This window comes from Oncorhynchus tshawytscha, linkage group LG13 (genome assembly GCF_018296145.1).
Source record: "Oncorhynchus tshawytscha isolate Ot180627B linkage group LG13, Otsh_v2.0, whole genome shotgun sequence".
NCBI lineage: Eukaryota > Metazoa > Chordata > Actinopteri > Salmoniformes > Salmonidae > Oncorhynchus > Oncorhynchus tshawytscha.
The window spans coordinates 65646226-65707675 of record NC_056441.1 but is presented as its reverse complement, the minus strand read 5'-3'; the positions used below and the strand labels follow the sequence as shown (position 1 = coordinate 65707675).

The following is a 61450-nucleotide window of genomic DNA, read 5'->3' as shown; positions in this document are numbered from 1 at the left end:
AACCAGCCGCATGACCAAATCAAATTTATTTATATAGCCCTTCGTACATCAGCTGATATCTCAAAGTGCTGTACAGAAACCCAGCCTAAAACTCCAAACAGCAAGCAATGCAGGTGTAGAAGCACGGTGGCTAGGAAAAACTCCCTAGAAAGGCCAAAACCTAGGAAGAAACCTAGAGAGGAACCAGGCTATGTGGGGTGGCCAGTCCTCTTCTGGCTGTGCCGGGTGGAGATTATAACAGAACATGGCCAAGATGTTCAAATGTTCATAAATGACCAGCATGGTCGAATAATAATAAGGCAGAACAGTTGAAACTGGAGCAGCAGCACGGTCAAGTGGACTGGGGACAGCAAGGAGTCATCATGTCAGGTAGTCCTGGGGCATGGTCCTAGGGCTCAGGTCCTCCTAGAGAGAGAAAGAAAGAGAGAATTAGAGAGAGCATATGTGGGGTGGCCAGTCCTCTTCTGGCTGTGCCGGGTACAGATTATAACAGAACATGGCCAAGATGTTCAAATGTTCATAAATGACCAGCATGGTTGAATAATAATAAGGCAGAACAGTTGAAACTGGAGCAGCAGCATGGCCAGGTGGACTGAAGACAGCAAGGAGTCATCATGTCAGGTAGTCCTGGGGCATGGTCCTAGGGCTCAGGTCCTCCGAGAGAGAGAAAGAAAGAGAGAAGGAGAGAATTAGAGAACGCACACTTAGATTCACACAGGACACCGAATAGGACAGGAGAAGTACTCCAGATATAACAAACTGACCCTAGCCCCCCGACACATAAACTACTGCAGCATAAATACTGGAGGCTGAGACAGGAGGGGTCAGGAGACACTGTGGCCCCATCTGAGGACAGGGCCAAACAGGAAGGATATAACCCCACCCACTTTGCCAAAGCACAGCCCCCACACCACTAGTTGTGACCACAGGTTGTGTGTGACAGAGGGCGCAACATAAGGACAGAATGTATCTCCTGCTCATTGTCTTACTAGTACTTCTGCTCCTGATACTGTCTGTCCTACTCTTCAGGTAAGAAGACATGCCTTACATGGGGGAAGGACACTTACGCAACATTCCTGTCCGATATGCTTCTTTCTGTTGCCAAAACAACTCTTGCCATTTCATCAAATACTGCAGCTGTGCCCTTTTCTGAAAGTATCTATGCATATCTTTCATTTGGAATACCTGATTCTTGCTACCTCTGAAAATCACTATTCATGTGACTTGAAAAATGTATAGGACCCACAGTTACAACTGAACTGCTGAAGCTTTGTTGTATGAGTTGGGTAAACAATGTCCTGTCTTTGTGCACTAACACAAGTGCCAGCTTGTCCTTTGATGGAACTCAATATGACAGGCAAACAAATGCACACAGCTCTGTTGATGGAGAAGTGAGAGACAAGATTAGTCGTGGCTGATAGGTGGCACGATAATGATGGGAGCATCCCAAAATTACACTCTATTCCCTATGTAGTGCAGTCCTTTTGACCAGAACCCATATCAAAAGAAGTGCACTACATAGGAAATAGGGTGCCATTTGGGATGCTGATGATAACTGACCCATGTATAATGTCTTTATGACTGGTGTCATGACGTTGGCCTGGGGGTAGGTTTATGACAGTCATAAATACCTCTTCCCCCCTTTTTCCTCTCTCTACCCTACTGATGTTACATTTGCAAACCCCTTGGTTAACATATAGATTCTGGGAACATCAGAAGGTGGGGGGAAATTAACTATATTCTGGTAATCCGACCAATTGAACATATGCGGTGGTACTTAATGAATATGATGTCAGTTCGGTTGTCATCTGAGACATTCTCATCAATGATAAGATGACAAACTCTACAGTGGAAAGTCTACACATCAGAGTTATCGGATTCACGTGGAATTGTTGTTCAATTTAAATGTTTGAATATGAAATTATTCGTGATGGGATTAAATGTGATTTTAGCTTCTAAAATGTGAGAATTGGGTTTTCATAAGGTTAGGGCTCTGCTCAATCAGTGGCCCGCCCCTGTGAATAGTCATGGGTTATAAAACTTTTCAGACACACCCTTCTCGCTCCACTATATAAAGCCTTGACGACAATATAACCTGTTCTGAGGATGTGAGGACTACGGTCCGATGTCAGAATGGTTCAGATAATAACTACAGAATGAAGCCAACATCAGCGTGAGCTTTGGTTGCGAATGGTATGAACTTTGAACTCTTGAGTTTGTTGAGTTTATTTTTATTTACAGGGACAGTGCACATTAACCAACGTTTCAGTAAAAGTGCCGGTTTTAGCCAGCCGGCTAATTTTCAACCGCAGTCCCTGGGAAGGTTATTAAAAACAATTACAATATAGACAATAGCAACATAGGACAAGCAAGACATATCATACAGACAGAGCAACATAGGACAAGCAAGATGTAGCATACAGACATAGCAACATAGAACAAAAAGCAGCAAGACAAAATTCGTAAAAGCAACTAAGTGTTTCCACACCTCACAAGCTACAGACAACAGACAACATGGAAAGCGGCAACACACAGCTAGGGACCATGTTCACAAATCTGATTGACCTTTAGCCATGTCTTCAAGCATTTTGTGAAAGTGTGATATGTGGTGCAGTTATGTGTGTCTGATGGCAGTGTATTCCAGACATGGGAAGCTCTCACAGAGAAAACGGATTTACTTAAGGTGCTTTTCCTTAAGGGAACTATACAGTCACCTCTCATGGCAGACCTTGTGGATCTGCTGCCATATGTTTGGGTTTTCTGTTTAACAAAAATACTGAGTGGAGGGGGAGCCAGGCCATTTAGGATCTTGAATACAAGACATGTGTCTGTGTATTGCACAAGATTTTCCCAACTCAGGAGCTCATGCTTTCTGAGGATGTAACAGTGATGATGGCTATTGGGCTTCCTATCGAGCACTTTGAGAGCCTGTTTATAGACAGACTGAATAGGTCTTACTGTTGTACAGCAAGCTTGGGCCCAACTAGTCAAGCAGTATGTTAAGTGGGGGAGTATCATACATTTGAAGTACAGTTTTGCTACCTCTGTAGTCAAACAATTTCGTATAAATTGGAAAATAACTAGGTTGAATTTGGTTATTTGAATTACCTTTTTCACATGCTTTTTAAAAGAGAGGTTGGAATCAAGTATGGTGCCAAGGTACTTAAAATCAGATACCACCTGGAGCTTCACCCCTGACACATAGACATATGGCTCAGTAGCATCTGTTGCCCTCTTTGTGAAGAACATGCAAACTGTTTTTTTCACATTGAGATGCAAACACGAGTCACTGAGCCACTTTGTAACCTGGACCATTACAGTAGTGAGTTCTTGTGCAGCTTGTTGTTTGCTCTTTCCATGCACATATATCACTGTATCATCTGCATACATTTGAACTTCAGACCCAGTACAGACAGAAGGCAGATCATTAATGTACAGGCTGAACAGGAGGAGCCCCAGTATTGACCCTTGGGGCACGCCCACATCATAGCTAAGAGTGGGCGACAGCTCATTGCTCACTCTGACACACTGAGTTCTGCCTTCATGGTATGATTTCATCCATCTCAAGGCATCAAGGGAAAAGTTGAACTTGGACAATTTTGTGATGACAATCTCATGGTTAACAGTATCAAAAGCCTTCCTTAGGTCCAGAAACACAGCCCCAACAATGCCCCCTTTGTCCATCTTGGACTTCACATTTTCCAGAAGAAAGCAGTTGGCCGTTTCTGTGGAGTGTTTCGCTCTGAAGCCAAACTGCATGGAGTGTAATGTGAAGGGGCTGTTGTTGAGGTGGGCAATCATTTGTTCTGCTACACACTTTTCAACAACCTTTGACACCACAGGTAGTATACTAATGGGCCTGTAGTTACTCACGTCAGCAGGGTCGCCTGATTTAAAGATGGCCGTTATTGTGGCTGACTTCCATACCCTTGGAAACACCCCGAGACCAATAGATGTGTTGGTGACCTTAGTAATGGGGCCAATGAGTGACTCTTTGTAGTTTTTAAGAAAGGTAGAGTCGGGCCCAAATACATCTTTGGCTTTAGAGTTCTTTAGTGAGCTAATCACCTTGTTCACCTTTGACTCAGAAACCTCCCTTATGATGAAGACAGGTTGAGCATCATTTACTAGCACTGAGCCCAAGAAACCAGTGGAGGGGTTCTGTGTCAGTACCCTGACAGGGTCAATAAAGTAGGAATTGAAGGCTATTGCTATTTCGACTGCATGCTGTGTTAGATTGTTATTCACCATGATTTCTAGTCTTTTTGCAGTGTTACTATGGTCTTTCCCTGTTAACTCTTTTAGATTCTCCCAGATCAGTTTAGAATTTCCCTTTGCTTCACCAATTATGTTAATAAAAAAAGTTTGCCTTGGCCTGTCTGATTTCTTTCATCACCTTATTTCTCAACATGGTAAACCTACGTCTGTCCTGCTCTAATTTGGATTTTAGAGCATAGTCTCGTTCTTTCATCAATTTCCAGATTTCTCCATTTAGCCAAGGAAGAGTGCTCTTTTGGCCAGGTTTGGATTTGATTTTCTTTAGGAAACCATTTATTGTAGTCTGGATTGTGGATAGAAAAACCTGACAATCAGCTTCCATGTCTGTATAGGACAAGTGATCATTCCAGTTAATTCCCTTAATTTGCTTTTTCAAAATAGCTTAATTCACTCTTAGGTATTCTTAGTTGATCCGGCTTTCTAACAGTAGAGAGGTTAAACCTGCTCTTAGACAGCTTTCTGGCTATAAGTGTCAGATTATGATCAGATAGCCCAGTAACCATATTGAATGATTTAGTCACTCTCTCAGGTTTATTACTGAACACCAAATCAATCTGTGTTTTAGAGCAACAAGTCACCCTGGTTGGCCCTTTAACTAGCTGTGTAAGGTCAAAGGTATTAGTGATCCGTTTGAGGGTTTTCCTACAAAACTTGTCTTCATAATTAATGTTAAAATCTCCCATTAAGATTACCTCTTTCCCAAAGTCACATTCCCTAAGCATGTTATTAAACTGATCAAAAAACACACTTTTTGTGGAAGGTGGCCTATACATTCCAATAAGGGTAAAAGACACTTGGGGAGACAGTGTAACGTTCAGGCCAAAACATTCTAGTTCATTATCACATGACCACTCAATTTGTTTACATCGGATATGTTCTTTAATGTAAATCATCAGACCCCCTCCTCTTCCTTCAGTCCTGTCTCTCCTGAGAACATTGTAGCCAATCACAATCAAAGCAGCACATGGAGAGTTTTTATGGAGCCGTGTCTCTGAGAGGCAGAGGAAGTCAAGGTTGGAGTCTGTGAGTAGATGTTGAATTTGGTAACTTTTTGGAATGACACTACGAATGTTCAAGTGCCCCCCTAGTAGACCCTTGGGCTTAGCTCATGGGTCCCAGATGACTTGAGAGTGATTGACACATTGAAAAAAGTTACATTTTCTGTGTTTTCTGATGGCTGGGTTTAGGCCCTTTTGTTTAGTTTTGATTAGGGGCAGTTCGGTAGCGCAATTAACAATCCCTCCCGCCTGCACTGGATGTAGGGAACTAATTAAAACAGCTTGGGTACCAGAAGTAGAGTCAGGGATTGCATATAACATCTTGGGTATGTTTGAAGAGTCAAAATCTATCCTGGAGCCGGGTGAGTCGAGAGAAACCATGGGACCATAGCACTCACCCACTTCCACAGCGGCGCCGATCAGTGGACGAGGCCATCAACCGCTTTTCACTCCAGTGAGTGTGGATCGTCCACTATTCACGACAGAAGTCATACCTCCTAGCCGTTGAGTTAGCAACAGCAGCTGCAAACGAGGGTTAGGGAGGAACAGGTGCATTTCTCCATGTTTATTTCAGGAAATAGACAGGATATGGATTTCAAGCAAACTTTTAAACCAGAACCTGCCGTGAGTTTATAAACATGTCTTCAAAACAATCTTATGACCTCATATCTCATAACATAATTGCATATCTCTCAGCCTTCTTGCCCTTTTAAGGGAAAGGGCCCGTGAATCATTCAACAGTACAAGGTTGTGAACTGTGTGTTTGTTTCTCAGGAGGTGCCTAGCATTGTGTGTGGGCAAGACCAGAGTGAGAGTGGACCTGCAACAGCCTCTGAGACCTTGGGAGCCCAAGAGCTGTGATGGAGGAGAGTCAGGGAAGGTTCCTCTTAGCCCCGCAACCCTGCGGTTTATCTCCCAGGTAGGGACCAACACAGAACTGTTTATATAAGAATGCTACTCACAAAATATTTCATGAAATAAGTGTTCTCAGTTCACTCAGCTGCTGTCTGTCTCTGCTCTCAGCTGCTGTCCTTCCATATTGACTCCATCAACGTGATGGTGTTAAACCTAGCCCTGTCAGAGTCTCTATGGTACATGACCACCTCAAGTACTGACCTACTGCTCAACCATCAGGGCAAAAGGTATTAAACCTCCACACACTCTAAAGTCATCTAAACAGATCGGTCTTATCTTAGCCTGACTGTTTAAATGTTCATGATTTTTCATATCAATTTCTCAAACTTTAATTACAGGTTGGCCTGGGACTTTTCTGTGGGGCAGCTAAGCAGTAAAGTGCTTAAAATCAGTCAATTGGTAAGTGGAGTTTTTTCCCATGTAAACATAGCAGTCTTTTGAGTGTCTCTCTTTAAAGAAGTGTTACTTAACAGAATGTATTTCACTGCATTGTCTCAACTCACTGCTCAGCAGGATACATGTTTGCCAGAGACGTCCCTGAGCCTGGTGCTGTCTGGGGATGTCAGCCTACCAGAGCTGGGTCCAGGCCGACCGGCCCTGTGTGTGAGAACACTGCTGGCTGAGCTGCACGAGGGCTTGTTCCTCAGCCAGCTACTGCTTCCACCTCCTCCTCTGGAGAGCACTCTCTCTGCAGATGGTGAGAAAGGGCAATGGGTTGTGTCCCAAAGGCACCTTATTCCCTATATAGTGCACTACTTTAGGGAGAAATGTGCCATTTGACATGCAGACATGGTGTTATTGTATGGTTGCTGTGAGGTAATTTTGAGAACCATTCGGAGATGCATTATTCACAACCACTTCTGTCTGTCATTTTCTTTTAGAATGTGGAAAGGACGAGTTTTTCCAGACTGAAGCAGTGGAGCAGTTTCATCAGCTGGTGCCCCAGAAGGTCAGCGTGGAGTTTGAGAATACTAGTATAACCCTGTCCATGCACAGCCAGAAAAGGTGAGTCATAAGACATGGAGTTAGTATGAATTATATTTTATGTGTTGGTTTGTGTTTCTGTTATTCCATTTTCTTCATCCTTTGACTATATCTGAATCATCGGACGTGAGGACGAGCAGCTGTCGCTCAGGAGCTTCACCCCTGAGATGAGCTTCCCTCAGAGCAGCCTGGAGCTACTTCTGGAGGGTGAGTGGAGAGCTTGGCACCAGAAAGATGTGTGTCACAAATGGCAATCTATTCCCTACATAGTGCACTATATAGGGAATAGGTTGCCATTTTGGATGTAGCCATAGAGGAGGGGATGAGAGGGTCTGGGAGGGTGGGGAAAATATCCATTCCATGTTTGTGTATCATCAGATGGGCTTCTCCTCTCCCAGAGCAGACAGAGAATCCTTTGCCTTAACACCCTCAGGACTGTCTTGCAAGTGAGTGGTGTGGATTAGATTGATATAGTTACTAGTTTTCATAGTTGCATTGCATCAACATAGCTTTTTGCAAATATGTTTGACATTTGATCTCTCGTAAGAAATACGTTTGTTCTGAAGTCTCCTGCTTATCTCCCACTCATATCCCCAGGTGACATCAGTGGACATTTCAGGGCCAGTCACAGTCAACACCTGCATCATCCACTACCGTCACCAGGAGTTCTCCCATTGGCTAGACCTGTTTCCATGGGAACAGCTTATTCATAGGAAAACAGCTCATAGAAAGAGGTAGGAGCATTTTCAACTGACAAACCAGACTGGAGAATGTCAAGAACACCAGTTGATTGCTTGAAACGGATGTAAAGACAATATCCAAAAACATACATTACTAACTTGGCCCTATAACATGGTTTCTTTTTGATATCGATTAACACTCTAATCCTCTCCTGTCTGCATCCTCATGTTTCTGTTGTGTCTGGTGGTGTATTGTGGTGTGTAGTCCAGTGGAGTATTTGCATACCCTCCCGTCCTACAGGAACTTCCCCCACCTGGACACCCCAGTGATGAACAGCTCCTCAGTGTCCAATGTCAATGTGTCTGGGAGACACTCCTCCCTTCGCCCTGGGCTTCATCTCAGTCAGCACAGGTACAGCACAACACACACTCACACAAGGCATGGTCAAAATATACTCCCGTTGCATTAAAGGTCAAGAATATGTTGTGGAAACACAAAGTTTAGTCTTGCCTGGAGAGGAATGACAGGAATGCTAATGAACAGCAGTGGGTGTTTTTCTTCAGTTCATTCTGCTTTCAACATTGCAGTGGTTTCAGGAAGTCATGGTGCTGGAGCTGTTGAATCAACCCTTTCCAAAAATACCCAGCCCTGAAAAATTATATAAGTCATCAGAAGTGTTTTTGTAAGGCACAGTCAGCTTTTTACCATTCTGTAACACATGAACTACAATTACTTTATTCCTCTATATATGGTAATCAAATGCAATATCCTTTTACATCACAGAATCATCACACACCTACTACACATAGTGAGTAGAGTTAGAGTTGCATACCAAAGTGTAGTAATGTGACTTGTGATCTTCAGTAGATCTGAATATGTCATGTATAATGTAGAGATGCAGCACTTCCTGGACATCAGCACAAACGCAGAGAGCCTCAATATCCAGAATGTTCACCACCACCCCTCTATGTCCCTGGCAAACACGTGTGGGGGGAAGCCCTCATCCTCGACTCCCTTACACTGCAGGCATACAAGGTAGGCAATAACTATTTAGGGTTACTCACTCCGTACGAGGTCCGGTGCCTGCAGGTTTTCTGCACCTGGTGTCCAAGTTCTAAATCACTCTCTGATTTAGAGGGGAACAATGGAAAAAATGCAGTGGCACTGGCTTCCAGTCCAGAGTTGAGTTTGAGGGATATAAGAAATAAGGTGCATTTTGGATGGACCTTTTAATATCCATCTCTGACTAGGCCTACATTGAGTATGGTAATTGGCTCCTGTGTTGTACTAGGAGCTGTGTCTTTGTGGGTGGACACAGTGAAGGCCCAAGACTCGGCAGAAAGCTCCACGGTGTCTGTCCAGGGTGTGTGCGTGTCTGTGGTGAAGGCTCTCACAGAGACCATTGAGCCCTGCTGTCCCTCAGCCCAAACCCCCAACCCTGTCCTCAGCCTCTCCATCCTGGCCGTCTGCTACCACGTCACCACCGGGAACGTGGAGGTAGCTTACAGTTACTCATCCTACCATCAGTCCATCAGGCTTATCAGTCCTATTCCTTCTTCTTGATTGACAGTGTTATTCAGATAAGTTTGCATGCATCGTTCTCTTCCCTTGTGCAGGTCCAGTGTCAAGAGGAGCTGGCACTGCAGTGGACGCCATCAGACCACATGTTTATGTATCACCACGTGACAGAGAGCCAGGGTTGCTGGGATACTCTGTGTGACTCTCTAGGCCTGACAGAGGAAAGGGACAGTTTAGCAGATCCACCAGAGACTGGATCTACTAAGACTTCTACAGCCCACAGCAGGGTCAAGGACCTGTCTGTGTGTAGAACTGGGCAGAACCCGCTTCACAGCCTAGGTAACGGAGCACAACTACCTTCTGCTGCACACAGACGCCCTGTACCCCTCCACTTACTCCGGCTCCATGAACGTCCGCTCGCCCCACATGTTTCTCAACTTCGACGGCAACAACATATTCTCCTTCAAGGGCTTGGAGGTCCAGACGCACCCTAATCAGGCCATGGACCAACGCCACCTCTTTCCCTTCCTCTCCACCTGACACAACCGTGTCTGGGTGTTCACCTGCCTCTGCCTGGCCGTGGAGTTCCCCTACCAGTACAATTCTCCAACTCCTTTGACAAATTCATCAGAATTCAGAAGTTGCTCAAGTCCGTGCACATCAGCCCCAGCCAGACCCCAGGCCTCCAGCGTCTGCCCCCAGATCTGGTCTTCAAGATCAGACAGTTCTCCTTCGTCTTCCTGGATGACGTGTTTGAGATCAAGCTGAGGGACAACTACGAGCTGATAAAGGACGAGAGCAAGCAAGGCTCCAAGGGGCTCCAGCTGCTGGACAAGAAAGTGGCTGACCTACCGAAGCAGCACAGAGAACTGCTGCCTGCGCATAGAGATCTACATCCAGCGCTCCCGTCGCCTCTACTCCAACACGCCCATGAGGAAGTCTCTTCTGACCTGGAGCTGGTGGCCCTGGCCGACCAGTCCCTCCACGGGCCGGAGCGCGTCCGCGAGCAGCTGAGGGCCATCGATGGAGTCAGCACCTTCCCCAGAGACGGGCTCCCCCTCGTGGTGCCGGGCAATCAAGTTCAACCTCACCGCCTTCTTGGGTGAGTGATGGGATTGTGTCCCAAATGGAACCCAATTACCTTTTTATAGTGCACTACATTTGACCATTGCTCCATACCTTAATTATTTATATTAATATTGATAATATTATCTTTATACTAAATTATTTTCCCCCTGTGCCAGTGAGAATCCGGGACTATCCTCGTTACCTGTTTGAGATCCGGGACTGGGAGCTGTCAGGCCGTCTGATTGGGACCGAGCAGGACGGGCTCGCCACAGGCAGATGCTGCCACTAGGCCAGCCATGGGGAGATGTAACCATCCACAGGAACATGCCACCACTCAATTTCTACTGCGATTTCAAATGTGAGTCAAGTGTTTCAATGAAACGCGATCCTCGTTTTTTGAGATCAACACTTGTATTTTCAACAGTTGGCAATAGACACACACCGGACGATCACATACAGTGCATTTGGAAAGTATTCAGACCCCTCACTTTGATTGGAGTCCACCTGATTGAACGTGGTTTGTAAAGCCACACTCCTGTCCTATATAAGGTCCCACAGTTGGCAGTGCATGTCAGAGCAAAAAACATACCATGAGGTCAAAGGAATTGTCCGTAGTGCTCCGTGACAGGATTGTGTTGAGGCACAGATTTGGGGAAGGGTAACAAAACATTTCTGCAGCACTGAAGTTCCCCAAGAACACAGTGGCCTTCGTCATTCTTAAATGGAAGAAGTTTGGAACCCCCGAGACTCTTCCTAGAGCTGGCCGCCCGGCCAAACTGAGCGAAGGGCCTTGGTCGGGCGGTGACCAAAAACCCAATGGTCACTCTGACAGAGCTCCAGAGTTCCTCTGTGGAGATGAGAGAACCTTCCAGATGGACAACCATCTCTGCAACACTCCACCAATCAGGCCTGAGTGGTAGAGTGGGCAGATGGAAGCCACTCCTCAGTAAAAGGCACATGACTGCCCACCAAAAGGCACCTAAAGGACTCTGACCAAGAGAAACAAGATTATCTGGTTTAATGAAACCAAGATTGAACTCTTTGGCCTGAATGCCAAGCGTCACGTCTGGAGGAAACCTGGCACCATCCCTACGATGAAGCATTGTGGTGGCAGCATCATGCTGTGGGGATGTTTTTTCAGCAACGGACTGAGACTAGTTAGGATTGAGGGAAAGTTAAAGGGTCCAAAGTACAGAGAGATCCTTGAAGACCTGCTCCAGAGCACTCAGGACAATGACCCTAAGACAATGACCCCAATGACCTCCCCAGGTGCATTACTGGGCCTTCTTCGCTCAGTAGAGGGGCATCCAGGTAGAGTGCAGCAAAGGCCACGTCTTCACCAGAGGGGCTCAGAGACTCATCCCACAGGGTAAAAAGAGCTGGCACAACACAGGCATAGTAATTCCACACTCTATTTATACACTCACGCAATGTTTTTAGGCCCAATGTTTTATTACATCTTCCCATATACATTAGTGCCCTACTAAAGTAGTGCACTATATTTGGAATTGGGTATTATTTGAGACTGAGTTGTTGAACAGCCTACCTGTTGGTCTAACTCGTGAGTGTGCCCTGTCTGTGCACGTCGTCTGTCTGTCCTCTCAGCGGGCACGGTGATGAGGCTGATCTCAGAGTGGAACATGACCCAGATGGTTTCAGAGCTGTCCCTGATTACGGTGCACCTCATGGCCCCCACCTGGGATGAGACGGCCAACCACCAGATCAACGCCCAGGTGAAGAAGACCCACTTGCTCGGCCTGTCCTCCTTTAGTTACCAGCGCCAGAGCAACCGCATGGAGGAGGTAAGACAACCGGGAGGGGATGGTAGACACCCCAAAGTTGATGGCACAGACTGCGTCTCCATTTGCACCCTATTCCCTATGTCGTTCACTACTTTTGACCAGGGACATTGGGGTGCCAGTTGGGACACAAACACAGTAGCTTTAAATGAATTATATTTGTTCTGTGTCTCAACCCTTCATTTGTAGTTCTCCAATCAAAAGGCATAGCTAGATCTCTTGTAAAACTGTGAAGTGTATAAATGGTGTTTCTCATTGTGGCAGGAGGTGAACCCAAAAGATGAGGTGAATGCCCCGTACACCCACAACCTGTGCCTGGTTGACCTGCGAGCCTCCTGGACCACCACTAACAGGAACATAGCGGTCGGTCTGTACGACGGCTACAAGAAGGCAGCTGTTCTCAAGAGGAACCTCTCCACAGAGGCTCTGAAGGGCCTGAGGATAGACGCTACACTGCAAGCTGCCAAGAAGCTCAAGCTCTCTTTGTCCAACTACTCTGGCGGCCACAGCACAGCCCCCTCCACCCCAACCATGCCCAGCACCAGCCGCCCTGAGAAGAGCCCGTACGAAGGTAGGATGTTTCCCCTGGAGTAACAGAAGTGCAGCCTAATTCCTTGTGAATGAATGGTATTTCATGTGATTTTCTTTTAAGGGATTTTCAGATTTTATTGAACAGATGGTGAGAGCATGACAGTGGACAAATAAAGAGAGAGGTTCGAAACCGGCCTTTGGTACATACAGTGCCTTGCGAAAGTATTCGGCCCCCTTGAACTTTGCGACCTTTTGCCACATTTCAGGCTTCAAACATAAAGATATAAAACTGTATTTTTTTGTGAAGAATCAACAACAAGTGGGACACAATCATGAAGTGGAACGACATTTATTGGATATTTCAAACTTTTTTAACAAGTCAAAAACTGAAAAATTGGGCGTGCAAAATTATTCAGCCCCTTAAGTTAATACTTTGTAGCGCCACCTTTTGCTGCGATTACAGCTGTAAGTCGCTTGGGGTATGTCTCTATCAGTTTTGCACATCGAGAGACTGAAATCTTTTCCCATTCCTCCTTGCAAAACAGCTCGAGCTCAGTGAGGTTGGATGGAGAGCATTTGTGAACAGCAGTTTTCAGTTCTTTCCACAGATTCTCGATTGGATTCAGGTCTGGACTTTGACTTGGCCATTCTAACACCTGGATATGTTTATTTTTGAACCATTCCATTGTAGATTTTGCTTTATGTTTTGGATCATTGTCTTGTTGGAAGACAAATCTCCGTCCCAGTCTCAGGTCTTTTGCAGACTCCATCAGGTTTTCTTCCAGAATGGTCCTGTATTTGGCTCCATCCATCTTCCCATCAATTTTAACCATCTTCCCTGTCCCTGCTGAAGAAAAGCAGGCCCAAACCATGATGCTGCCACCACCATGTTTGACAGTGGGGATGGTGTGTTCAGGGTGATGCGCTGTGTTGCTTTTACGCCAAACATAACGTTTTGCATTGTTGCCAAAAAGTTCAATTTTGGTTTCATCTGACCAGAGCACCTTCTTCCACATGTTTGGTGTGTCTCCCAGGTGGCTTGTGGCAAACTTTAAACAACACTTTTTATGGATATCGCTAAGAAATGGCTTTCTTCTTGCCACTCTTCCATAAAGGCCAGATTTGTGCAATATACGACTGATTGTTGTCCTATGGACAGAGTCTCCCACCTCAGCTGTAGATCTCTGCAGTTCATCCAGAGTGATCATGGGCCTCTTGGCTGCATCTCTGATCAGTCTTCTCCTTGTATGAGCTGAAAGTTTAGAGGGACGGCCAAGTCTTGGTAGATTTGCAGTGGTCTGATACTCCTTCCATTTCAATATTATCGCTTGCACAGTGCTCCTTGGGATGTTTAAAGCTTGGGAAATCTTTTTGTATCCAAATCCGGCTTTAAACTTCTTCACAACAGTATCTCGGACCTGCCTGGTGTGTTCCTTGTTCTTCATGATGCTCTCTGCGCTTTTAACAGACCTCTGAGACTATCACAGTGCAGGTGCATTTATACAGAGACTTGATTACACACAGGTGGATTGTATTTATCATCATTAGTCATTTAGGTCAACATTGGATCATTCAGAGATCCTCACTGAACTTCTGGAGAGAGTTTGCTGCACTGAAAGTAAAGGGGCTGAATAATTTTGCACGCCCAATTTTTCAGTTTTTGATTTGTTAAAAAAGTTTGAAATATCCAATAAATGTCGTTCCACTTCATGATTGTGTCCCACTTGTTGTTGATTCTTCACAAAAAAATACAGTTTTATATCTTTATGTTTGAAGCCTGAAATGTGGCAAAAGGTCGCAAAGTTCAAGGGGGCCGAATACTTTCGCAAGGCACTGTATGTCAACACTAGATATGTATGCCAGATGCTGCAGCATTACTTTTAGACCAGCCAGGCCATATGAATGGTCTTTCAATGTGATAAGTTACTACCTCTGTTTCTTCAACTCTTCCTTCCTCCTCTCTCTGCAGGGACATCCATGCTGCAGAAGCTAATTGCAGAGACTGACAAGTTTGTGGTGTTCTCAGAGGAGGACTCTGGTGTGAGTGATCAGCTGTGTGCCATCGCTGCCTGCCAGACAGACGACGTCTACATCCGCAACTGGTTCATTTGAGCTGGTCAACTGTCAGGTACAACTAGTCTGGGACTTTAGGTTCATGGCAAATCAGATTAAGATTGTAAAGAGCAGTGGGCCAATCACACTTTTAATGCCCCAGAAGTTAACAATTCTGTTTGCTAACAGGACCTTATTGGACAAAGACAAATATGGAAAGAATGTTCTGCGTCTCAGTCATTTCGGATCCCTAGCGATACTGAAAACAGAACTTGTTCTATTTTTTAGCAACATTCTATAAAATTCTATACATTCTATAAAATGTTCTGCCAATCTAGCATTTTATTTAACATGTGACACTCCAGTCTCCAGGGTTATAATCCTGCTCTGCTGTCTGTCTGTAGATGATGTTGCGTGGCACAGAGACAGCTGGCTGACTGCTGGTGTCTGCTGCCAAGGCCCAGGTGCTGCAGTGTGAACACCACCCGGCCTGGTACAGCGACACCCTCAAGCAGAAGACCACCTGGACCTGTCTGCTGGACAGCATGCAGTACTTTGCCACCATGGAACCCAACCCCTCAGAGCAGGAGGACTGGCAGCTGTGGCTTGAGGTGGGCCGGTGAAACCATTATTAACAGGCTCTGAAAGATGCACTATGCAGAAATCGCTCCGCCATTTCCTGGTTTCGAAAATTCTAATAGTTTGCCTAGTTTCAGTTTGCGACAAAACAAGTATAGTGTGTTGAGAATCATTGTAACATCTAAACCACTGTGAAATATATTTTCCATAACCAAAAATTTTGAATTTTCAGCTGCAAAAACAGAACTTAAAAAAGGGGAAGCAAAGGGGAAGCATAGCGCACGTAGAACAGATCTAACGGTTCAATGAGTGACAGATCTGACTCACATTTCTATATAAATTTGGTCAGGTTGCCCAAAAAGTTATATTGCCACTTTAACAGGAACTACCATAAATTATCATCTGTAGCATTGAATGTAGCATTGAGCATATGTGTTGCATATGGCTCATGATGGCTTACATTCAGGCTCAAGTCCAAGTTACATGACAGAGTATTTCTGTATTAGGTCCAATACAGAGAGCGTATTTGTGCAGTTAGTCTTTCAGATTCAGGGTGCTGTCATAGCTTTGACCATGTGTATTTTCCTTGGTTGTGTGTGGTGCGTCTGAAAAACATTGAGGAGCACAGGAAGCGTCACCTGGACTCCGTGCTGGAGCTGATGGAGAGTGGTCAGGCTGTTGGAGGCATGGTCAGCACCACCACAGATACTTCTGCTCCTCACACATCCACTCTACTTCATAGAATGCACTCTGTTTAAAACATGGCCCTGCAAAGCTGAACATCTCAACTTGATCTGAATCTTTCCTTAAAGGGGGAATTCCCCAAAAATGTACATTTATATTCACCATCTCCATCACCATAAGTATCGACATATTTGTAAACTGCACATTTTATGTTATGTAGTTTAAAGGTTCCACATGATGATGATGATAAGGTTAAAAAGTGGTGGAATTACCCTTTTAACTTGTGTCAAGGTAAATGTAACACTTCCTCTCTGTTCTGTGTATCCAGACTGGAACCAGCCAGCCCAGGTGAATGACACCCAGCAGGTCCAGAGTATCATCTCTCGTTGCAGCTCTCGCATGTACTACATAGGCTACAGCCACGACATCGACCCTGAGCTGGCCACGCAGATCAAACCCCCAGAACTACGGCGCAACGAGAAGGAAGACTTGCTGTGTTCTATTTCATTCTGAGGCAACCTACATCCTCAAATACAGTGTTGGAACATGCTGACTGTTTTTTGCTGTGTTATTGAGTGTAAAGGCTTGAGCCCTTTGACTTAGTAGAGTGGGAGGAAAGATACCATCAGGGGCTGTGGACACCTTCACCCTCATTCACCATGACCTGGAGATCTCCACCAACCCTGTGCAGTATGCTATGATCCTGGACATCGTCAACAACCTACTGCTGCACGTTGAGCCCAAACGCAAGGTAACGAGATGTCAACATCTGACTAGGCAGTGTTTTGTCCTATAGCATTTGCAACTGTGTAAGGGGCGAATCCTAACTCCCACTTAAGTCAAATTTTCACTCATGCATTGAGGTCAATGAGAGACTAAGTGACATTTTTACTTGAGTGGAACTTTGGATTCACCTCTTACTGTATGATAGCTGAATCTCTTAACTTTACAAGTCCCTTTGCGTCCCAAATGGCATGATATTCTCTATGTAGTGCATTACTTTTGACCAGGGCTTTAAATAAGGTGCCATTTGGGATGCCTCCTGTCCTATCCTCTAACCATGTTGTGTGTGGGCTCTGTCCTCAGGAGCACAGTGAGAAGAAGCAGCAAGTGCGTTTCCAGCTGGAGATCTCCAGTAACCCAGAGGAGCAGCGCAGCAGCATTCTATACCTGCAGGAGGCTATCAGGCAGCACGTGGCCCAGATCAGACTCCTGGAGAAACAGATCTACTCCAATGTCAGGGTGAGCCATTGGACAGACTGACATACACACTCTTCTCATAGGCCCTGTGTGTGGAGGCAATGGCTGATTTCAGCACTGTTACTTGTGAGGTGAAAGTTGAAGGTAATTCCGATGGGAGGGACGATACAGTTGTATTTGATCTAGTTTACTTTATTCAATTATAATCTAGAGTGGGAATAAACACATTCCTGAGTTATGAATCCCTAAACTCTGAAATATCTACTTGGTGAGTGTGTATTTGACCTGTGTGGTGTGTGTGTGTGTATGATCTCCTTCAGGCCCAGCCTGAGGAGCTGAGAGGAGATGAGCTGTCAGAGATCAACGTGAGGCTGCAGAACCAGCTCAACCAGGAGAAGACTGACATGCAGATGAAGAGGGAGGAGCTCAACATCCTCATCAGGTCAGCCCAACACCGCCACACACACACACACCATCATTTCAAGGACTAGGAAACTACTCAGCCAACCATGGGAAGTTCTGCCAACCACACTCACGTCTCCTGTGTTCTTCTCTGTATGTCTCGCTCTGCTCCCAGATGTTTTAAAGACTTCCAGCTGCAGAGGGCCAATAAGCTGGAGCTGCGTAAGCCCCCGGAGGACGTGAGTGTGGTTCGCAGGACAGAGATCTGCTTTGCCCAGGCCCGCTGGTGTCTCACTGAGGAGGATGGACAGCTGGGCATTGCTGAGCTGGAGCTGCAGAGGTTCATGTACAGCAAGGTGTGTGGGCATGGGGCAGGGAGGACACTGCTCTGTCCTTACAAGGAGATGACCCTAACTCTTTTCATGCTGTGCTTCGGCAAGAGAGCTGGGCCCATATTCACCAAAAGTCTCAGATTAGTAGTGCTGAAATTAGGATTGGTTTTGCCTTCTAGATAGTAATGAATGAGATGATATAGATAGGGGGTACCTGATCCTAGATTAGTACTCCTACTCTGAGACGCTTTATGAATGCGGGTCCTGATGTTGACGCTAAACATCTATTAAACGGTCTCCTCCCACAACTGAACAAGTCAGACGACACAGTAGAACATCTCCTGGAACTGAGCTGGTTCACCATGAACAACCTGCTCCCCAATGCTGCATACAAAGTCAGGAAGGTGCTAATCTGACCTTTTCTTTGGTAAGGGCAGTCTGCAGCTCAATCCGTGTATCGTTTTGGATACATTTTTACAACATGAGCTATGAACCTGTGAAGCTTACAAATATGTCCTCTAAAAGGGATCTCTGATAGGGCAAGCCCTTTTGTTTAGTTTTTTCAATATTTTGTCAGAAGTTTTAATCTCCTGCTGTTACTGATCCAATGATTCCAGGCCATGCTGCACCCAACATGTAGTGCTCACAAATAACTCTAATGCAGTGTTTGCTTGTGTTGTTAACTCTACTTGTTAACTTTCCCCTGTGCAGCACGTGAGGTTATGTATGGTGCTGGTACAGTAACTGTTCATCATCCAGTCAGCATCAAGGAAATCCCACTCAGAATATTATGGTTGTCTCCCAAATGGCACCCTATTCCCTATCTAGTGCACTACTTTTGACCTGGGTCCCGGCCAATAGTAGTGCTCTATTAATGGAATATGGTGCCATTTGGGACTCAGGCTTTGTTATTCAGCATTGCATGTCCATCATGGGACTGGGTCACCAGAATGCCCAGATCCACAGTTCTTCATCTTATTGTGTGCCCCTTGTTGTATTTGCACCGTCATCTGAGTGCTGTATGGTACCATGCCTTGCATCGTTGTATGAGTCATGTTTGTTTTGCAGATTTTTTCCCGCTCATACGGGATATTTAGGAGGACACATATTCAGATTCATTGTATTATCTTTACAAAATAATCTGAATTTGATTTGGTTTCCTACATTACAGGAAACATATTTTGGGGTTGCTTCATGAATCAGAGGTTAGGAGCATGGCATTATTCAAGTGATTATTTTGTTTACGTCCGAATGACACCATATTCCCTATATAGTGCACTACTTTCGGTGCCATTTGGGATGCAACTTCTGTGACTTAACTTCATGAAACCTGTCTCCTAGGTGGTGTTGCGTCCTCAGATCCTGTGTCATTCTGTCCGTCAGTTTGCCCTGCGTATCTTCAGTAAGGTCCGCCCCCCAGTGGGAGGTATCTCAGTCAAGGAGCACTTTGAGGTGAGGAGGAAGCATGTGATCATAACATTAGAGATGTCATAAGGTATGTATGTGGTCATAACATTGAAGATGTCGTAATATGATCATAACGTTTAATTATGAAAGCATTGGGAGCATACAGTTAAACGTGTTTCTCTGTTGTAATGTGTTTGTGTCACCAGGTGAATGTGGTTCCTCTCACCATCCAGCTCATGTACCCGTTCTTCAAAAGGATGATGGGATTCTTTTTCCCAGGAAGGAACGTGGAGGAGGAGGAAGTTGCTGATGAGGAAGACAAGTCCTGAATGGTCACTACTGGTATGTATTGCCTCTACCTGCTAGCATCCTGTCCAGGGGGTGTACTTGTACATCAAGCTACAGAAGCTGGGTGCCTGCCCTATGGGCCATTCTGACTCGGACAAGGCTTACTTACCAGTTATTGATGTGCAACAGTTATGCTTTACTATATAATACGTTCACTTGCCCTCAAGTCTCCATCCATCCGCTACATGTTGACCAGCCTGAAATCCACACCTGTCTCCACCCAACCAATATTACTTTCCATTGTCTGCCAATTCTTGTGTGGTATTCTATAGGTAGTTGCTGCGTCACCCCTGGTGTCTATTAAAAGCCTGGGTCTAGTGTGACCTTAAGGGCTGTGTGAGAGTGTGCATCCCACATGGCACCCTATTCCTTAAATTGTGCACTATGGGTCCTGGTCAAAAGTAGTGCACAATAAAGGGCATAGGGTGCCATTTTGGAAAGTACAGGAGTGTAGGGTGTGGACTCTAGAGTGGTAGTCGTTCAGAGACCGTGGTGGTGCTGCTGCTGTCTTTTTCTTGAACTCACATTCACACTTGGTGCGTTGCTCTGCCACTTCTCACAATGGTGCTTGTTTAGTAAAGTTAGATCAAAGATTAATCAATGTCTTGAAAGATCACATAATGAATCACTAGTATACTACATAACCAAATCAAATATAATCGCATAGTATGTTACTATTATACCAACAACACTACGTCATTTCTTGACATTTTAGGATGGTTAGCTAAATGGTAGAAAAAAATGATCGTGCGACCAACTCAACAACGCGCCTCTAGGCAGAAGGTACTCACGAAACAGTAATTCAAGAAGATCTAAATGCATATGCTGCCATTTTTTGTATTAATGTAGGCTACACTGTCCCACAAAATTATCCTGTTGTCTCGCATTTGGGTATTTTAAATGTGGTCACACTATGCATGTTAGTACACTTTCGCTACGCTGTAAACCGAACACACGAAAGCAGCGCAATTGACTTTGAATTCACGGATGCAAGCGTGTCGTGCTGTAATTTCATAAAGTAGATTCACTCAACTGTTGAGTAATTTTATACTCCCTTGTGTGCCCTATTGTTCTTAGTAGTAATGTGTACCCGCTTGTAAATCCTTTATATTTTAACTTTTTGACAACAAAGATGTCAGTTTCCGTAGTCTAAAGCAATGACCCTTCGGAACCGAAACTTGACATGGCCATTTAGTCTACAACACATTTAAACTTTCGGTCTGGTAGAAGATTCGGTCAGTGCCATTAGTGACGATATGATACAGTGCATTGCCTGTTTTATGCCTCGTGTGTGGATCTGGGAAGAGTGGTGTATGTGGCAATGCACTGCAGTTGGAGGTGAGGCACGTTGGCGCATTGCGGGCTGTATGGAAGCGGGCCAAAATGAATTGACAACCCAAATCATTGCGTGGGCTGGTTAGAAATGTGTCATGGTCCGTGTTTGACACGTCTGTTCTAAGTTATTTTATTTTATTGTAAATTGTATCTCAGGCATGCCTGTCACCAAGCCTAGGCAGCTCTCAGAGGACACCATGGGGGTCACCCAAGGCTTGAACCACACCTCAGGGATCAGGAGGTCCTTCCGAAAGGCTGTTGAGGTATCTTTTATTTTAAATGAGATATGAGCAATTCATCTTTGTTTATGATTCCCCAAATGTTCATACTTCCGTACTACATTGCAGGGGCGCAACTTTTGTTTTAGAAGTGGGGGGGACATAATTCATGCATGCATACATTCAAAAGTTTGGGGTCACTTAGAAATGTCCTTGATTTTGAAAGAAAAGTACTTAAAAAAAACAGAATAGAAAGAGTGAGGCCCCAGTGCACAACTGAGCAAGAGGACAAGTACATTAGAGTGTCTGGTTTGCCAAACAGATGCCTCCCAAGTCCTCAACTGGCAGCTTCATTAAACGGTAGCCGCAAAACAACGTCAACAGTGACGAGGCGACTCCGGGATTCTGGCCTTCTATGCAGAGTTCCTCTGTCCAGTGTCTGTTCTTTTTTATTTATTTTTTTAAATTTCTTGGCCAGTCTGAGAGATGTTTTTTTCTTTGCAACTCTGCTTAGAAGGCCAGCATCCCCTAGTCGCCTCTTCACTGTTGACGTTGAGACTGGTGTTTTGCGGCTACCGTTTAATGAAGCTGCCAGTTGAGGACTTGAGGCGTCTGTTTCACAATCTAGACACTCTAATGTACTTGTTCTCTTGCTCAGTTGTGCACCGGGGCCTCCCACTCTTTATCTTCTGGTTAGAGCCTGTTTGTGCTGTTCTGTGAAGGGAGTAGTACACAGCATTGTATGAGCTCTTCAGTTTCATGGCAATTTCTCGCATGGAATAGCCTTCATTTCTCAGATCAAGAATTAAATGACGAGTTTCAGAAGAAAGTCAACTAGTCAACTAACTCAACTAGTCTAAAGAAGACCAGTTTTATTGCTTCTTTAATCAGAACAACAGTTTTCAGCTGTGCTAACATGATTGCAAAAGGGTTTTGTAATAATCAATTAGCCTGTTAAAATGATCAACTTGGATTAGCTAACACAATGTGCCATTGAAACACAGGAGTGATGTTTGCTGATAATGGTCCTCTATGCGTATGTAGATGTTCCATTAAAAGTCTGCCGTTTCCAGCGACAATAGTCATTTACAACATTGACAATGTCTACACTGTATTTCTGATCAGTTTTATTTTAATGGACAATTTTTGTTAAACATTTTTTTGTGTGTGTAAGTAATTATCCAGTCTGATAAACAATCTACCCGACCACTCGGGGGTGTCCGCTTGTTAATGCAATTTCAGAATGTGGGAGGGACATAACCCCAGTGTAAGTTGTGTCCCTGCTACTTTGCCAACTAGCTACATCTGCTGGTGGAATTGGCTTGTTGTTTCACAAGTACTTCCCAACTTTCTCGCTAAAGTTATGCTGCTTCAGATATGGCATCCTATACCTTATATTGTGCCCTACTTTTCACCAGAGCTCTATGGACCCTGGTCAAAAGAAGTGCACTATGATTAGGATTAGGGTGCCATTTCAGACACGGCCTTAGGTTTTTCATAACGTATTGAAACTGAAGTATGTCTTATTTCCCTGTCTAGCATCCTGTTGATGACATCGACAAGATGGAGAGAGCAGCCATGAATAACTCCTTCATCTACATCAAGATCCCCCAGGTCCTCCTCTGTGTCAGCTACAAGGTAGGTATCACCATGTGCTAAAGTCAAGAGTAGCAAAATTCCAGTAATTTCCAGAAATCCCAGTTGGATGATTTCCTGCGCATTCCCTCCTGATTCCAGGGATCGTCCAACCAGGATATCAGGAAATTCCCAGATTTTCCAGGATTTTGGAACTAGCTAAAGTACAACTGTACTCAATACTTGGATTCCAGCCAGTTATTGATTCTATATACAGTGGGGCAAAAAAGTATTTAGTCAGCCACCAATTGTGCAAGTTCTCCCACTTAAAAAGATGAGAGAGGCCTGTCATTTTCATCATATGTACACTTCAACTATGACAGACAAAAATGAGGGAAAAAAATCCAGAAAATCACATTTTCACAAATTATGGTTTTTATAAGACAAGTTTAATGCTAGCTAGCAACTTATCTTGGCTTCTTACTGCATTTGCGTAACAGGCAGGCTCCTCGTTGAGTGCAATGAGAGGCAGGTGGTTAGAGCGCTAATTAATCAGCCTTTCCAATTAATCGGTCGACCTCTACAAAAAATTGTACAATTATTATTGTGCACAGACAACAGCACAAAGGTCAAGAAGGTAGAGACAACAATATATCACGCGAAGCAGCCACAACTGTCAGTATGAGTGTCCATGATTGAGTCTTTGAATGAAGAGCGAGAACTGTCCAGTTTGAGTGTTTTTTGCGGCTTGTTCCAGTCACTTGCTGCAGTGAACTGAAAAGAGGAGCGATCCAGGGATGTGGGTGCTTTGGGGACCTTTAACAGAATGTGACTGGCAGAACGGGTGTTGTATGTGGAGGATGAGGGCTGCAGTAAATATCTCAGATAGGGGGGAGTGAGGCCTAAGAGAGTTTTATAAATAAGCATCAACCAGTGGGGCTTGCGACAGGTATACAGAGATGACCAGTTTACAGAGTATAGAGGGCAGTAATGTGTCCTACAAGGACCATTGGTGGCAAATCTGATGGCCAAATGGTAAAGAACATCTAGCCGTTCGAGAGCACCCTTACCTGCCAATCTATAAATTATGTCTCCGTAATTTAGCATGGGTAGGATGGTCATCTGAATCAGGGTTAGTTTGGCAGCTGGGGTGAAAGAGGAGCGATTACGATAGAGGAAACCAAGTCTTGATTTAACCTTAGCTTACAGCTTTGATACGTGCTGAGAGAAGGACAGTGTACCGTCTAGCCATACTCCCAAGTACTTGTATGAAGTGACTACCTCAAGCTCTAAACCCTCAGAGGTTTTAATCACACCGGTGGGTTGAGGGGCATTTTTCTTCGCAAACCACATTACCTTTTGTTTTGGAGGTATTCAGAACAAGGTTAAGGGCAGAGAAAGCTTGTTGGACACTAAGAAAGTTTAACACAAAATCTGGGGAATGGAGTTCTTGAACCATATGTTATTTCATATTTTCTGAAGTGACCTATTATATCTATCCCCCCCTCTATGCAAATGATAAAGGAGAAGCTCCGTCTGAAGCCGGCTTCAGGCTCTGACTCAAGGGGCAAGGCATTTGAGGGAAAGTCAGACCGTAGCATTCAGCAGCAGGAGGAGGATGAGAAGGCCCGACTCCTCATTGGTCTCACCTGCTCAGACGAGCTCCAGCAAGAAGAGCATCTTCAGCCAGCACAAGTGACCCATAGGCCTACATACACTGAACCAGTAGTGCACCGAACCGCTCTAGTCTATGGTAGTGTCCCAAATGGCACCCAATACCTTACATGGTGAACTACTTTTGACCAGGGCCCTATGGTTCCTGGTCAGAAGTAGTGCACTGTATAGAGAATAGGGTGTCGTTTTGGGACGCAAACCATGGCTGCTACAGTAGCACACTCCCCAGCCCAGGGAATCATGGAGAGGTCAGACTGCCTTTTACTAGTGTGTTATCTGATGACACTTGACATGGTAAAATACTTTATGCTCTGGTGTGGAGATGGAGATGGAGCTGGCAGGTCATTATGGAGCAGAGAGACTGATGACAAAGCAGTGTCAAGGACTGACCCTGACCCTCCTTTGTATTTATGATCGAAAAGTCACAACTGACCCTAGATCAGCACTCCTATTCTAAGAGGCTTTATGGAGATGGGCCCCAGTTATCTGCTAAAAACAAATACCATGGTCTTATTGACCAAATGTATCTTTATTTTCTTGTTTGTTTTTTCATGCCATACAGTAAGCATTTCATTTTCCTTCAATGCATCACATGGTCCTTAACTTTCATAATGAGCAGCCTATACTTGTTGATTTAATAGTATGACTGGGGTGATGGCTATTTTTTTAAGTTTCACTGTCCATTTCCCCATTAAATCAATTATAACATTTCATAGTTTATATGTTGACTGTGGTTGTGTCTCAAATGGCACCTTATTCCCTATATAGTTCACTACTTTAGGGATAGGATGCCAAAGTAGTGCACTATATATGGGGTAGGATGCTGTTTTAAGATTCAAATAATGTGACTTGTTTAGAGCATAATTTCCTGCTGGTTCAGGAATACTGAATCCTCAAACAAATGTATATCCGGTAGATTGTAAAACATTTTAATCTCAAATGAAAGTACCTTGACAACCATAGAAATGCTGTCTGTTAGAAATACCTGATTCACTAGTACTGTAATGATTATATCATAGCCTTGTGCTTTTATTATAGCGTTGGGATTTTAATGATACTGTCACACTGACTGGAAAGTGCATTTCTGTAAATAACACACAAATACACTGCTCAAAAAATAAAGGGAACACTTAAACAACACAATGTAACTCCAAGTCAATCACACTTCTGTGAAATCAAACTGTCCACTTAGGAAGCAACACTGATTGACAATAAATTTCACATGCTGTTGTGAAAATGGAATAGACAACAGGTGGAAATTATAGGCAATTAGCAAGACACCCCCAATAAAGGAGTGGTTCTGCAGGTGGTGACCACAGACCACTTCTCAGTTCCTATGCTTCCTGGCTGATGTTTTGGTCACTTTTGAATGCTGGCGGTGCTTTCACTCTAGTGGTAGCATGAGACGGAGTCTACAACCCACACAAGTGACTCAGGTAGTGCAGCTCATCCAAGACGGAACATCAATGCGAGCTGTGGCAAGAAGGTTTGCTGTGTCTGTCAGCGTAGTGTCCAGAGCATGGAGGCGCTACCAGGAGACAGGCCAGTACATCAGGAGACGTGGAGGAGGCCGTAGGAGGGCAACAACCCAGCAGCAGGACCGCTACCTCTGCCTTTGTGCAAGGAGGAGCACTGCCAGAGCCCTGCAAAATGACCTCCAGCAGGCCACAAATGTGCATGTGTCTGCTCAAACGGTCAGAAACAGACTCCATGAGGGTGGTATGAGGGCCCGGTGTCCACAGGTGGGGGTTGTGCTTACAGCCCAACACTGTGGAGGACGTTTGGCATTTGCCAGAGAACACCAAGATTGGCAAATTTGCCATTGGCGCCCTGTGCTCTTCACAGATTAAAGCAGGTTCACACTGAGCACGTGACAGACGTGACAGAGTCTGGTGACGCCGTGGAGAACGTTCTGCTGCCTGCAACATCCTCCAGCATGACCGGTTTGGCGGTGGGTCAGTCATGGTGTGGGGTGGCATTTCTTTGGGGGGCCGCACAGCCCTCCATGTGCTCACCAGAGGTAGCCTGACTGCCATTAGGTACCGAGATGAGATCCTCAGACCCCTTGTGAGACCTTATGCTGGTGCGGTTGGCCCTGGGTTCCTCCTAATGCAAGACCATGCTAGACCTCATGTGGCTGGAGTGTGTCAGCAGTTCCTGCAAGAGGAAGGCATTGATGCTATGGACTGGCCCGCCCGTTCCCCAGACCTGAATCCAATTGAGCACATCTGGGACATCATGTCTCGCTCCATCCACCACAGACTGTCCAGGAGTTGGCGGATGCTTTAGTCCAGGTCTGGGAGGACTTTTTTTTTGTAGAGCAGTGTATATCATTTTGTATCCTGCATGAGACTTCCCCGACAACATATACAGTGGGGCAAAAAAGGTATTTAGTCAGCCACCAATTGTGCAAGTTCTCCCACTTAAAAAGATGAGAGGCCTGTAATTTTCATCATAGGTACACTTCAACTATGACAGACAAAATGATACTTTTTTTCCCAGAAAATCACATTGTAGGATTTTTTATGAATTTATTTGCAAATTATGGTGGAAAATAAGTATTTGGTCACCTACAAACAAGCAAGATTTCTGGCTCTCACAGACCTGTAACTTCTTCTTTAAGAGGCTCCTCTGTCCTCCAATCATTACCTGTATTAATGGCACCTGTTTGAACTTGTTATCAGTATAAAAGACACCTGTCCATAACCTCAAACAGTCACACTCCAAACTCCACTATGGCCAAGACCAAAGAGCTGTCAAAGGACACCAGAAACAAAATTGTAGACCTGCACCAGGCTGGGAGGACTGAATCTGCAATCGGTAAGCAGCTTGGTTTGAAGAAATCAACTGTGGGAGCAATTATTAGGAAATGGAAGACATACAAGTCCACTGATAATCTCCCTCGATCTGGGGCTCCACGCAAGATCTCACACTGTGGGGTCATAATGATCACAAGAACGGTGAAAAAATCCCAGAACCACACGGGGGGACCTAGTGAATGACCTACAGAGAGCTGGGACCAAAGTAACAAAGCCTACCATCAGTAACACACTACGCCGCCAGGGACTCAAATCCTGCAGTGCCAGACGTGTCCCCCTGCTTAAGCCAGTACATGTCCAGGCCCATCTGAAGTTTGCTGGAGAGCATTTGGATGATCCAGAAGAAGACTGGGAGAATGTCATATGGTCAGATGAAACCAAAATATAACTTTTTGGTAAAAACTCAACTCGTCGTGTTTAGAGGGCAAAGAATGCTGAGTTGCATCCAAAGAACACCATACCTACTGTGAAGCATGGGGGTGGAAACATCATGCTTTGGGGCTGTTTTTCTGCAAAGGGACCAGGACGACTGATCCGTGTAAAGGAAATAATTAATAGGGCCATGTATCGTGAGATTTTGAGTGAAAACCTCCTTCCATCAGCAAGGGCATTGAAGATGAAACGTGGCTGGGTCTTTCAACATGACAATGATCCCAAACACACCGCCCGGGCAACGAAGGAGTGGCTTCGTAAGAAGCATTTCAAGGTCCTGGAGTGGCCTAGCCAGTCTCCAGATCTCAACCCCATAGAAAATCTTTGGAGGGAGTTGAAAGTCCGTGTTGCCCAGCAACAGCCCCAAAACATCACTGCTCTAGAGGAGATCTGCATGGAGGAATGGGCCAAAATACCAGCAACAGTGTGTGAAAACCTTGTGAAGACTTACAGAAAACGTTTTACCTCTGTCATTGCCAACAAAGGGTATATAACAAAGTATTGAGAAACTTTTGTTTTTGACCAAATACTTATTTTCCACCATAATTTGCAAATAAATTCATTAAAAATCCTACAATGTGATTATCTGGATTTTTTTTCTCATTATGTTTGTCATAGTTGAACTGTACCTATGATGAAAATGACAGGCCTCTCTCATCTTTTTAAGTGGGAGAACATGCACAATTGGTGGCTGACTAAATAAATACTTTTTTGCCACACTGTATGCCACAGCAGACTTCTGTTTTACACTGTAGTTCCTCAGCATATCTGTGCAATATATCACAACCAAGCAGCAAAAATATGTCCTTGTTTTATATTTGATGGCACTTACAGCTTTGATAGGCTCTGCAAAAGTAATGTTGTTGCAGCTTGTCTCCGTAATGTTTAGTAATTTTAACACTCTTTTTAATTAAGCAAAGTATTTCCAATATTTTTATAACCATGTTAATTATTTTAAATTACAAATCAAATCAAATTGTATTTGTCACATACACATGGTTAGCAGATGTTAATGCGAGTGTAGCGAAATGCTTGTGCTTCTAGTTCCGACAATGCAGTAATAACCAACAAGTAATCTAACTAAAAATTCCAAAACTACTGTCTTATACACACAAGTGTAAGGGGATAAAGAATATGTACATAAAGATATATGAATGAGTGATGGTACAGAGCGGCAGAGGCAAGATACAGTAGATGGTATCGAGTACAGTATATACATATGAGATGAGTATGTAAACAAAGTGGCATAGTTAAAGTGGCTAGTGATACATGTATTACATAAAGATGCAGTAGATGATATAGAGTACAGTATATACGTATACATATGAGATGAATAATGTAGGGTATGTAAACATTATATTAGGTAGCATTGTTTAAAGTGGCTAGTGATATATTTTACATCAAATCCCATCAATTCCCATTATTAAAGTGGCTGGAGTTGAGTCAGTGTGTTGGCAGCAGCCACTCAATGTTAGTGGTGGCTGTTTAACAGTCTGATGGCCTTGAGATAGAAGCTGTTTTTCAGTCTCTCGGTCCCAGCTTTGATGCACCTGTACTGACCTCGCCTTCTGGATGATAGCGGGGTGAACAGGCAGTGGCTCGGGTGGTTGTTGTCCTTGATGATCTTTATGGCCTTCCTGTAACATCGGGTGGTGTAGGTGTCCTGGTGGGCAGGTAGTTTGCCCCCGGTGATGCGTTGTGCAGACCTCACTACCCTCTGGAGAGCCTTACGGTTGTGGGCGGAGCAGTTGCCGTACCAGGCAGTGATACAGCCCGCCAGGATGCTCTCGATTGTGCATCTGTAGAAGTTTGTGAGTGCTTTTGGTGACAAGCCAAATTTCTTCAGCCTCCTGAGGTTGAAAAGGCGCTGCTGCGCCTTCTTCACAATGCTGTCTGTGTGGGTGGACCAATTCAGTTTGTCTGTGATGTGTATGCCGAGGAACTTAAAACTTGCTACCCTCTCTACTACTGTTCCATCGATGTGGATAGGGGGGTGTTCCCTCTGCTGTTTCCTGAAGTCCACAATCACCTCCTTAGTTTTGTTGACGTTGAGTGTGAGGTTATTTTCCTGACACCACACTCCGAGGGCCCTCACCTCCTCCCTGTAGGCCATCTCGTCGTTGTTGGTAATCAAGCCTACCACTGTTGTGTCGTCCGCAAACTTGATGATTGAGTTGGAGGCGTGCGTGGCCACGCAGTCGTGGGTGAACAGGGAGTACAGGAGAGGGCTCAGAACGCACCCTTGTGGGGCCCCAGTGTTGAGGATCAGCGGGGTGGAGATGTTGTTGCCTACCCTCACCACCTGGGGGCGGAAATCCGAGCAAGGGTAGCATTCCAGAGGGACATCAGAGACTGTAACATTCTTTGCTTCACGGAAACATGGCTCACTGGAGAGACTCTATCGGAGTCTGTGCAACCAGCTGGTTTCTCCACGGATCGCGCCAACAGAAACAAACATCTTTCTGGTAAGAAGAGGGGCGGGGGCGTATGCCTTATGGCTAACGAGACGTGGTGTGGTCACAAAAGCATACAGGAACTCAAGTCCTTCTGTTCACCTGATTTAGGATTCCTCACAATCAAATGTCGACCGCATTATCTACCAAGGGAATTCTCTTCGATTATAATCACAGCCGTATATATTCCCCCCCAAGCAGACACATCGATGGCTCTGAACTAACTTTATTTGACTCTCTGCAAACTGGAATCCATACATCCTGAGGCTGCATTCATTGTAGCTGGGGATTTTAACAAGGCTAATCTGAAAACAAGACTCCCTAAATTGTATCAGCATATCGATTGCGCAACCAGGGCTGGCAAAACCTTGGATCACTGCTATTCTAACTTCCGCGACGCATATAAGGCCCTGCCCCGCCCTCCTTTCGGAAAAGCTGACCACGACTCCATTTTGTTGATCCCTGCCTACAGACAGAAACTAAAACAAGAAGCTCCCACGCTGAGGTCTGTTCAACGCTGGTCTGACCAATCTGATTCCACACTCCAAGACTGCTTCCATCACGTGGACTGGGATATGTTTCGTATTGCGTCAGACAACAACATTGACGAATATGCTGATTCGGTGTGCAAGTTCATTAGAACGTGCGTTGAAGATGTCGTTCCCATAGCAACGATTAAAACATTCCCAAACCAGAAACCGTGGATTGATGGCAGCATTCGTGTGAAACTGAAAGCGCGAACCACTGCTTTTAATCAGGGCAAGGTGACCGGAAATATGACCGAATACAAACAGTGTAGCTATTCCCTCCGCAAGGCAATCAAACAAGCTAAGCGTCAGTATAGAGACAAAGTAGAATCTCAATTCAACGGCTCAGACACAAGAGGTATGTGGCAGGGTCTACAGTCAATCACGGATTACAAAAAGAAAACCAGCCCCGTCACAGACCCGGATGTCTTGCTCCCAGGCAGACTAAATAACTTCTTTGCTTGCTTTGAGGACAATACAGTGCCACTGACACGGCCTGCAACCAAAACATGCGGCCTCTCCTTCACTGCAGCCGAGGTGAGTAAAACATTTAAACGTGTTAACCCTCACAAGGCTGCAGGCCCAGTCGGCATCCCCAGCCGCGCCCTCAGAGCATGCGCAGACCAGCTGGCTGGTGTGTTTACGGACATATTCAATCAATCCCTATCCCAGTCTGCTGTTCCCACATGCTTCAAGAGGGCCACCATTGTTCTTGTTCCCAAGAAGGCTAAGGTAACTGAGCTAAACGACTACCGCCCCGTAGCACTCACTTCCGTCATCATGAAGTGCTTTGAGAGACTAGTCAAGGACCATATCACCTCCACCCTACCTGACACCCTAGACCCACTCCAATTTGCTTACCACCCAAATAGGTCCACAGACGATGCAATCTCAACCACACTGCACACTGCCCTAACCCACCTGGACAAGAGGAATACCTATGTGAGAATGCTGTTCATCAACTACAGCTCGGCATTTAACACCATAGTACCCTCCAAGCTCGTCATCAAGCTCGAGACCCTGGGTCTCGACCCCGCCCTGTGCAACTGGGTACAGCTGAACCAACACCTTAGTTTGTTATTCAATTACATCTTCCTTGAAGTGCAAGATGTCAATTATTTCTGTCTAAATATTTCAAGAAACATTTATTATAGCTCAATGAAGTGAGTTGTTTCTTTAACGCTTTTTCTTATCACCATGCATGTAACTATGTTTGTCAATAAAATGTTCTAATGTCTCTTATAGCTGAATGTGTCATGTATGTTCTCAAGTTCACTACACCGTCAACTTGTAATTGATTTCGTAATTATTAATAGATGTGTAACAGATGTGGAGTTTTGGTTTTAGCTGTTATTTCCAGTGATCGTTCATATGACAGGCTCAACTGGAGCGGAACTTCGCCTTCTGCAGAATAACATCAAATGAGAGGATATCATTCGTTGCTATAGATGATGATCATATCCCGCGCGCCGCTCGGTCATGGCGGGTCAGCAACGTGCACTCGATGTTTTCCACCGCAGTGTAAAAGATCATAGAAAATAGTAATGTGGGATTGATCGAGGCTTACCAAATAATGTGATGGGCAGCGACTCAAGTAAAAGGTAAGATATCTTCAGACGTAGCCTACACCTATGAAGTTATCAGATTTTATCACATTTTTAGACAGTTTGCGCAGTATACTGCTTTAGCCTACTAATTAATCTACATTCTGATCTACATAAGTGATACATTTATATAGGAGGCTCGCAACAATATTGATATATGGATACATGTACGTTTCTGCGTGCAGCGAATAGAAACAGGTGATGAGCGCCTATATATTTGAAAAGTTTTAAATGTATGGATATGTATTCGAATAATAAACAGATTAATGAAATGTACGTAAACAGAAAAATTTGTTTTTAAATCCAATTTAAAGTAAGTCTTACAATGAAATTTCAGAGGCACATGGCCAGTATGTTATGAGTGCACTGAGCTGTTTTTAATGCAAGGAAACTACTGGTCTGTGGGGAGTTCTATTAAAAGGGACGGGGGAGTGGCTCACTGTGGCTGCTATGAACTTCTCTTGTTGTTGTGCCTGGAGTAGAATGTACTAAAAGCAATTCAAACAGACTGGACTCAGATCGTCTACATGAAAATATCATGAATGAATGTCTTCAATATTTGTTTGTTTATTTGGCATGTTGGCACATTTTCGGTTTCATATGATACAGTATCTCCCCTATCCAATGCTGATTTACTCCTGCATGATTCTAGTGTGGCATATGCCAGTAAGTAACCTCGAGATGTTTGACATTTAATTGTAGTTACATGCATCACACAGCAAAACGTATAATTAGAGCCATCACTAATTAGAAAGCCACTGTCCTCAATGTAGAGACAGGCATCAAGCCAAGAGAGACGACGCTATCAAGCCTGGCATGGCCTTGTCTCCAATATGGGAATATCCTTTGCTGACGGAATTCGCCACCTTGGCCCACCTGGTCTGGCAACACAGTGCATGGTGCTCGGCAGTGGAGCCCCAATCCCTGAGGCCCTCCTCCTCCCAGGAGACAGTCCTCAGAAGCCTGTCATGGAGTGGCCTCTCCCTGGCTTAATCTCTATCTTTCTGCCTCAGTTCCCACACCCTAAATTCCCTGGGCAAGACAATTTCCAGGTAGTCCTCCTTAATTTGCATTGAGCACTTGGACCACAGATGTTATCAATGTTTTCAGCAGATCTAATGAACTCATCAATTGACATCTAGTTTATTCTATTTCCACTGTATTTAATGTTCTTATATTGTGTTGCTCTACAGGTTTTATCCAAGTCTGAGATACTGAAGCATGGGGTCCTGGAACAGTCAAAGGAGGAGGTCATCATTCAGGTAGGTAAGCTGCTATCCTGAGCAGGCTTTAGCTTAGGGTCTGACTTAGTTTAGGGGATAACATGCTGGAAACAGTGACTCACTGAGCTCTAATAATGACTATGCCAATTATCCCTAAGAACTTCTGTGCAGCAAGAAGCATGGTCCCATGGAGCTTTTGCTGTAAGAAAAACAACCTTTACCATTATTCAAGATACCTGGTTGCATTCAGATCCCTCCTAAATCACATTGTTCTACTGAGTGTCTTTGCTGACATCCACACTTGTTGCTGCTGTTGTGTGTTGCCTGTTGTGTTGCAGCGGCAGGTCAGCCACCCATTCCTCCACAATCTGCAGGATTGCTAGCAGACCCAGCGTCACCTCTTCATTAGTGAGTGACTAATGTGATCTAACTAGATCCCTCCTTCCCCTTTGTTTTATCCTCTCTTTACCCTCCCTGTGTCTCACGTAGTTTCATTGAAATGTCGTGGAAACAACATTAATTCAACCAGTGGGTTCTCACTCTCCCTAGCAGGAGCGTCTACTATGGCATTGACTGGCCTTGCTGCTATTTAGTGTTGTCTCCCTCAGTTTGAGCCCCATGACTCATCTGAATAATTATACTGCCATCTGCTGAGATTTCAGGGTGTAGCATACAATCCTGTGGCCTCTGAACTGGTTTCCCCTTCCTTTGATTTATTAATAACACCCTTATTAGTGGATAAAGGCATATTTGAGTTAATTTGTCTCTGACTGACACACATCTCCTTACCCAACATAACCCCTTTCCCCTCTCACGCTTCCCCCAGCCTTAAAAAACTTGCCACTGTGTGACTTCCGACAATTTAATTTTTTCCTGTTGCTTCTCTCCTCCATTGCTCCTTCCTTTTCAAGTGCTTGTGTTTTATCAGGGGTCATCTAGTCCCAGCCCTGGATCAGTGTACTGTACATATCCTTGTTACTAAGATGGATAATTGTGTGTGACTGTGTCTGTCTTCCGAAAGTGTGAATACTGCAGTACTGGAGACCTGTATACCTACTGGTTACTGAAGGGCTAGTTTGGGGAGGATGAGGCTCGGGTGTTTGCTGCAGAGCTAGGCTGTGCTTTGGGTGAGTGTCCCTCAAGTGTATATGCACACTATATTTCTGCAAAATGTGTATGAAATCTGTCAGGACCCGGTTACGAACTCAGGTCTCCGGTGTGAGAAACAGTCACTTAGTAAACTGAGCCACTAATAGTCGGCAGAAGATGAGGCAGACACAGCAGTACTAGAGACGGTGATTTAATAAAGAAAAAAGGAAAACATCTTCAGGCAAAAATATAAATCCACAACGTCAAAAGTAATTCCAAGAGAAAAAAATGTATATCCTCCAAGACACAAGTAAAATCCACAAAGTGGTAAGAACAGCAGGGAAAAAACAAACCTCAAAAGAATAATCAAAAATAAACAAGAACAAAACCAGAGTACCTCAAGAAAATCCAACAAGAGAAACAAAAGTTCTAAGCATGGCTGGGTGCTACATACAAACACAGAGCAAAGAACTGAGGAACACTAAGGGTTTAAATACATTCAAGGGAAATGAGGCACAGGTGCAACTAATAACTAGAACAAGGGAAAAACAAAAGGGTCAAAAAGCACAATGGGGGCATCTAGTGACCAAAACCTGAACAATCCTGGCCAAATCCTGACAAAATCATTGTTTAAGTTTCATCTTTACTTGGAATATAATGTGTGTCCCCGATTGGTAGGTTTCCTTCACAACTTTGGGATCATGCATAGGGATGTGAAAGTATGAACATTTGTTTTGATAATGAACATTATACTTTATACATCATTCATGCATTCTTGTATCTAAATAACATATATTTTTAACTTCACAGAAAAGATAATAATCATCTGATTATTCTGGATTTTTTAGATGGAGAATGTCCTTCTGGCTGACCAAGGTAATGCTGGCTAAAATAAAATAATATATTTATATATATATATAATATATGCCATTTAGCAGACACTTTTATCCAAAGCGACTTAGTCATGCATGTATAGCACATGGGGATGTGTGAAACTTACTCCTCAGCCTTAAGTGTCCCGCTTGCACCACCTCATTGGCTATCATTTGAGGTGGTGCGATTGGCTGAGACGCTTGAGGGAGGACTGTCACATGTGTTTGTGAGGCAGAGATCCTGAGTTGGCGCCAGGTATGGGCCAAATCGGGAGCAAGTGGTCCCCGCTAAGCAAGCAGTGTGATGTCTTTTACACATGCATACATTTTACTTAGGGTTTAGTTTACTTTCTACTACAATAAAATATAAGAGAACACTAGAGGGCCTTATAATAAAGTGGACACTTCAGGATTGTTGTTGTATGGAAGATATAGTTCTATAGTGAAACTAATTTAAACTTCATATTAAACAGGTAGAACAACCAGAATTGGATTTGTGAAGTACTGTACATAAAATACTACTGTATCTATTTGATGCAGGTCATCTGCGTTTAACTGACTTTGGACTCTCTCGCCGTCTTGAGCGGGGCGCAAGAGCATTTACAATTTGTGGGACAATCCAATACATGGGTGAGATGCATGGGATCAGGCAAAGTTAATGATTACTACACATTAAGCACATATTATAATCTCACTGTGATGGTCCTCTGTCTGAACAGCTCCTGAAGTCCTGAGTGGGGGTCCCTACAGACATGCTGCTGATTGGTGGTCTCTCGGGGTTCTGTTGTTCTCATTGGTGACTGGAAAGGTGCAGTAACCACCACAGTTCATCATCTTAACTGAATATGTAATGATTTAATAGTTGTTAGAAAGGTTGTTTAACTTATTTTTTTGAGCTCAGTCCTGTCTTGCAAATCTAAATCTAGAGATGTTGTTGATGCTAATTCTGTCCTTGTCACCTACATAGTTCCCTGTGCCTCCAGAACCAGACCACTCCAACATGCTGAGAAAGGTCATAGATTGCCCATACTCCATGCCCAAGACCTTCTACCCTGCACTGACCCTTCTGCTCACAGAGGTCAGAGGTCATGTGTAGTGGATTGTCTCAGATTAGGAAACACATTTACCTTTTAAACAGAATATCAACAAATTCTCAATGCTCTTATTTCTTTCTCTATCCTATTTGTGACTCTAGCTCCTATGCAAGAACCCAGCTCATCGCCTGCATAGCCTGGAGCTCTTCCAAAGGCAGACATTTTTCCGTGGCACTTCCTTTGACTCTCAACTGCTACAGAAGAGACCCGTTGAACTAATTCTAGAACTGAAGAACCATCCTGATCGTCCAGCCATAGCCATGCGAGGCCTGTCTATGGACAGCTTCCAGAACTTTGACTGTGACATACTCCACTCCCCTACCAGCTCCACTGACATGTCACCTACTTTGGCCAACATTGACCTGAGCCCGACTCTGGCTACAGCTCAGGGTTTTAGTGCATGATATATGCCTGTGCTACTATGACTCAATACTGACTGTAGTGGAAACAAGTATGGACATGTATTTGATATATACATTTTGTACCACATGGATACATGGTTGTGAAAAAGCTCCTGTATGTTTTCTTTATTTACATGGCCTATTTGGCTCCCTCTCTTCCTCTGTATACCTCTTTGCATACAGATTTAATGGGGTGATAATTATAGATGAGCTTAAATGCACTGAAAACCACCACTTACCAAAAAAGTTTAGAACATTTCTATTTCCCATTGAGTACTGCAACTCAAAGCCTCTCAAGGCTCTGCTAAATGGCACTTTCCACATGTGGATCAACCACCTGCATGTTTGACCTTTTACCTTTGTTATTACATTTGTATAAGAAGATCTCTATTTTCCTGAAAATCCTTTCACATATATATTTTTTAACAAAGTATTTATTTAATTCTGTAGGTTTGATTGCTTAGGCCATCTGATTATTTGATTGACTGTTGTGTGTGATCACAATGTCTTTGACTGTTCACAAAGTCCTGCTCTATACCCATCTCTCATTAGATTTCACTAACTGTTGTTGTGTTTTACCCAACCACAGTGACATCTGAAAAATGAAAGCCCCTATGAACTCATGATGGAGTTGTCTCCTGTCATGATATACTAGGAGAAATATCAAAGGAAATAGGTACCTTTATGCATAGCCTCTATTTGGAGCCACTTGAAGTGTTAGAAAGAGTTGATAAGTTCCACAGGTTTTTTAGGTTAGGTGTTTTTAGCTGTTCCAGATATAGAGACTTGAGTCACTTCAGACACCTGATCATCAGTCATGACAGCAGAGAACATACACAGGTTTGAGCCAGTACAATACAAGAGGAGGCTTTCAGTTTATTGTAACCAACAGAAAAGTATACATCTTACAGCATATTATTCATTTGGAATCTCAAATGTTTTTTCACCTGAAATCTGTGTGGTTCAGTTGGTAGAGCATGGAGGTTGCAACGTCCCGGTCATGGGTTCGAGTCCTGTGGGGCCCTGGACACCCATATGAAAATGTATGGATGATGCACTACTGCAAGTCCTTTTGGATAAACGCGTCTGCTAAATGGCATATATCATATATTATGTTAATAACACATACTGTACATTATTTGTATTACACTACAACTGGATACATAAAGACAACCTTTTCCTCAGACTTTAGTGTGATGGTGACCTATTTGGTAAAACACCAAGAAACCCTTAAGGGAGCAACCTTAATAGGACAGAAAATTAAAGAACAGATAAAGCATAATCATTAAATGTTTTAATTAGGTTCAAACAGAAAAGAATAGCTACTGCCCCAATGGAGATGGCTAAATATAATCTAAGCACAAGACCCAGTCATCTTGCTAAAATGTCTCCTGAATAGGAAGGTCTAGTGGGCTTCTCTCTCTCTGCGGTCTGACACTGAATTCCCCTTTAGGCCCTTGTCTTAAACAGGTCTGGTATAGTATGTCTGTGGCGTTAGTCCAGTGACCCACATCTTTACATTGGTGGACACCTCTAGCACACTGACTCAATTATAGAGAGAGGGATGGAGAAGTCCCATAAAATAACTAGAACAAGTGAGATGTCCTAGAAAAGTGGAAAACATATTTTCTCACTTCTATACAGAAAAGGGGCAGAGGGAGGTAAACGTCCCAAATAAAGGATCAAATACTTGATGAGAATTAAGTATTTACTGTCAAATACAAGTCATTCTTGGTAGAATTATCTACACATTTTATCCAACGACTTCGAGTGAAAATGTAATAACTGAATATGCCACCATAAAGCCAATGTAGCATATCACTGTTGATCTTCATGTGATGAACCTGATCTCGAGTATCAACCTATGTAAAGTACTCAAACACTGATTGGTATATCTTGTTCACAGAAGAAAAAATACATTCTCACCCCATTTTTCTATAATCTATGTCCCAGTTCTATATTCGGTCATGTACTGTATATACACTGGAAACACCATTTCTGAACCTATTAATACCCATGATTTCCTACTAATGCATAATGCAGATATGCATAGGAGTGTTTGAATTGCTCTGAGACTGAGCTTTTCCTCTGGGTCTTAGGGGATGTCCGAATTGCCAAGAGATTCAGAAATGTGCCCAAGGCATAGTTCAACCCAATTACATAAGTCTATGATTCCAACTAATTAGCAGAAATTAGTGAGCAAAGGGGTTGTGGTTTAACCCTTAAATGAGGTTGCGCTGAAGGGTTATTATAGCTTCAGAAGAAGTTATTGGGCCAACATACTGTAATAAACCTGGGTGTACACAATAGTGCTGTTTTAAGTAGCCAGACTTCATGAAATATAACATCTATTTATATAAAATTAAGAGAAAAACAAAATTGTTGTTTGGAACGATTAATTAGCTTAATATTTCATCCACTTAATTATTGATTGAACTTGCAAGACAAGTGTATTGTTATTATTGTAATGACTTGGAATCATGGATTAGTTTTAGTTGAATACAGAGGCTAGTGGAGGAAACTGTAGGAGGACAAGCTCATTGTAATGGCTGTAATGGAATCAATGGAATGGTACCAAACACATCTAACATATGGAAACAACGTGTTTGAGTCCATTCCAGCCATTACAATTAGCCTGTTCTCCTATAGCTCCTCCCACCAGCCTCCTCTGGTTGAATGCATTCGTCCATATTGATTTATTATCCATCAATAAGCCCCACCCCATCGTTAAGCCCCGCCCTAGAGGTATTGAGTGGGATACAAGGGAGCAGCAGTCTGTCAGACATTGCAGTGGCCATCACTTCTCCAGTGAACAAGTGAATTCTGAATTTGCATCCTATCAGGTAAGGTTCTCAAGTTTTCTTTCATTCACTTTTCATTTCAGCAAGCTTTAGTAAACATGATAGATAATATGATATTTAGAAATGTTCAACTATATGTAATGAGTGGGACCCAGATATGCTATTAAATTAATGATTTTGATGTTTTATTTGGAAAACTAAAGATGTTTGAAATACATCCACAGGTACACCTCCAATTGACTCAAATTATGTCAATTAGCCTATCAAAAGCTTCTAAAGCCATGACATAATTTTCTGGAATTGTCCAAGCTGTTTAAAGGCACAGCCAACTTTGTGTATGTAAACTTCTGACCCACTGAAATTGTGATACAGTGAATTATAAGTGAAATAATCTGTCTGTAAACAATTGTTGGAAAAATTACGTGTGTCATGCACAAAGTAGATGTCCTAACTGACTTGACAAAACTATAGTTTGTTAACAAGAAACTTGTGGATTGGTTGAAAAATGAGTTTCACTTGACTCCAAGTGTATGTAAACTTCCGACTTCAACTGTATGTATTACTACATTTTTTATTTCACTTGCCAATTTGATATTGCTATTACAGCTACACAGAACCAGGGTAATATTTCTGAAAAAGCTCTGGTTTAGACTGACAAAATTCCCTCACCTTTCTTGTACCTCCTGGGATATTTGTCAGTAGCGCCCACCTCAACAGTGACCACATGCCGAAGGTTGTCTGGATTACTGAGTTGTTGGCTGAGAAAGTTGTATATTTCAGCTCTGACTGTGCCACTTAGCTGTACTTTAGAGTGTGGGAAAGAGAGAGGGAGTTGAGAGGAATACATTTTGGGGGAATGAAAATGCTTGAAGAGATGGAAAACAAGCAACAATCGATGAGGGAAATGTGTTGGGGTATCTATTTCAGACAAAGAAGCTGGATAGATTTCTCCATTGGTTGTCATCATTGGCATCAAGTCATTCTTATATTTAAAAAATGTTATTTAACTAGGCAAGTCAGTTAAAAACAAATTCTTATTTACAATATTGGCCAAATCCGGATGATGCTGGGCCAATTGTGCAGCGCCCTATGGGACTCCTAATCACGGTCGGTTGTGATACAGCCTGTGTAGTCCTTGACTTTTTCTTATTAAATAGCTATTTTTGGTTGTTTATGAGACCCCAACAGAGAAAATGTAAATCCTTCCGGACATAAAGACTTGCATGGCCCCTTGTTTGGTGGTCTGCATAGTCAGCACAGAGGTCCACACATTCCTAATCCCAGTTGACAATATGCCAACAAGGGCAGCCACTTTGCCAAAATCCCTGGGATTTGAAAGGACGGGAGAGATATAACCTTACTGTTGATGTATTTCTCTAGCTAAATATTTCCCTGAGTGAATATTGATAATATAGACCAGAAAATATGTGCACAATCTGAATTCCTATGCAGGTTGTTTGATCGACCATCTCTCAGGATGACGCACCAATTCCCAGCCCTCTCCAGTGGTCAGAAGCAGGAGCTCCAGGAGATTGCCCTTCGTATCGTCACTCCAGGGAAGGGCATTCTGGCTGCTGATGAGTCTGTTGGTTAGTAGGGAGCTCTGTATGTTCTCTCTGCACTGGAAAACAGTTGGAATGAAAATGATTACGTAACAATCTTCATGTATGTATGGTATCAACAATAACAGTGGGACCTACTTTCAAGAAATCAGACAAATGTTAATTTCCAGTGGTGCTTGCCAGAACCCTCTACAAAGCAGTGGTACAGGATGGTATCCAAAAGATTATTCAGTTTTTATAAATGTAGGTTTACCAGAGTGTGAACATGTTTGTTTCTAATGTTCCTGGAAACAGGCAGCATGGCAAAGCGCCTTAACCAGATAGGGGTTGAGAACACTGAGGAGAACCGCCGGCAGTACCGCCAGATCCTCTTCAGGGCTGACGACCGCATCAACAGCTGCATCGGAGGAGTCATCTTCTTCCATGAGACGCTGTACCAGCACGCTGATGATGGCACGCCCTTTGTCAAGATGATCAAGGACAGGGGCATCACTGTGGGAATCAAGGTACTGTACGAGCAAAGCGGTCATAGGGGCCAATGGTGATATCTGAAGTATGTTTTATGTCTCTGGTCTCTAGCTTGGGCAAGAATACCTCTTGACCCTACTTCTACTGTATATAACATTATCGAGGGAAGGAATGAGAATGTAGAACATAAGGCTACTTGATATGCTCCAATAGACAGTTCCAGGAAGGGAACAGGTTTCAACATTACGGAGGCCAAAAGGTAGCACAGATACACTCGGATCAGGAGTTCTACCCCTAATGGGGTAGATGGTGCAGTGCTATGGGTAGAATGGCTGCTATTAATATCAACACCATCTGGTTGAAAATAAGATAGCTTTAAGACATGGAGAAGATCAGTGTGAAGGGGAGGGATTCTTATTTTTGATCTGCTTTATCTCTTTCTTCAGGTTGACAAGGGTGTTGTCCCCTTGGCAGGAACCAATGGAGAATCTACCACTCAGGGTAGGGCTAAGACCCCTTGGGTTCTAGTCAATCTGATCATCATAACTATCTGAATTTGACAGTTACAAATGAGTCTGCCACTCATTGGTGAATCCCAATCCTTACCAGCCTTGTTAATTTCTTTTTCATCCTATAGGACTGGATGGGCTCTCAGAACGCTGTGTTCAGTATAAGAAGGATGGGGCAAACTTTGCTAAGTGGCGCTGTGTGTTCAAGATCAGTGAGACCACCCCCTCTAAACTGTCCATTGAAGAGAATGCAAATGTCCTGGCTCGATATTCAAGCATTTGCCAGCAGGTAAGGACTCCACAAATGCAGTTTAAAGGCACAATATCAGGTATGATGAAATATCATAATTGCAGGAGGTAACATCAGCAACGCCTTCTAATCATGCGGATTATGTCATTTTTCTTTCACCCAGCATGGGATTGTGCCTATTGTGGAGCCAGAGATTTTGTCTGATGGAGATCATGATCTGAGGCGTTGTCAGTATGTCACAGAGAAGGTGGGACCGTACCCCAACTCTTAACCTGTTAGTATGTAATATGTATTTCTAACATTGCCAGTTTATTATGTTCCATGTGTTCCCCTGTGTTGTGCAGGTGCTAGCTGCATTGTACAAGGCCATGTCTGACCATCATGTGTACCTGGAGGGCACTCTGCTCAAGCCCAATATGGCCACTCCTGGCCACAGCTGCCCCACCAAATACAGCGCAGAGGAGGTCGCCATGGCAACGGTTACAGCCTTGCGCCGCACCGTCCCTCCTGCTGTCACGGGTAAGGTCATAGGCCATTGACCAGTTATATTGCCTCTCACTCTCAATGAAGCTCAGAAAGAGAGTACATGCAATACCCGTGTCAGATTCAGTCACTTTACCAGTGATTTGGCATTATGAACATATATTAATTTATTGGCAGTTTGTAAAGCACTTATGGTGCTGATAGAAATCCATTAACTGTTCACTCACAGCGATTTCTATTTATTTTCTGTGTGTGCAGGAGTAACGTTCCTTTCTGGGGGTCAGAGTGAAGAGGAGGCCTCTGTCCACCTGAATGCCATCAACAACTGCTCCTTGGTGAAGCCCTGGGCCCTCACCTTCTCGTACGGCCGAGCCCTTCAGGTCTCCGCACTCAAAACCTGGCGTGGACATAAAGAGAATGAGAGTGCTGCCACTGAGCAGTTTATCAAGAGAGCAGAGGCATGTACATCACTTTGTTTTCAGCCTCTTGATCAACCTGGCTTTCATCTTTTAGCACTTAGTGTTGTTGAGGAACATTTTGTTTTTTGCATTTCACCATTTTCCGTGTGGAACGGTCATCTGAGGAAGTGATCTATGTATTCAGCTGACATGAAGTGAGTTTCACCCCTAAAAGTGTTTGTGTGTTTGCCCCTCATACCCCCATCCCCTTTCTCTCACTATCAGGTGAATGGCTTGGCCTGTCAGGGGAAGTACACTGGTGGCGGGGACAGTGAATCTGACCAGATCTATGTGGCCAATCATGCATACTGAAGAGCCAGTGATGCCTCACATTACAGCTTTGGTTAACCAATAGCATCGTCCACTGTCACTGCTATACCAATGGCCAATCACAGGCATGTGCTGTCTATAATTCTACTGTCTGTATTCTAGGAGCTATAATATAGTTACTTGAGTGTACACACTTGTTATTAAAAAATGTTGCACATTGGTGGACCCACTAGATGTAAGTGTCTAATGAAATTAGTCATTAACGGATGTCCTTTGATTAGACACTTTCAACAATATTATTGTAACCTTTGAGATGACAACATATTCTTGTGGTAGTAGCAAAATGAAACCTAACTGATGTTTGGTTGTTTCATTATTTATTTTGATGAGATCCAGAATCAACTTTTGCCATGTAAAGACACTTTCCAAACTGCTGCACTAAGCATTAGATAGGGTGCGTGGTGTAGGCCTATTGTGTGTGACGAGAATGGAGAATTCTAGCTTTCTTGAAAAGACCATATTGCCATTCCAAATTCTGGATTAATGATGGGATATGTGTGTCTAAACAAAATAGCTGTGTGAAGATACGATTTTGTAGAAATTGTGTGTGTGTTCTTGCATAGAGGCAGAAAGTTCCAAAGATGTGGTTTTGGATGAACTAATGGACAGCTGGACTTACAGTAAATAGTGTTGTTGGAAAAATGTTATTTTTGTGACTTAGCTAAGTATTGTTCTCTATGCAACTGATTATCAAATACTGTAGTGCAAAAGTAATAACAATAAATTGTGTTGAGTTGAAACAATCTGGTTTTATTTCTCAGAAATTAATCTTGGTTAAACCAGAATTAAAATATCCCATAATTTGGTCAGATGCTCATGCTCCATAGTCTGTCCAGGAAGACTAGGCCTACTCACAAATATATATTTTTTAACTGCACCAAAGAGTAGGCCTACCTACACATTGCATGATTTGTACATTATTTTCTACAGTAGTCAAACTCTGATAATGTTATACAGTTCTTGATTTTAACAGATTTCTTAGTTAATTTATCCTCACCCATAAACTAGTAGGCTACTTGTAGCTTGTCATCTGATTTGCTTTCCCATACCATGGTCCATGGCACCATCTACTGGCTTAAGAGTAGTTGACGATGATATATTAGGGTGTTTTCACATAGTCCTCTTTAAAAAGAACGCATCTCAGTCCTCTTTAGGGTGAACAAAAAAAAAAGCTCAAGAACTATTTTATTTTTGTATTCACACTGTCCTTGCCTCTGAATGAGGACTAAACTATTTTGCCTGTTCACTTCACCTATTTTGTGGACTGAGTCCTCTTTGCATTCACATTGATATGTTTAGAGAGGAACCAAAATCTTTTTCCAACATGCACATGTTTTTACAAAGTGCAGGACAAGCCATTCAATCAGAATGTGTTATCGGACAGCTAGATATACCTACTTACATTTTGGAAGCTAATAGATTGCATTTTATTACAATATCAGACATAATAATTGTAATCAGAATATACTATTAACATGTACATTTAATTGCTAACAGAATAAATAGCAACTGAATAACTGCAGAATAAATAATGCTGTAATTGAAAATTGTACACCCAATGTAGGCTACTGCCCCTTTAAGAGCTAGAATACTGTATATAGACATTATTTTTTTTTTCTACTGGGTCATTGACTTGTTTATTGTGTTATTGGCTTGTGTATTGTTTACTCTGTGTGTTGTCTGTGTCACACTGCTTTGCTTTATCTTGGCCAGGTCACAGTTGTAAATGAGAACGTGTTCTCAACTAGCCTACCTGGTTAAATAAAGGTGAAATAAATAAAAAATGATTATGTACCCAACGTTGTGATTCTCACCAAATAGATTGTCTTCTCACACTATGCAAACCCCCCAATCAATAAACAGTTGATTAAGCTATCTTAGCCTGTAGATCAAATATTGCAAACAAATAATATGAACTAAAAACTCCACACATTCAACATCTTCTCTCTTGTGGCACCAATGTGAGTGTTAAGGGCAAGGGAAACTGTTGCAGTAGCCTAGTGTGTGGTGCGGGAATAATGACAAACGAACCTGAGCTTTGCGTTCACATTGCCCCCCCCAAAATTGGAACCCGATCGCGGAATTCAAGCGAACTCTCAGTTCGTTTCGCTTTTGGGGCCCTTGATGGGTCTGAGTTCATTTGGAGTGTTCACACTGCACAGAAAAATAAGCGCACCGCACTGAGTTCACAAACATTCGTTGAAAGGGTCGGGACCAAGCTTGAAACATTAGGAAGGTCCTCATTCTTCTTGAGGTCCAAGAAGGTCCTCATTCATAAACAATGTATGTGTGTATATACTTTGTAAATGCAATATTATTGGTGTAGGCCAGCCTATAATAATAGGTTGCTGGCCACTACTCATAAAGACAATTGATACATTATGACGATTTAAAATTGCAAGGCGATAATGGCTAAACAATAACAATCGAATAATCTGCTCACCTGAAAACCTTTTTAGCTGAAATTATTCGCGTAATTATACCAATACCCCACACCTGTGTTTATTGATTTAACATTTATTCTATCAGGGAGGCATACTGACACCCAGGTCTCTTTTACAGATGAGCCCTGTGGACTAGTTTGTTTGGCGGAGGTAGGCATTTCTAGAGTTCTCTACTGGGCACATTTCCTGTATTGATGAATGCCCTCGCGAAGAAGCGCGGTTCTGCACCGGGAGAAGTGTAGCTAGCTAGTAGACAGCTTTAAGCGCGATTGATACCTTATTTCGTGTTTATGCACTATACTAATATGGTTTTCTAATCGGTTGTGATCTACTTGAATACCGTTTTGAGAACTCGCTTTTTATTTCAACTTCACGCTAAAATAAACTAGCTAACGTTAGCTACTATGTCGGGAGGCGTCGTGCGAGGCCCTGCAGGAAATAACGATTGTCGTATTTACGTCGGAAATCTACCCCCTGATATTCGCACCAAAGATGTCGAGGACGTGTTTTACAAATACGGAGCGATTCGCGACATCGACTTGAAAAATCGGAGAGGAGGACCTCCCTTTGCCTTTATCGAATTTGAAGATCCCAGGTAGCTAAAGGCTAGCTTGTTAGCAACTCGTGCACTACTCTAACGTTACTATACTGTAACTTGAATATCTATGCTCATGCAACGTCGACTTAGTTTGCACATGTAACTAAAGTTAAAGTAACTAGCCATTTTCGTTTTAAGAATGTAACGTTAATTGGCTTGACCGCTGGTTTCGTCTCTTTCTGCAGTGGCACATTGTGAAGTTGTCTTTGTTTGTGGCTAGCCAACTAAACGCCACGAGTTAAAGTAAATTGTTGAGTTTAGCCGGCTAATGAGTTACGCCACAGGGTGCTGTGTGGACGATTGTTTAACTAACATTTTCTATCACTTTTTCAGGGATGCCGACGATGCAGTGTACGGACGAGACGGCTATGACTACGACGGTTATCGGCTGCGAGTTGAATTCCCTCGGAGCGGCAGGGGTGGGGGGAGAGGCGGCTTTGGTGGTGGTGGTGGGGGGGTTGGTGGCGCCCCTAGAGGCAGATACGGGCCGCCATCCAGACGCTCCGAGTACAGGGTCATTGTCTCTGGTGAGTTGTGTAACTAGGTTGGAGACTTACCGTTGCTGAGGTCTCATTTTCAAGTGATCGAAAAGGGTCGCCCCTGGTCAATGATGGCACAGAATCATCTGTCTGGAGACTTAATTTCAACACGCTCTGTCCAGTACCTCAAGATATGGTTGTCATATTCTAATGACATTTTCAGGGCTGATTTTAGAACAGAGTAGATTCAAATAAACTGTGATATTATGCAAATGAGGCAGTACGGAATACATAATTACAATAACTTAAGACTAATAGTTTTACTGTATGGTTGTCATATGAACAAATCTTTGTGCTTTGTGAAAAACAGTATGTAACAATTTACTTTTGACTTTATGCAAATTAGCTACTTAATATGCTAATTCTTATGTACAGAAGAAAAATGACAGCATAGCATGTTAAACCCATTCATTTAAAGTGCCAATCTTATGTAACGGTACCAAATGTAAGTCCCAGATTTTCTTCTAGTCAGGGCATTCTGGAACATAGGAGGGGAAGGAAAGACGTACCTTTACTTCTGCCCAAGGACGTCTGATGACTGTAAAATGCCCTCAGGACTTTCCCGTACTTGTTTGCAATACAATGTCACATCGATCTTACTCTGGTAGAGTGAGGAATACTCAGTGCAAAGAGCAAATATGAACACCAATTTCACAGGTTTCATAAAAAATGCTGTCCCACAGCATAGCGCCACAGTCAAATAATATTACTAGAAAATATTCATGAAATCACAAGTGCAATAATTGCAAAACACAGCTTAGCCTTTTGTTAATCCACCTGTTGTCTCAGATTTTGAAATTATGCTTTTACAGCAAAAGCAATACAAGCGTTTCTGTAGCATCAGGCAACTTGGTCACACAAATCAGAAAAGCAATCAAATTAATCGTTTACCTTTGATCTTCGGATGTTTTCACTCAAGAGACTCCCAGTTAGACAACAAATGTTCCTTTTGTTCCATAGATATTTTTTTATATCCAAATACCTCCGTTAGTTTGGTGCGTTATGCCCAGGAATCCACCGGAAAGAGCGTTCACGACAACGCAGACACAAATTCCAAATTATATCTATAATGTCCACATAAACATGTCAAATGTTTTTTTTATAATCAATCCTCAGGGTGTTTTTCAAATATCTATTCCATAATATATCAACCGGGACAGTTGGCTTTTCACTAGGACCGGGAGTAACAATGGCCGCCTTTCTCTTTTGCGCACAACTCGCTCTACAACTAGACTGACACCTCGAGGGAGCGATAGGAAAAGGAATCTGGTTGATATCCCTTTTAAATGGAGCAATGGGAGGTTATGGAACATGGAGTTTTCAAAATAGAAGCCACTTCCTGGTTAGATTTTTTTTTTCTCAGGGTTTTGCCTGCAATATCAGGTTATACTCAGACAATATTTTGACAGTTTTGGAAACATTAGAGTTTTCTATCCTAATCTGTCAATGATATGCCTATTCTAGCATCTGGTCTTGAGAAATAGGCTGCTTGCTTTGGGAACGTTATTTTTCATAAAAATAGTGCCCCTAGCTTCAAGAGGTTATTAACAGGCACCGCATTGATTATATGCAACGCAGGACAAGCTAGTTTTAAACTAGTAATATCATCAACCATGTGTAGTTAACTAGTGATTATGTTAAGATGGATTGTTTTTTATAAGATAAGTAGCTAGCTAGCATTAAACGTATTCCTTGCTGCACTCGCGTAACAGTTGGTCAGCCTCCCATGAAGTCTCCTTGTGGATTGCAATATAATCGGCATCCAAAAATGCCGGTTACCAATTGTTATGCATATTTGAAATCGGTCCAGATTAATCGGTCAACCTCTAGTTGATATACGTCACTTGTTGCACTGCATGTCACCACGTTGACCTACTGTGCAAACGGTAACTTACCAGTCTTTAATATTTCAACAACACTGTGCTGGTGGTCTTCTGTATTTCACTAACAAATGGACTCCCTGTGTTAACATAGCAGGTGTAAAGTAATCGCCTGAAAGTAGGTCCCCTACATACTGGGCTGCATTCAGTATGACCAGTTGGAAAACTGGGAGGGGTTGGGGAACGCTGTGAACATGGCCACTGCCCTTTTATATACTCGCCATACCCAGCAAACGTAACTTAGTTCAAGAATGTATCAAACGTTGAAGTGAACTGAACGCACCCCGGGTCTTAGCGAGAAGGAAAATAAGCTGTTGGGCAGACCTCTTCTGCACTGTTCAACCAATCCAGTAAATGTGGAGGAGGAGTTAAGATGGAGTATTGCTGGAACATCTGGTTTTTGGGTACTCGGCAGAGGCTGATTGGCTAGTTACTTTTTCACAAGACGGAAGCGGTTGTCTTCGGGTCCACTAAATATTGATAGTTAATTCATATCCATGTCTTCTACATTAGTTCATTGTTTCTGGTGGGGTAGAACCAGCCTGGTTTAGTTATTCTCTGTGCAGATTCTGAATTATACTGCTATGCCACAGATCTATTGAGCAAGTTTGTACCATTGAGCAAAGTGTTATCACTGAGTAAAACATATCTAATTTATATGCTCTTCTCTCCAAAGGGCTTCCTCAGAGTGGCAGCTGGCAGGACCTCAAGGATCACATGCGTGAGGCTGGGGATGTATGTTATGCTGATGTTTTCAGAGATGGAACTGGGGTTGTGGAGTTTGTGCGCAAAGAAGACATGACCTACGCCGTTCGAAAACTGGATAACACCAAATTCCGATCTCACGAGGTATGCTTTCAGGTTTGATTGGTGGTTCATGGATTTGATTGTAAAGGATATGATTCTATTTTTGTTAAAGATAACTAAAGTGACTAATAACACTTGAATCTTTCCCCTCAACCTTTCCCCACTTTCAATCCAGTGACTACTTGTGCAGCCTTTCAAGAACTGAAGGCTTGTTTTGATGCAATGGAAGGAACCGTTTGAGGTGGAAATGCTTTTCGTTTCAACGTCCAGTTCTTTTTGTGTGTCTACCAGGGAGAGACCGCTTACGTTCGCGTGAAAGTAGATGGTCCCCGCAGCCCGAGCTATGGAAGATCACGTTCCAGGAGCCGCAGTCGAAGCAGGAGCCGCAGCGCAGCCAGTCGCAGCCGCAGCAACTCTCGCGGTGGTGGTACCCGTGGTGGCAGAGGATCTCCTCGCTACTCTCCACGCCATAGCCGCTCTCGCTCCCGTTCCTAAACTCTGTTGCCCTTTTGGTGGATCCCCTGTAAACAGTTCCCCTCTACACTTGTTTTTACCCCCTTTTGAGTTTTTCCAGAAGTCAACTATAGATTTGAATTTTTGCATTTCATCTCCTGATGTCCTAGTGGAAGGTCTTGGTATGTAGGTCTATCACCTTTCCTCCCTCCCCAGACCCTCCCTACTTTAGTCCTTTTGTTTTGATCCCTTTCAATTCATTTTGATTTACCGATTGTCTGTCCTCAATTTTTGCAACACTTGAAACCCGGTTGTTCTTTTTAATGAGATCAATGTTTTTGTAAGTGTTGGAAAATTGAGATGTACTTTTTCATGGGATGGTGGGAGTTCATTGCTAAACTGTTTTACCCTTGTGTCTTCCTTTAGACATCTGAAGATAAGGATTAAAGAGTGATTTGGAATAAAAGTTGTGGAGCACATTTCATTTGTTTGATCAGGATAGGACATCTTAGGAGGAGTCAGGTCGAGGCAATGGTATGCTTTAGTATTGATTATTTGCATCTATTGATAAAATGGTTGCTACAAGATGCATGATTGTCTCTTGAATGTAGCACAATTTTCTATATCAGATATACTTATTGTTTGGCAACCTTTTTTAAGCACTGATAAACAGTGCATGTATTTGGTTTTGTGCCAGGACAAATGTCCTGGGGTATACCTTTTCAACTTTAATGTTACATAGGAACCCTTTTTTCTTTTATAGATGCTGGTTTAATTAGACAGGGGCTCTGGGCTTGTTTCAGCTCAAACATTGAGAAATATATATTTTTTAATCTAAACTGAATTTGATGCTTTTGGTGCTCACTTTTTTAAATTGATCATTAGTAGTGACATGTCATGAGTGCACAATATAAGAAGTGGGCTGGGCCCAAATCAGACATGATTCTAATGGTTTCCCTCTGATTTTTTTCCTGGTATTTCAAGGTTTTGATTGGAGGAGTGGCTCAGTGGATCCCAATCCTTGGAGCCGGATCAGAGGAGCGTTTAGGGAAGGGATAGGCAAGGATGGATGCTTGGAGCCGGATCAATTTTCCAGGAATCAAATCAATTGAACTAATTAAGGAATCCTAGATGCAACTTTTTTGAATGGCCCAGTTTATTTCAATTTTTGAGCGATAAATATGCGCAGAGTCAAAGGATAAGGATTATTTACATTTTTGGAGTAAGAAAAAGGAAACTGAGGACCAGGAAGTTGGATCAAAGGATGCAAGGAGTCTGGTAAATAAGGCATTAAAATGTGGGATGGTTGGGGATTATATTTAGTATAGTTAGTCTTTATTACTTAAATTTACTTTACTCTTTCAGTTTAGCATTTTCAATAAAATCCTGAAAAGACATACCTGGTTTTTAGTTTTTCTTCTTCTTTTGAATGAATGTTAAAGCTGATCTTCATGTCCCTATGATGTAATAGAAGATAAATGCTTATTTGTAGACCTAATTGAAAACCCCAGTAAACCATCTACTCCAATGTATTACATTTTACACCGTGGGGTGGTTTCCCGGACACAGATTAATTTTAGTCCTGGACTAAACTATTTCAATGGAGATTCATAATTTACTGTATGTTTTAGTCCAGGACTAGGTTTAATCAAGAAATAACTGAATATAAACTCTGAAATAAGTGATGATAACAGCCTGTTAAGAGTTGTATGCGGTAGTGAGGAAATGTCATTCCAAGCAGATGTTTATATACATCTCACACAGACAATAAACATGGATTATATTTTTATTTAATTAATATCAGCCTATATAATCTCTCATACATTCATTGGTGCTGATATCAATAAACTAACACATCGAGCATAATAAATAATCCGTACAGCTGAGTTTGTGAGGAGGCCTTCTCTACTTACCTCACCGTGTATTGTTAACGATGCATTGTGGGATGAAATAAGATGCTGGCAGAGAAGAGCTGCTAGAAAATGCTCAAAACACAAGAAGAGGTGGCAGCTCAGCCAATGGCAGGATAAGTTGTGTAGGGCGGGGGAGGTATTTTACGAGGGCAGTTTCCCCACATATTTGCTTTGAGTAAATCTTGTAAAATAATTTGTCGCAGCACGATCCATCAAGTAAGCAAAGCTTGATATCCACAAAGGGGAATTACCTGATTACGAAGGGGATAGTATCAGCATCTCCTAAATAAGGTGAGCGACAATGTTGAATAGCCTGCACGCACTCACACTTGACTTGTATGGATGGTGGTGATTCAGGTTGTCTAATTGAAGCGAAGTTTCTCGTACAAGGTAGCCTACTTTCTATTGTGAATTTAAATCGAAATAATGAACTAATGCGCAATCACTACCACCTGCAGGCTATTGGCACGAATCCGATCACCCTCGGACCCGTTAAATCATCCATCATTTAAAGGAATGATATGTAGAAATTAAACTAATAGTTGCTGTATCTGGATGTTTGAACTAGACTAGAATTGTGCATTTCAGGGGACAGATTCCTAATTGTATAAATGTGATGTCGCCATGTAGTTTTTAATTCTACCTGTATCGAGTTTCTTCCGCAACCTATTCGTATTGTACCTAACCAGCACAGGGTCGTAGTCACTCAACGTAATCTGGTGCCGAAATATAGACCAGCTATTATCCCAGTACATTCGGAAACACTGATAGAACCGCGTTGATTGCAACGTTGTATCATATCTGCACTTGATTGGCCTATTCTTTGATTTTCATCGTAAACCGCACCGTACGGTGAAGACGGGGTAAACCAATCATAGCTGCACGTGTTACCTGTGAATTCTGGCTTTATCACCTCACTAAACTTGTCATTTTGTATCTGTAATTATGTTAGTTTAGACTTGTTTCTTTTTGTTGTCCTTGTTTGCAGGCATGACTGACAGGAAGGCAGTAATCAAGAATGCTGACATGTCTGAGGACATGCAGCAGGATGCAGTGGACTGTGCTACCCAGGCCATGGAGAAGTACAATATAGAAAAGGACATTGCAGCCTACATAAAGAAGGTGAGATGTGAATACTGTGTTGTCAGGCCTTTGGCCTATGTATTCCAATTAGAGTGTAGTCTTCCATGGTGCAAGCTGTTTAAATACGATGACCAGGCTGCAAGATGTGCATGCCATGAGGTCATTATCTTCCTCGTGCAGTCATTGATTACTAAAGCCCTGCTTTTTAAATCCCTATAGGAATTTGACAAGAAGTATAACCCTACATGGCATTGCATTGTTGGAAGGAACTTCGGCAGCTACGTCACTCATGAGACAAAGCATTTCATCTACTTCTACTTAGGGCAGGTGGCCATCCTCCTCTTCAAGTCTGGCTGAGTTCTCTTTGAGGCCTGGAGTGCCTCTCTTCCCAACATGGACTGTAATGCACTGGTGGCTGATGTCACAACCTCCCATACACTTCAAATATTAAAGTTAAAACATACCATGATACACAACTGGCTGTGTGCAACTGCATGGACTAAGATGTACCATATTTAATGTGTATATGTTACAGTAAAAATATTACTTTTCACTAGTTTCCATAAAATGCAACTGGAAGAGATTTTTGTTAATGCTACATTTTGTTATAATTAATTTGTAAATGCTTTAACAGTGGCCTTTGATTGTATAATAAATGAAAGCTAGAGATTGTAGTTGTGCATCTGCTTTCCCCCAGAGCTGTTTTGTTTTTAGTGACTTCTGTCCTGTCATTTTAAATGTGTTTAGTTGCTCCAGATGTTGACGTACTACAGCAGTTTGTAATACCTGTATATTGCCAGAGGTACAAGTGAGCCTAGCGCAGTGTATTTGGACATGTCGTCCCAGATTTGCAACTGCTGTTATCGATCCCATTATCTCACAATCTTATTTCATGAGCTGGACTGTCATCTGGCATTTTTCTATTGCTATTTCTATTCCAAGCTAGTAGAGTTCCTGTGCTAACTTGTTTAGATGCTTGGAGGTTCCATTTGCAGAGGGTTGACACCATCCACACTTGAACCTATTCTGGCTGTGCAACAAAGGACTGAATGTTGGCGTTCAGGTCCTTTTGTAGACTTTCAAATTGTAAGACAATATTAATAATTAGTGGTTACATTTTTTTTTTACTGTATTTGCTATGTTGGTTGTTTCTGTTTATAGTTTAATGCAAATTGCTGTATGATTTGCACAGACGTACCTCTTATTGTTCTCAGTTCATGGGCACCTGAACTCAATTGCACTTCACTAAAGGGATATTTCGGCAATGAGGCCCTAGATCTACTCTCCCAGAGTCCGATTCACTTGATACCATTATGTCTGTCCAGTGTGGAGGAAGTTGGTAGTTTCGTGAGCTAACGCTAACTAGCGTTGGTGTAATGACTTGAAGTTGCTAGTAGATATAGCGCGATGACTGGATGTCTATGGTTAACGGATCAAAGTTATAATTGACTCCCGGCAAGTAGCTAAAGGGCCTCGTTACCAAAATGCTGAAGTGTCCCTTTTAAAGGTGTCCAGTAAACTTGGAAACTTTAATATAGTCAATGTATAATCAAGCCAATGATTAAACGTTTCATTGTATCCTGATCACGTTCAATAGTTTTGTGATTACTTAACCATGTCTTTGACAATGCAGTCAAATGTGTAGCTATTGTTTCAAAACCATGGACAGTTACATTGGGTGGAGCCCACCACATATTATTTGGGCAATTGGCCATTAAGATTTCAGTAAGGTTGTTCCTGTTTGGAGGTGTAGCAATGTAGGGACAGACCCAGACAGATATTGGCTGGCAAATTAATTAACCTCGGAGGCAGCATGTTATATACAGTATGTGCTGCTTGGGATCTTTTCAGTACTCAAGTGCAAACACTACGCGACAACCTGAGTGTAGTGTAGTTTATTTCAGCAACTGAGCAGTAATATAGATTAGGGGAAATATTGATGCAACCAATTAGCAGTATATTACCCTTCCTAGTTCCAAAGACATTCGTTCTGCATAGAGGTCAATTGGAGGCAAGACTACAGAAGACAAAGTGAAGGACAAGTGACTGATAAATGATTTGTGGGTACAGACCACAAATACTACCCTAGGCTTCACAGGGAAACATACACTGACTGAATCAATGTTCTCGGTTTTCATAGTAGAATTATAGACACGCATGTGGTTATTATAAAAATGATGTGCCTTTTGATTCTCAGCGTGGTAACCATTCTCCACTCCAGTGGCACATTCTGTTCACTGCACCTCTGAATGTGTGGTCCGTTACCTGACAGCCAGGTGAGGGAAGCATTAAGTAAGGATCTGTCCTTCCACTGCTAATCTATCCAAGGCTTGAATGATAAAAGAGCTAGATGATGGATGAGATACAGTACATTGAAGTGGGTTGCACCAGACTCAATAGCCTGTGGTTGTACAGTTCTGGAATGCCATGTACTTTAGATCAGGGTTTCCCAAACTCAGTCCTGGGGCCCCCACCCACCTGGGTGCATGTTTTTGCCCCAGCACTACACAGCTGATTCAAATAAATAAATTGTAAATATTCAAGGAACAGTCCTGAAAAGCAGACAGCCGATAGAGCTAGTTATTCATCACGTGTTAAGCTCAGTCGAATCCATATGCCATGTGCCATATGCAATATGCAGTACCATTCAAGGGTTTTTCTATATTTTTTTACTTTTTTCTACATTGTAGAATAATAGTGAAGACATCAAAACTATGAAATAACATATGGAATCATGTAGTAACCAAAAAAGTGTTCAACAAATCAAAATATATTTTATATTTGAGATTCTTCAAAGTAGCCACCCTTTGCCTTGATGAAAGCTTGGCACACTCTTGGCATTCTCTCAACCAGCTTCATGAGGTAGCCACTTGGAATGCATTTCAATTAACATGTGTGCCTTGCTAAAAGTTCATTTGTGGAATTTTTTTCCTTCTTAATGCATTTGAGCCAATCAGTTGTGTTGTGACAAGGTAGGGCTGGTATACAGAAGATATCCCTATTTGGCAAAAGACCAAGTCCATATTATGGCAAGAACAGTTCAAATAAGCAAAAGGAAACAAAAGTCCATCATTACTTAAGACATGAAGGTCAATCAATCAGGAAAATTCCAAGTTTCTTGAAGTGCAGTTGCAAAAACCATCAAGCGAAGCTGCCATCACGGCAAAGGGTGGCTACTTTGAAGAATTTAAAATAGAAAATATATTTAGATTTGTTTACCACTTTACCACTTTTTGGGGTAATACATGACTCCATATGGGTTATTTCATAGTTTTGATGTCTTCACTATTATTCTACAATGTAGAAAATAGTAAAAAAAAGAAAGAAAAACCCTTGAATCAATAGGTGTGTCCAAACTTTTGACTGGTACTGTATATCTATGCAATTTCTATCCTGTTGCCTCGTCACTTCACCTCTACCTATATTTAGATATCGATCTCAGCTACCTCGTACCCCTGCACATCAACTCGGTACTGGTACCCCATTTACAGTAATATAGCCAAGTACACGTTACTCATGTTATACATTTTTCAATATGTTTTTATTTATTTGTATCTCTGCATTATTGGGAAGGGCCCGTAAGTAAGCATTTCACTCTAGGTCTACCCCTTTACGAAGCGTGACAAATACAATTTCATTTGATGCCACGTGATATGGGTCAGATATACGTGAAATTGTTCTCATACCAATTATATACGTGAAAAGGCTGTTAAAAAATGTATACATGCTAATGTCCTTGGTCCCAGGCTGCTTGTTATGTACTGGACGCTAAGCTTCCTTCCGATGTCTGATCACCGGTCTTACCCCACTGTACGTTGCCAACTCAATGCCCTGCGACTGTGCACTGGCTCATCAACGTGTGTGACTGTGTGTTCCTTTTTTGTCTTCTTACATGCACACCCACACACCAATGGGTAATAATCGTTCATTTCCATGCATATACTCAGATGGACTTGAGTGTTGTGTTAACGTTGGTCATACACACAATTGCCAGTTTATTAGGTAGACCACCGTGTTCACGAAAATGGTTTGCTCCTACAGGCAGTGAGTCATATGGCCGTGTCTTTCTATGTAAAGCATGCAGACAGAGATCGAGGCTGGTGATGGGCATTCCGGCTCTTTTCAGTGAACCGGCTCGTTCGCCTCAGCTCACCAAAAACAGCCTGCTATTTTGGCTCCCAAACGCTCTTTAAAAATAATATGTTTTGTATTTTTTCAAGTCAAACAGGTTGCGATAATTTGACTATGATTGGTGTTAAAACAATTCTAATTAAATTATTCAATGAAATCATACTCTACCTTAACTACAATGTACTTAAAAATGCATTGGTTTGTTAATGCTATTAAACATTTTCTTTTTAATGTATATAAACAAAGTGCATATAAGTCTAATCATTCAAAACGAACACAATCTGAACAGTATAATAGAATATTGCACCATATCAAAGAAAAATAAATAACAATTTGCAGAACTGCAGCATCCCACAAATTGAAATAAATGTAAAAAAATAAGGATGTTATTACAAAGTGCATATAAATGTAACAATTCAAAACTAATACAATCTGAACAGCATAATAATAGAAACTGCAAAACTGCAGCATCCCACTTAAAACACTAAAATAGTCCCTGTTTTTCTCTCTACTTTATTGCCATGTTACAACCAGCAGCACACAGCAATGCTGACCATACTTTGCTTTTATGAGAGATTTGCATTCAGAAATACAAGCTGCCTCACTTTCAAGGGGCTGATGTGGTTTCTTCTCTCAGTAATTATTTGTCCCGTTTTCGAGAAGAACCTCTCAGAGGGAACGGATGTGGCCACGATGCAGAGTCTCCCTGTCATGACTTTAGTAAGCCGTGGGTAGACAGAGGCCTTGTTCTTCCACCAGCTCAGAGGAGGAGCTCCTCCAAATAGGATCGGACCTCCATTATGGCATCTGCTGAGAGATTCCTTCATGCTGCATCCCCAGTTGCTCTCTCGTCAAACAGCATCCAAACACTACTGTGGCACTACTGCTGGTGCTTATGCTCCATCTGATCCCTCTTCTTCCTGTTGCCCTGGTGCTGGCATCACTGAAGGCTAACTTCTTAAACCTCAGGTCAAGTGCAGCTGTTTTGTCTACTGATACTACATTCTCATCTACTGCTCATATACATATATAATACTGGATAAAATAATGATGTAGTAATAAATGCTTACTGTACCTCTCTCCACTGATCTCCACAGGGACCTGCTCAAAGGGTTCCAGGACTCTGCACACCTCCTCCACCAGCTCCCATTCCTCTTGGGTCAGAGCATCAACAGGTGCATTGACAATGGCCAGAGTAGAGATGATGGCATCCTTTGACTCAAGAAACCGCTTCAACATATAAAATGTTGAATTCCACCTTGTAGTGCAGTCTTGTTTAGGCCTCAGCTCAGGCACCCCCATCTGGCATTGTGTAGACTTTAGTTTTTCAGCACCTACTGTGCTCCTGTGGAAGTATTCCACAGCTGCATTCACTTTGTCCACAGTGGGCTTCATCACCTTCAGAGCATCTCTTACAATCAGGTTGACTGTGTGGGCATGGATGATGGGTCCATTTTAACGGCTTTGGTTATATTAGCCGCATTGTCGCTAACAAAACAGACCACTTTTCCATCTACTTGCCATTCTCTGGCCACTCTCAACAGTTCCTCTGCCAAATTCTCTGAGGTATGTCTGTCGCTGAACTCAAAGCAGTCCAGAGGACAGCTAGACATCGAAAAATCTTCAATGAAGTGACATGTAATCGGCGGCAGGGTAGCCTAGTGGTTAGAGCGTTGGACTGGAAGTAACCGGAAGGTTGCAAGTTCAAACCCCCAAGCTGACAAGGTACAAATCTGTTGTTCTGCCCCTGAACAGGCAGTTAACCCACTGTTCCTAGGCTGTCATTGAAAATAAGAATTTGTTCTTAACTGACTTGCTTGGTAAAATGTAAGAAGTGGTTACCCTTGATGTCCAGCAGTCAGTGGTAAGGCAAACTGCAGTAGCTTTTTGGACTCTTTCCTGCACTGAAGCCTGTGTGCTCTCCTACAGTTGTGGATTAAGTAATATTGAAAGATTTTTCCTGCATGGATTTGTGTACATTGGATTTAGACAATTGCTATTATTTCTAAAACCTCTGTCCTCCACGATCGAAAATGGCTGGAAATAGGTGGCAATCATTTTAGCCAATGCAATATCAATTTGACCTTGTTTTGCTACAGACATAGACTTTGGCATAAACTGGTCCATAGAAGACTGTGTTGCTGTGGGTCGCGGAGTAGGCCTACTTGACTGAGTGGATACATCTCCACATGTGGAGGTGCTGGCTCCACCACTATCACTAGCAGGCCCGCTAGTTTCTCGAAGCTCCGCTACAGCTAGCTTCACAGTTGGGTGCACAGTTCGCATATGATTACGACTAATTTTCCAGCTGTTGTTTTCCCAGCTGTCCTTCCTCTCTCTCATCGGCTGCTAAGTGTGTGACTGTGAGTGTGTTTGCTCGGCCCTCCCTCACACATCTTTGGTTCATTGGTTGACACTGCTTGTCTGATTGACAGGAACAACAGGTGAGGCTGTTAGTCTGAGCAGACAGTCAGAACGAATGTGTGTGCGCTTGTGCATTTAGGCCCATATTATTTTATTTCTTTTTTTGTTCTTTGAATTAGTTAATTCTATTAATTTAAATCTTTGATTTATTCATATCTTAATTTAAACAAATATTTTTATAAATAGATTCGGTTCTTCTGATATGAGAGCGTGCTCCCAATGTTCACCTACAAGAGCCGGCTCTTAGAGCCAACTCGTTCGCGAACGACCCATCACTAATCGAGGCACTCAGTTATTGTTCGATTGAACATTAGAATGGGCATATCAAGTGACCTAAGCGACTGAGCGCTGTATGATCGCCGGTGCCAGATGAGCCTGTTCCGCTATCTCAGAAACGGCTGGCCTTGGCTTTTGACGCATAATTGTGTCTAGACTCTACCGATAATGGTGCGACAAACAAAAAACATCCAGTCAGCGGCAGTCCTGTAGGCGAAAACAGCTTGTGGATGAGAATGGCAAGAGTTGCGCAAGCTAACAGGCAGGCCACAAACAGGCATATAACGGCACAGTTCAACAGTGGTGTGCAGAACGCACAACTCGTCGGTCCTTGTCACGAATGGGCTATTGCAGCCGACGACCTCACCGGGTTCCACTCCTATTAACTAAAAACAAGAAGAAACGGCGATCGTCACAGGCGGCCAGGGCAACTTAATTTGGGAGGACAGGCTCATAGTAATGGCTGGAACGGAATAAATGGAACGGTATCAAACACATCAAGCACATGGTTTCCATTCATTCCAACCATTATCCAACCATTCCAACCAGACATCTTCCCCCCAGCAGCCTCTTGTGGCGATCATCAGTACTGGACAATTGAGGAATGGAAACACATTGCCTGGTCTGACGAATCCCGTTTCCTGTTGTGTCATGCTGATGGCAGAGTCAGGATTTGTTATAAGGAGCATGAGTCCATTGCCCCATCCTGCTTGCTGTCAATGTTACATGCTGGTGGCGGTGATGTAATGGTGTGGGGAATGTTTTCCTGGCACACGTTAGGTCCTTTGATACCAATTGAGCAACGTTTCCATGCTCCGAGGATTTCAGGCTGTTATGAGGCAAAGGGGATCCAACCCAGTACTTGATGGTTGTACCTAATAAATTGGGTGTACTGAGTGTACATAGCAACATTTTATTAAAAATGGCATCTCTTTTAACACACTCTTTC

At 42.9% G+C, this 61450-nt stretch overlaps 3 protein-coding genes and 1 pseudogene across 7 annotated transcripts; all 4 read left to right on the top strand.

Moving 5' to 3' along the window:
* The first annotated feature begins 964 nt into the window (after window positions 1-964).
* LOC112266133 lies at window positions 965-37715 on the top strand (annotated as a pseudogene).
* Window positions 37716-39830: 2115 nt separating this feature from the next.
* Window positions 39831-45150, top strand: LOC112265524 (fructose-bisphosphate aldolase C-like). Its single transcript, XM_024442893.2, has 9 exons — window positions 39831-39935; window positions 41346-41482; window positions 41750-41961; window positions 42370-42424; window positions 42561-42721; window positions 42846-42929; window positions 43027-43201; window positions 43424-43623; window positions 43849-45150. Exons 2-9 carry the CDS (start codon window positions 41371-41373, stop codon window positions 43933-43935), a joined length of 1086 nt encoding a protein of 361 aa, XP_024298661.1. The 5' UTR covers window positions 39831-39935; window positions 41346-41370; the 3' UTR covers window positions 43936-45150.
* Window positions 45151-46513: 1363 nt separating this feature from the next.
* Window positions 46514-52071, top strand: LOC112265521 (serine/arginine-rich splicing factor 1B). Of its 2 annotated transcripts, XR_006078679.1 has the most exons (5): window positions 46514-46992; window positions 47329-47522; window positions 50091-50263; window positions 50513-51208; window positions 51659-51927. XR_006078679.1 is itself a non-coding variant. In XM_042296205.1 (4 exons), exons 1-4 carry the CDS (start codon window positions 46802-46804, stop codon window positions 50714-50716), a joined length of 762 nt encoding a protein of 253 aa, XP_042152139.1. In that variant the 5' UTR covers window positions 46514-46801; the 3' UTR covers window positions 50717-52071. The 2 variants fall into 2 exon arrangements, 1 of the variants encoding a protein (XP_042152139.1); XM_042296205.1 differs by having other exon boundaries at window positions 50513-52071.
* On the top strand, window positions 51816-55254 carry LOC112265522 (dynein light chain 2, cytoplasmic). Of its 4 annotated transcripts, none has more exons than XM_024442891.2 (3): window positions 51816-51952; window positions 53576-53709; window positions 53890-55254. In XM_024442891.2, exons 2-3 carry the CDS (start codon window positions 53578-53580, stop codon window positions 54025-54027), a joined length of 270 nt encoding a protein of 89 aa, XP_024298659.1. In that variant the 5' UTR covers window positions 51816-51952; window positions 53576-53577; the 3' UTR covers window positions 54028-55254. The 4 variants fall into 4 exon arrangements, with proteins under 4 accessions (XP_024298659.1, XP_042152140.1, XP_024298658.1 ...); XM_042296206.1 differs by lacking the exon at window positions 51816-51952 and adding an exon at window positions 52312-52878; XM_024442890.2 differs by lacking the exon at window positions 51816-51952 and adding an exon at window positions 52885-52977.
* Window positions 55255-61450: the final 6196 nt, after the last annotated feature.

What these genes read in the sequence shown, in the direction of transcription:
- LOC112265522 (XM_024442890.2), top strand. Translation starts at nt 52,926, where the DNA reads ATGGATGGTGGTGATTCAGGTTGTCTAATTGAAGCGAAGTTTCTCGTA. An exon ending in AGCGAAGTTTCTCGTACAAG is followed by an intron (nt 52,978 to 53,575) that starts GTAGCCTACTTT and finishes CCTTGTTTGCAG; the next exon opens with GCATGACTGACAGGAAGGCA. An exon ending in TTGCAGCCTACATAAAGAAG is followed by an intron (nt 53,710 to 53,889) that starts GTGAGATGTGAA and finishes AAATCCCTATAG; the next exon opens with GAATTTGACAAGAAGTATAA.
- LOC112265524 (XM_024442893.2), top strand. Translation starts at nt 41,371, where the DNA reads ATGACGCACCAATTCCCAGCCCTCTCCAGTGGTCAGAAGCAGGAGCTC. An exon ending in GGCTGCTGATGAGTCTGTTG is followed by an intron (nt 41,483 to 41,749) that starts GTTAGTAGGGAG and finishes TCCTGGAAACAG; the next exon opens with GCAGCATGGCAAAGCGCCTT. An exon ending in TGGAGAATCTACCACTCAGG is followed by an intron (nt 42,425 to 42,560) that starts GTAGGGCTAAGA and finishes TTCATCCTATAG; the next exon opens with GACTGGATGGGCTCTCAGAA.
- LOC112265521 (XM_042296205.1), top strand. Translation starts at nt 46,802, where the DNA reads ATGTCGGGAGGCGTCGTGCGAGGCCCTGCAGGAAATAACGATTGTCGT. An exon ending in ATCGAATTTGAAGATCCCAG is followed by an intron (nt 46,993 to 47,328) that starts GTAGCTAAAGGC and finishes TCACTTTTTCAG; the next exon opens with GGATGCCGACGATGCAGTGT. An exon ending in GTACAGGGTCATTGTCTCTG is followed by an intron (nt 47,523 to 50,090) that starts GTGAGTTGTGTA and finishes TTCTCTCCAAAG; the next exon opens with GGCTTCCTCAGAGTGGCAGC.